Source organism: Impatiens glandulifera, chromosome 8 (genome assembly GCF_907164915.1).
Source record: "Impatiens glandulifera chromosome 8, dImpGla2.1, whole genome shotgun sequence".
Taxonomy (NCBI): domain Eukaryota; kingdom Viridiplantae; phylum Streptophyta; class Magnoliopsida; order Ericales; family Balsaminaceae; genus Impatiens; species Impatiens glandulifera.
In genome coordinates, this window is record NC_061869.1 from 16,957,972 (window position 1) to 17,030,060 (window position 72,089).

The following is a 72,089-nucleotide window of genomic DNA, read 5'->3' on the forward strand; positions in this document are numbered from 1 at the left end:
TTAAATCTCAAGAAATTTAGCATGGCATGGGCCATACATAGGAGTACCTCTTGTCTGTCTGAAACTGATTTAGATGAGATGAAGAGAGGAAGAAAGAAGATGAAGTTGAAGAAGAAGATTAAATAAAGATCAAACAAGAAGATTACGTGGCCCAATTAAATCTCAAGAAATTTAGCATGGCATGGGCCATACATAGGAGTACCTCATGTCTGTCTGAAACTGATTTAGATGAGATGAAGAGAGGAAGAAATAAGATGAAGTTGAAGAAGAATATTAAATAAAGATCAAACAAGAAGATTACGTGGCCCAATTAAATCTCAAGAAATTTAGCATGGCATGGGCCATACATAGGAGTACCTCCTGTCTGTCTGAAACTGATTTAGATGAGATGAAGAGAGGAAGAAAGAAGATAAAGTTGGAGAAGAAGATTAAATAAAGATCAAACAAGAAGATTACGTGGCCCAATTAAATCTCAAGAAATTTAGCATGGCATGGGCCATACATAGGAGTACCTCCTGTCTGTCTGAAACTGATTTAGATGAGATGAAGAGAGGAAGAAAGAAGATGAAGTTGGAGAAGAAGATTAAATAAAGATCAAACAAGAAGATTACGTGGCCCAATTAAATCTCAAGAAATTTAGCATGGCATGGGCCATACATAGGAGTACCTCCTGTCTGTCTGAAACTGATTTAGATGAGATGAAGAGAGGAAGAAAGAAGATGAAGTTGAAGAAGAAGATTAAATAAAGATCAAACAAGAAGATTACGTGGCCCAATTAAATCTCAAGAAATTTAGCATGGCATGGGCCATACATAGGAGTACCTCATGTCTGTCTGAAACTGATTTAGATGAGATGAAGAGAGGAAGAAAGAAGATGAAGTTGAAGAAGAAGATTAAATAAAGATCAAACAAGAAGATTACGTGGCCCAATTAAATCTCAAGAAATTTAGCATGGCATGGGCCATACATAGGAGTATCTCTTGTCTGTCTGAAACTGATTTAGATGAGATGAAGAGAGGAAGAAAGAAGATGAAGTTGAAGAAGAAGATTAAATAAAGATCAAACAAGAAGATTACGTGGCCCAATTAAATCTCAAGAAATTTAGCATGGCATGGCCATACATAGGAGTACCTCCTGTCTGTCTGAAACTGATTTAGGTGAGATGAAGAGAGGAAGAAAGAAGATGAAGTTGAAGAAGAAGATTAAATAAAGATCAAACAAGAAGATTACGTGGCCCAATTAAATCTCAAGAAATTTAGCATGGCATGGGCCATACATAGGAGTACCTACTGTCTGTCTGAAACTGATTTATATGAGATGAAGAGAGAAAGAAAGAAGATGAAGTTGAAGAAGAAGATTAAATAAAGATCAAACAAGAAGATTACGTGGCCCAATTAAATCTCAAGAAATTTAGCATGGCATGGGCCATACATAGGAGTACCTCCTGTCTGTCTGAAACTGATTTAGATGAGATGAAGAGAGGAAGAAAGAAGATGAAGTTGAAGAAGAATATTAAATAAAGATCAAACAAGAAGATTACGTGGCCCAATTAAATCTCAAGAAATTTAGTATTGCATGGTCCATACATAAGAGTACCTCCTGTCTGTCTGAAACTGATTTAGATGAGATGAAGAGAGGAAGAAAGAAGATGAAGTTGGAGAAGAAGATTAAATAAAGATCAAACAAGAAGATTACGTGGCCCAATTAAATCTCAAGAAATTTAGCATGGCATGGGCCATACATAGGAGTACCTCCTGTCTGTCTGAAACTGATTTAGATGAGATGAAGAGAGGAAGAAAGAAGATGAAGTTGAAGATGACGACGAAGAAGATTAAATAAAGATCAAACAAGAAGATTACGTGGCCCAATTAAATCTCAAGAAATTTAGCATGGCATGGGCCATACATAGGAGTACCTCCTGTCTGTCTGAAACTGATTTAGATGAGATGAAGAGAGGAAGAAAGAAGATGACGACGAAGAAGATTAAATAAAGATCAAACAAGAAGATTACGTGGCCCAATTAAATCTCAAGAATTTAGCATGGCATGGGCCATACATAGGAGTACCTCCTGTCTGTCTGAAACTGATTTAGATGAAATGAAGAGAGGAAGAAAGAAGATGAAGTTGAAGAAGAAGATTAAATAAAGATCAAACAAGAAGATTACGTGGCCCAATTAAATCTCAAGAAATTTAGCATGGCATGGGCCATACATAAGAGTACCTCATGTCTGTCTGAAACTGATTTAGATGAGATGAAGAGTGGAAGAAAGAAGATGAAGTTGAAGAAGAAGATTAAATAAAGATCAAACAAACAAGAAGATTACGTGGCCCAATTAAATCTCAAGAATTTAGCATGGCATGGGCCATACATAGGAGTACCTCCTGTCTGTCTGAAACTGATTTAGATGAGATGAAGAGAGGAAGAAAGAAGATGAAGTTGAAGAAGAAGATTAAATAAAGATCAAACAAGAAGATTACGTGGCCCAATTAAATCTCAAGAAATTTAGCATGGCATGGGCCATACATAGAGTACCTCATGTCTGTCTGAAACTGATTTAGATGAAATGAAGAGAGGAAGAAAGAAGATGAAGTTGAAGAAGAAGATTACCCAATTAAATCTCAAGAAATTTAGCATGGCATGGGCCATACATAGGAGTACCTCCTGTCTGTCTGAAACTGATTTAGATGAGATGAAGAGAGGAAGAAAGAAGATGAAGTTGAAGAAGTAGATTAAATAAAGATCAAACAAGAAGATTACGTGGCCCAATTAAATCTCAAGAAATTTAGCATGGCATGGGTCATACATAGGAGTACCTCCTGTCTGTCTGAAACTGATTTAGATGAGATGAAGAGAGGAAGAAAGAAGATGAAGTTGAAGAAGAAGATTAAATAAAGATCAAACAAGAAGATTACGTGGCCCAATTAAATCTCAAAAAATTTAGCATGGCATGGGCCATACATAGGAGTACGATGAAGTTGAAGAAGAAGATTAAATAAAGATAAACAAGAAGATTACGTGGCCCAATTAAATTATTATTGGGCCCTATTTTTTTAATTAATAATTTATATTTTAAATCAAGATGATAATTTATTGACAAGTTGACATTTATCCTAAAAAAAAAATGTAATTTTTAAAACTTTCCATTGCTAGAACTCATTTTATATATCTACATATTATAAAATTTTATAATTATTTTGTAACCATGAACTGTGTTTATGTATAAATAAATAAATAAACATGATTTAACTAATTAAGAGCAAATACGTACAGACAACATTACATTTATTTATTGTTTACTAATAAGGATTAATTTTTAAGAGAATTCAAAAATAAAAGTTAGATAAATACAATTATGTATGCATTGAGAGAAAAATAATTAACTTAAAATTTTTATAAAGTTATATGAACAGAATAAATAAAAACTATTACAAAATATGATAAAAAACTTTACAATAAATAAATAAATAAATAAATGATTTAATATTGTAATAATTAATGAGAAGGGAGTTGAAAAATATTAAATATTGTAATTTTATATGAAAATGGAGTGAAAATGGTTAAAATGTTATGTATTTTGCTCTCGGATAGTTAGAAAGGCATCTCTCGTAAGTATCTGATTTTGTTTCCTCAATTTATAATGTAAGAGAATCCTCATCTTCTTGCTGTTTTTTTCTGAAATGAGATAGTAAAGATTAATAAATTTTCTGATTCATCTAATAAATAGTCATGAATGATAACCCTATCTTTGTATGTATGATGATAAACATGTTAGTTTAAAACCGATGTATGAGATGATTTCATGAGTTTTTTTTTTTTTTTATGAAATTGTACTGTTGCAGGTTTAAATCTCAATCCAGTATATACTTATGTTAGCTCGTGAGTACGATGAGGGTCCATGATATTTTAGTTTATATGAAAACCTTTGCTATCCTGCATTATAGTTAGTTGAAAAGGTTTATAATATATTACTCAAAAAAATCTAAATAGATAATTTTTATTTAAATTGTTAAATCTCTATATACTTTTATATATATATATATATATTGAAATAAAATAATTTCCTTTTAAATTTGATGTTGTTTATAATTATTTTTGAAAATATTATAAAACTAAATACCTAGATTAATGATATATATCCAATATTCTCTCAATATATGTTTGAAAGTTGTGGGACGTAATTAAAAGAAATATAATAATAAATAAACTATTTATCTATTTTTTTCTCATAATTAGTTAAAATTGAGTTATATAAATCAAAATACAATTAGTTTTTTTTTCAAACACAAACTCATTAGAAAAAGCTTGATGAAAGAATTTTCGAGATTTTATATTGTCAAGACATGAACATAAAATCTATGTAATATATTTTGATAATATAAAATCTCAAGGAAGGATGCTTTTTAATCAAGCTTATTATTAGTTTGTTGAAGAAATAGACAGTCATAGTCATGTCAAGTAAATTATTAATTTTGCTTCAATAACTTTCGAGCCATCAGCCTTCTCTTGATGTGGAGGGTGGCCTTCTCTTGACGTGGAGGGTTGGATCATCCCACCCGGATGGAAGGAAGAATTAAACACAAAGAAGGTGAGATATATTCCTTCATTCCTGGGAGTATTTCTTTCAAATCCCATTCGAAGAAAGAGAGACAGAGCATATCTCTACCCCATTCGAAGAAGGAGGACCGCAGACTGATCAGTAGCTTCTGTTTCCAGATCCAAAGATCGCGGAAGAAGATTTGAAGAAATTCCCGACATCTCAAGATATAATTATTTGATTTTTTAATTGTAACTATTATGGAATAGTAGTTTCAATTAAAAATAATAATTGTGCATTATAATCATATTACTTTATCCTCTAGTAACATTTATGTCTATATCTAGTTTCTACTATATTATATATTTTTTAAGATGAAATATAATGTTATTCATCACCACTCCGTGACAAAGAGAGTTTGATAATATTAAAACTGAAGCTGGTGAATAATAATTTTATAACGTCTAAAAATGATCGATAAATTTTTCAACTCCATAATTTTATATCAAAATATACCTACTCTCAAGTCCCAAGTGAGATGAGAAACCAAAATAATAGGCTAAATTATAGTATAACTTTATTTCAATTTCATTAAATTTTGTGACTTACTTTCCTCTTGTATCTCGTAAAACGAAACGAGTAAATGACTTTCTTAGAAGCCATCTCTTATAAAGTGATGTGAGGAACCGAAATTAAGATTTAATAAATATCGCTATACGAACATTGACATTTCGTAGTTAATATATATTGTTTTACTTTATTTTATTTTAAATAGGATAGGGGTAAAATGAGAAAATTAGTAAAATAGTATAACATATTATATAATTTATAAATTTATTTTATTATATTAGTTTAATCTTTTATTTCAAAAACTTAATCAAATATTTTTTTTTAATTATATTATTAATTATAAAATCTAATCAATACTCAAATAAAAGACATTTCAAAAACATAATTTTTAAATAAATGATTATTGTGAACCTAAAGTCTAACTAAAGACGGTTATCTATCTATCTTCTTTCACATTCACAATTTATTTTAAAGAATATATAATATTTTCCTTTTTTATTTGATGTTTGTTTAATTTAATTTTATATAGTTTTTAAAAAATATAGTAAACTGAATCCCTAACATTAAGGAATTCCCAAGCATTAAAAAAAAAAAAAAAGTTGATGGTCTTCACCTTGATATGGGCTTGGTGGATCTGGGCATACTTCGTCACTTCTTGATCCTTGGGCTATTGAAATTCTTGAAAATTATCTTGGCTTGTTTTTTATTTCACATTATCCCTTCAAAATAGATTTTTTTAATTTAAATAAAATCTATCTAAACTAACACCTAATTATGCTAACAAAACTAAGTCTCTAATTTGTTATTGAACTAACTAACTTTCCTAAATAAAATCTAATTAATTTTCTAATTTAACAAATGACAAAAGATAAGTCTTATATCTCTTTACATTATCTTAATTTTCTAATTAACTTAATCTAATCTAACAAAGCTAATTAAAAATTAACATAATATATTTAATATTTTCCATATATATATATATTTATTTTATTATATAAGGTGATTTAATTAATTAAAAATTATAATTATTCTAAATAAAATAAAAAGAGAGAATGTTGAACATGAGAAGAGTGATTATCTGAAGTGTTCAAATTTAGATAACTGATAACTTTAACTTTTTAAAATTAGAAACCAATTATTCTTGAAATTCAATTATTTCAAAAATAATTACTTATTTTTAAAATATAAACTATAAAAATTGGGTGAAAAAATAAGTGTCAACAAGTGAGACCATAAAAAAAAAAAAATAACATAAACCCTTTATAAATTAATAAAATAATGCCACTATAAGTATACAATTGTCTTAATGGCTTTCGTATATGGGTTTCACTTTCTATCAAAAACAATTAATATCAAAAACTTTAAATATATATATATATATATATATATATATATATATATATATATATATATATATATAATCTTTTGATTTATTATCATTTATTTTTCTTAACTCATATTTTATTAGACAAATAAATACCCAATTTTATTTGTCATCTATACTAAACATTAAGTAAAATTATATTAATATTTTAATGAATTAAAATGAATGATTTCATTATTAAAGTAATATTAAATAATAAAAATTAATAGAAAAATATATATAATGCTAAAATAGAAAGAAATACTTTAAAATAAAAAGTAGAATATTTGAACTTAAAATAAAAACAAAAACATGGAGAAAAGAAAAAATAATAATAGTCCAAACCAATTAAATTATTTGCTTTTTATTAGTTAGTTAGTTTTAAGAGATTATTATGTATTTAATTTATTTTATTATTATTATTATTATTATAAATTGATAAATTATCATAAATTTAATAAGTCATATTAGTTTAATTTTTTTATATTTTTAATTGAAAATATTTTAAATTATAAATCTATATTCTTTCTATTTTTTCTAATAATTAGTTATAAATTGATTTCTGTAAATTAAAATAGAATATTTTTTACAAAAAAAAATATATATTAAAATGAAAGTGGTTTTTTCTTTAATATCTGTTTTGTTGAAAGATATTTTATAATATAGAGTTTAATGGAACGATTTTCTTTAATCAAGCTTATTAGTTAAGTTTAATAAATGAGAGTTGGAGTTCTAAATCAATTAAAAGTTGGAACAATATATTTAATTATCTTAACTATTCATCTTTCCCTCGAAAACACATCAAAGTTCGAGGTACCAGAGAACTCAAACTCAATTATATTTTCAGTATATTTGATAAAAGATGTTCGTTTCATGAACCATGATCTTGTTGAAACATGGACATCTAAACAACAATTTTGTATATATATATATATTACTAGGAAACGGTTAACATGACTCTATCTAGTGTTAAACGTGATATTCTGTGTAAAAATTAGAGAAATGTGACTAAATGTGGTAATTAATATTTAGATGCATATTAGAAACGTTAAACCTAGCTAAATTACTAACAAAATAATGTTAAAAATAAATTACCAAAATAAAGCAGTATCAAAATATTACCTATATAATCTATCAACCAAACTACATAAATAATAAATGAATTTAGACATGATTTTTTTTTTTTTAATTTCTCTCTTGCACACACCACTTTGTATTGATGTAATGGTTTGCTTTTGTTAATACTTCACTACCATATAATACTCTTTATTTTATTGTTTATATAATATTATTTTTATTTAATTTTAGTTTAATTTAGATATATTTATTTAAAATATTTTAAACAGAATACCTAAATTCTAGTTTTAAAAATAAAATTTCCTAAAGGTTTTTTTTTTTCAAATTAGAAATTCAATTATATATTTTCCTCATTTTTTCTGAATCGGTTATAAGTCAAGTTCTATAAATTAAAAGTTTGAACAATGTGATTATAAGTTTTGACTAAATTACTTTTTTTCTTAAAAAATTATCAATCTTGGAGGCAACAAGATTTTCAAGGTTCGAGAAAGACTTTCCTTTTTTTTGAGCACTATTTAATTGAAACATAATTGATCTTCCCTCCTTAACTTGTTTTAATTAATTTTTTAATTATAAAATTGATTAGCTTTTATGTGGAAAGTTAGTTAACTTTTATTTTAGAGAGTTAATTAGTTTTTGTAGAAAGTAAATTATTCTCTAATTTCTAACATGTGTTACTTAGAAAAAAACACATGACATTTTACTTCAATTATACTTAGGTGGTGAGTTAGTAAAGGGTTTGAGCTTTAAGGTTTTCCTTAGTCTCCCATTATAAAAGACAACCCTAGATCGTCAAGAAAATTATCCGAGCACTGTGTTCATGTAAGTTACTGATCCCTTTGTTTCGTTTGTCGATTTCAATTCTGCATTTCAATAAAAAAAAAAACAAATTAATCTATGCATTTTGTTGTTGTATGCTTATTTTATGCCTTGAATAAGTTAGTAGAGAGTCGTTCTTGGCTACCATTTAGATAGAAATTAGGATCCCCGGTCGGACGACCGTGGAAACCCAAGAACATCAGGTTCTCTTCTTTAGCGGCGCTTCTTCAATGTCCTCCAAACGCTCTTCCAAGCATTCCTGACACATCGCAGACGACGCTTCTTCTTCTCTCAGCTTCTACAACGCGCCCGAATGAGGCGCTGGTCGCTTTTTCCGACGCATCCGATCGAGATCTGCAGTTGCTCGCTTGTTGCTTCCCTTGACACGACTGATGGATGCTGCTGCCCATTTTCTGACGCTTGTGACTAATTTTTCCATTCTTTTGTTTAATATTTTGTTTAGTTTTAGATTTCTTTTTTATTTTGTTTTGGTTTATTTTATTTTATTAATTTGTTTTTTAAAAAAATAGTTAAATTAGTTAAGAATTAGTTGTTTGACTTTACAATTAATTTCTTAATTAACTTTGTTCCTATTTCTAGGAATTTTGAAGAAATCGAAAATTTGAGAATCATGAGTGAAAGAAGGCTAAGATTCAATCAAGATCCATGTTAAATTCAAGAAAATACCTAGATCCACAAAAGAATGGATCATTTTTTAATTTAAGAGTCAATATTAAGGTCAAGTCAAGGCATGAACACATCCGAGAGACCTAATCGATGACCGATAAAAGATCTAATCAAAGATCCGACCCAAAATCCAACCAATAAGAACACATAGAGCACCCTAGAACTCTCAAGACGTGAGCCATGAAGGAGGGAAAACACTTTCCATTTGAATTCAAAATTCAAATGGATAAATAATAAGATCATAACCATGAAATGCTTGATTTTTATTGGCTGAAACATGTCATTACACCTCATTTGATGCCATGTCAAATGGAGAGCCATGCCACATCAAAAGATAATGAGTTTTCTCTAAGTTTTCACATGTGTTACTTATAGAGAAAAACCATGACATTTTAGTTCCATTAGACCAGGTAGTTATATGGAGAGATAACAAATAATAATAATAATCTTGTCTATTTAATCTCAACTTCTAGCTTTGAGTTCCACTAGTAAAAAAAGGCCCTTTAGCGAGTAAACATAGCGATTGGTCTAAAGGCCAATCGCGATTATCAATGCAGTGACGATTGAGTTTAAATCCAATCACTACTACATTGATAATAGCGATTGACTTTTAGACCAATCGCTACTACCTTGACATAACGGCGATTGGTGACAATAGTAATCTCTATAAACCTACTTAAAAACTGCGAAAAAAAAGCGCCATGTTTTACCGCCTTTTTGAAGTGTTAGTAGCGATTGGATAAGTGACCAATTGTTATACCTTTAGCATAGTAGCGATTGATTCCCACACCAATCGTTATTGCTGTTAGGATTTGTATCTCCCAAATCCTACCAGCTTGAAAACAATCTGTAAAAACACAAGAAAGAAGAACACAATAACACACAGATTTATAGTGGTTCACTCAAATTGAGCTACATCCACTTCAGCCACCACCAGATTTACTATGAAGAAGAAGAAGGAATACAGAGTTTTTGCCTCACACTTTATCTCTCTAGAATTCTGTCTACACAATGTAAACCCTTAATAATCACATATTTATAGGGTAAACATTCAGGTAATAAACCTAAATAAATTTGGTCAGGCCCAAGCCCAAAACCAAAAAAGAAAACCCAATAAACTCTAATTAACAATGTAGAGTTTATTATAAGTGTAGGCTCCATAACTCAACAATCTCCCACTTGGAGACTAACTTCATCATCTCTCGATCGGTAGTGGCTTTCCATTCGGTGTCTTAACGAAGAAGACCAACTGAAGTTGCACACAACTTCAGTTTCTCATTTGTCACAGCTTTCGTCAACATATCAGCTGGATTCTCACTCCCGGGAATCTTCTCAAGAGCTAATACTCCATCTTCTAAAGCTGACCGGATGAAATGATAATGAACCTGTATATGCTTCGTCCTGCCATGATAAACAGGATTCTTTGCCAAATGAATGGCGCTCTGACTGTCGCATCGCAACACACTTTCCTCGTAGTCTTGACCCAATTCTCGCAAAAAGGGTTGTAACCACATCATCTCCTTAGCAGCTTCTGTCACAGCAACATACTCTGCTTTACAACTAGAAAGAGCAACAATCTTCTGCAATTTTGATACCCAGCTGATTACAGTACCTCCCAGAGTATAAATGTACCATGTTGTGCTCTTCCTACTATCAACATCACCACCATTGTCAGCATCAACATATCCTTCTAAACTCATATTAGACTTTCGAAAACACAAAGCGAGACCCGTACTTCCTCTTAAGTATCGTAGTATCCACTTTACTGCTTTCCAATGTTGTCTACCCGGATTGCTCATGAATCTGCTAACAACTCCCACTGCATGTGCTATGTCTGGTCTTGTGCAAACCATCGCATACATAATACAACCAATGGCAGAGGCATACGGAACAGTGGCCATGTAATTTTTCTCCTCCTCTGTTGAAGGCGACTGATCTTTAGATAGTCTGAAGTGACTAGCTAAGGGGGTAGTAACTGGTTTTGCATCATACAAGTTAAACATATTAAGAAATTTCTTCACATATTCTTCTTGTGAAAGCTTGAGAACTTCTTCATCCCTGAAAATTCTCATCCCAAGGATTTGTTTAGCAGCACCCAAATCTTTCATTGCAAACTTTTCAGACAACTCTTTCTTAAGCTTTTTAATCTCATACAAGCTTGCTCCAGCAATCAACATGTCATCAACGTAGAGAAGAAGAATAATGTATGATTTATCAAACCTTTTGATATAGCAGCAATGATCAGCTTTACACCTCAAAAAATTGTTACTTTTCATGAAGCTATCAAACTTCTTGTACCATTGCCTTGGAGCCTGTTTCAAACCATACAGACTCTTTTGAAGCTTGCACACAAGCTCATCTTTTCCTTTGATTTCAAATCCTTCTGGTTGTCGTATTTAATCTCTTCATCTAAATCACCATGAAGAAAAGCAGTTTTGACATCCATTTGTTGAAGATGAAGGTCTTCTTTCACAACCAAACTCAAAATAGTTCTGATTGTCATCAATTTAACTACTAGAGAGAAGATCTCATTGTAGTCAATACCTTCTTTCTGTTGAAATCCTTTCACAACCAATCTTGCCTTGTACCTCATGGTTTTATCATGTTCTTCTTTAATCCTGAAGATCCATTTGTTGTGAAGTGCTTTCTTTCCATTTGGTAGCTTAGTGAGCTCTCAAGTCTGATTCAACATCGAAGAGTCCATCTCATCTTTCATAGCAGACTCCCACTTAATTGATTCATCAGATTGTATTGCTTCCTCATAACATTCAGGTTCACCTCTATCTGTCAACAAGATATAGTTCAGAGATGGAGACCATCTCTCAACTGGTTTTCGATTCCTTGATGATCTTCTCAACTGTATAACCGGTGTTTGCTGATTTACCTCTGGGGTCACGTTCTGACGATTTCATCTTCAACAACACATTGTTCTTCTTCGACAACCGGTATATATTCAGCTGAAAAATCTCTCAAATCGACTGTACCAGTCTCTTCCAACTTGGAATCACCACCTGATGTCTTCCCAACACAATCTTTGTAGAGAACCTGTTCATTGAAGATAACATTTCTGCTACGAATGATCTTCCGATTTTGATTATCCCAGAAACGATAACCAAACTCGATATCACCATAACCAATGAAAAAACATTTATTAGACTTTGGATCAAGCTTGCTCCTATCACATTCATTAATATGAACATATGATAAACATCCAAACACTTTTAAATAAGAAAGGTTTACCTTTTTATTGCTCCAAGCTTCTTCAGGAATTCTGAATTCAAGAGGAACAGAGGGTCCCCTGTTTATCAAATAGGCAGCAGTATTAATAGCTTCTGCCCAGAAGGTTTTAGGCAGTCCTGCATGCAATCTCATGCTTCTAGCACGCTCGTTCAATGTTCGATTCATTCTTTCAGCTACTCCATTCTCTTGAGGCGTTCGGGGAACAGTCTTCACCATACTGATCCCATTCTCAGCACAATACTCTTTGAAATCTGAATTGATATATTCACCTCCGTTGTCGGATCTCAAGCACTTAACTTTCTGATTTGTTTCATTTTCAACCAAAGCCTTCCACTTCTTGAAAATAGCAAATACTTCAGACTTGTGCTTCATATAGTAAACCCATACTTTTCTTGTTGAATCATCTATAAAAGTCACATAGTAGTATGATCCGCCAATAGAAGAAACAGGTGCAGGTCCCCACACATCATTGTGTATCAACTCTAGTCTTTCTTTCTTGAGCTCCTTCCCAATTTTTAAGAAACTCACCCGTTTTTGTTTTCCAAGAATACAGTTTTCACATAACTGATGTTCAACAGACTTCAATTCTGGAATCTGTCCATTCTTCAAAAGAATTTTCATCCCTTTTTCGCTCATATGACCCAACCTGCAATGCCACAATTCACTGTTCTTCGAGTCATCAACTACAGCAGCAACTGTTTCTCTGCAAGTTGAAGTCGTGTATAACGTTCCAGTTTTGTGACCTCGAGCAACAACAATTGCTCCTTTAGTCACCTTCCATGCCCCATTTCCACAACTGAAATTGTGACCTCTTCATCAAGTTGTGTAACAAAGATCAAATTGCGCATTAAACCTGAAATGTGTCTCACCTTATTAATCTTCCAAACATAACCATTTGCCATCTTCAATTTGATGTCACCAATGCCAACAATATCCAGTGGCTCACCATCTGCGAGATAAACTTTCCCACAGTTTCCAGCCACATAATTCTCCATTAATTCTTTGTGAGCAGTGGTGTGGAAAGACGCTCCTGAGTCCAAAACCCATGAATCTATCGGGCTATCAACAGACAGAAGTAACGCATCAGTGACAGATTCTGTAACAACGTTGGCTGCATCATTTTTATCCTCACCGTTTTTTTTGGTGCTTTGCAGTTCCTCTTCAGATGACCCTGTTTACCACAATTCCAGCACTCAAATATCCTCCCAGACTTGGACTGACTCCTCCTGCTCCTTGACATAGATCTGCTCTTACCTCGGTTGAAATTTCTATCATTACCTCTTCCCCTGTTTTCCACATTCAGAGCAGAACCTTTGAATGTTTCACCAAAATCAATTTTACGAACCTCTTCAGCAAGAATACGATCTCTAACTTCAACAAATTTCAGTTTAGCATTTCCAACTGAATTACTAATTGCTGCCCTCATAGGTTCCCAACTATTTGGTAGAGATGCTAACAAAATCAGGGCACTAACTTCATCCCCAAAATCAATCTCAACAGATAGCAATTGATTCACAATTGTATTGAATTCATTCAAATGAGTAGTGACAGAAATACCATCAACCATTCTTAAGTAAAATAGTCTTTTCATTAAGTGTACCTTTTTGTTAGCAGATGGTTTCTCATACATATCTGAAAGAGCTTTCATCAGACCCATGGTGGTCTTCTCCTTTGCTACATTGTGAGCAACTGTCTTGGCTAACGTCAATCGGACAACTCCCAAAACCTGTCTATCAAGGAGTTTCCATTCAGCTTCATCCATCTTCTCTGGTTTCTCACTCAAAGGAACATGAAACTTCTTTCCATAGAGATAATCTTCAATCTGCATTCTTCAGAAGGCATAATCTGTTCCATCAAATCTTCCAATTCCATGTCCTATACTGTTCTCACTTGCCATTGTTTCCAATGCTCAGATCTAGACCAGCTGCTCTGATATCAGTTGTTAGGATTTATATCTCCCAAATCCTACCAGCTTGAAAACAATCTGTAAAAACACAAGAAAGAAGAATACAATAACACACAGATTTATAGTGGTTCACTCAAATTGAGCTACATCCACTTCAGCCACCACCAGATTTACTATGAAAAAGAAGAAGGAATACAGAGTTTTTGCCTCACACTTTATCTCTCTAGAATTCTGTCTACACAATGTAAACCCTTAACAATCACATATTTATAGGGTAAACATTCAGGTAATAAACCTAAATAACTTTGGTCAGGCCCAAGCCCAAAACCAAAAAAGAAAACCCAATAAACTCTAATTAAAAATGTAAAGTTTATTATAAGTGTAGCTTTATAACTCAACAATTGCCTCATTAAAATACATTTGGCCTCCCTTTATTCAATCTACTCTACAAGTTCCCGGACCTAATCTTTGATTTCTCTCTTTACATTCTTCTTCTTATCCTCTTCAAGACCTCTCTAACGGTAAATCCCATCAATGGGTGGTGACCAATCGAGGAGGCGCACCAGTGATTCAAGGATGATTGCTAAACAATCTCCCGCGGCGAGAAACGACGTCAATGCTTATATTGCCTATCTGTTGTCCGATTAACTGGTTAGGGAAGGAGCTGACACCTCCTACACGCGGCCTGACCAGCCAAAAACCCCGTCCCGTGATGTTAGTTTGGGTTTTAGAGAGCCTTCTCCACTGCTTGTGGAGCTGACCTCTCCTCCGTCCTAGTCAACCCGCTTGATATTGTCAAGGTTTCGTACCCTGCATTTGTATTTCTTTGTCTGCATATCTTCTCGTTAATTTCAGGCCCTTTGCTATTACTATAATAAACTAACCATTTTCTGTATTTGATCAGTTGAATTTACTTGTTATTTGTTCCGTATGCAGACAAGATTGCAAGTGCAATCTGCCGGAGTTCCATATTCACATCCTCTTAGTAATGTTATCAACCGAATGGCATTCTTCGGTCCAAACATGGTATGGGTGCCTTTTAATGTTTCTCAGTATTTCTGAGTTATGAATTACAACAATTGTAGTGCCAAACTTTAACTTAGAACTATTAAGATATTTTTGGTATAATTAATTGTTTTTGAGTTTACCTTTTTAGATGTTTGCAGATCTAAGGTGTTCTCCTTCGTGCACAATTGTTGGCATTCAAGGCACCGTTTCAATTTGCCCCTGATTGTTTTCATTACAAAGGAGCTCTAGATGTTTTCTATAAGATTATACGTCAAGTGGGAGGCCTATTTAAATGGAAGTTCTAATGTTTGTATAAAGCTGGAGAAGAATATTTTAGCATGTTTTTTGACTGCAGAATGGATTTAGCTTTTGTTAGATAGTTGTTGACTGTTGGTTACTTCTGCAGGAAGGTGTTACAAGACTATGGAGAGGAACCAATGCTGGTCTGGCACTTGCTGTGCTTACTGTAAGTATTGTGTTACTTATGCCTCAACAGTTTTATATATGTTTTTTTTACATAATATTATTGTGTTATATTACTAATTTATTGTGTCTTATACAGGTGGGAATCTATCTTCCATTTTATGATATTTTCCGCAACAAGTTGTAGGAATTCACTGCACACAATTTCCCAATTTTGACACCATATGCCTCTCTAGTTGCTGGTGCTCTGTCACGCTCATTAGCTTGCACTACTTGTTACCCCCATTGAGCTTGCTAGAACTCGCATGCAGGTTTGTGTTCTTTGCTTCTCACTAATGGTTTTCATTTTGTGCAACCAAGCCTTTAGTTAGTAGGGTAATGCAATGAAGCCTTTAGTTAGTAGGGTTATGTAATTAAGCCTTTAGTTAGTAGCCTAGTATTGCTATGCATTGAAGCATTTAGTCAGGAGTTATGCTCCTAGAAAAAACATTTTGCTATGTTTTTGTTAAATAGGGATGTATTTCTTTCTACCAGGATTGACCTTGCTCTCTTTAGCTGCCTCAATAATAAAAGTTACCAAGGAGCAAATTTGTAATCTTTTTATGATTCATCTGACAAACAAGTCTCTAGAAACGTTTCAAACTTTCAATATACAAAAAATTATTTGGTCTTCAAAAAAATAGGAATATTTATTGTTTTGTCTTGGCCTTTGCGCTTGTCATGGATGGCTATATTTGTCTGTTTTGATATAAAACAAATTCAACTTGATCGTAATCTGAAAAAATCAACATTTGTTTTCAAAATTACAAATCATCTGCAAAATAATCTCATCATGATCCAAGATTAATCTCTATACCAAATAAAGTATAAAAGTACACTATAATTTGGATAATGATGTAGAAAAGGATTTGTATACCAAATGATTTGTAAATCCCCTTTTCACTTGTTAGGTTTCGATCAGCTGCTAGATTGCAGTAGAGAGAGAGAAGTAGTAATGGAGGATCACAAAGAGTCGTTGATGGAGAAAATAAGCGAGAAGCTTCACAGACATGATTCATGTATTATGTAATCCTGTAATTGTTTGTTTGGCTAGTGGATAAAGATTTCGTTTGATCTATTTGATTTCATTTTGATGCATTTACTCGTTTCCTTACCAAACATATGGAAAATTGGTTTATGAATCTTGCTAATGCTACTATGGTTTGCAGACAGTATTTGATTAAATGCTATATTATCTTCTTCTAAAATAGTTAATACTGTTTCTTTTGTTTACAGGGAGTACTTTCCCATGGGAGGAAGCACAAATATGATTGAGGAAGCTGAGTTTTCTTGAAGAGAAATTTATTAGACAGATATCAAGACAAAGTTGGCTCTCGTTGGGTGACAAAAACACAGCTTTCTTCTACAGAAAATTAAGACTAGAAACATGAGAAACAATGTATACAGGCTGAAAAATGATGATGGTGAATATGTTCAGGGTCAAAAGGGTGTACAAGATTTGGCTATCGATTTCTATAAGTAGCTTATGGGTACAAGAAAGCAGCATCAAAGTCACCTGAATACCTTGTATCAGATTATTGATAGGAAAAATTTCTACAGAAGATAGTCGCGAGTTGATAAGGATGGTCACGAGGGTTGAGGTTAAAAAAGTTATGTTTAGTATTGGTGAGAATAAAAGTCCGGTCCTGATAGGTTTAATGCACAATTCTTCAAAGATAATTGATCGGTTGTGGGTAAAGACGTTACTAATGGGGTTCTGGAGTTTTTCAAGAACAGAAAGATGTTAAAGCAATGGAATACAGCGGTCTTAACATTGATCCCCAAAACTGCGGTACCCAAGAAAGTACAAGATTTCCGACCAATTTCCTATTGCAATGTGATTTATAAAATAATTTCAAAAATCAATTCTAAACGATTTAAAAATGTGATAGGAAAAATTATAAATCTTAACTAATCTGCATTCATCCCCGGTAGGACAATATCTCATAATATTCTTCTTATGCAGAGCCTTTTAAAAGGCCACGGGAATAAGAAAATATCCCTAAGAGTGGGTTTCAAAATAGATATCAAGAAAGATTTCGACTCTGTTAGATGGGAAGTCATTCAAGACTTTCTAGTTGTATCTGTTTTTTCTATGATTTTTATTGATTGGATTATGCAGTGCGTTTCATCATCCTGCTTTGTTGTTAGCGTCAATGGAGTCCACAAAGGCTATTTCAAGGGTGAAAATGAGGTAAGGCAAGTGGACCCCCTCTCTTCTTACCTTTTCATAGCTATTATGGCAATCTTTGAGAGCATCTTCGCGATGTTCCGAAAGAATCGTCCATACATCTTTCACTCATTCCGTGAGATAGAGGAGGTAACACATTTATGCTTTGCTGACGATTTGTTCATTCTAGCGCACGCAGACATTGATTCCATTAAAACTATGAGGGTTGCACTAACGTTCTATTCTGAGGTTACAGGTTTAACTATTAATGAAAGAAAAAGTGTGGCATTTTATGGAGGCGTGAATGACGAAACAAAGTAGAACATCTTCAACATCACGGGCATCAAAGAAGGCAGTTTTTCCGTAAGGTACTTAGGAATTCCGTTAACCGCGAAGTAGATCGAGATCTCACATTGCAAACCACTAATTGAAAAGGTAAAAAACACGATATCTGGTTGGACAACGAAAAAACTTTCTTATGCAGGGAGGATTTAACTTATCAAAACTGTGGTCATGGGCATAGTTGGCTACTGGGCGCAGAAAATGGTCATTCCGTAAAAGGTAATGAAGGAGCTCGATACACTGATGAGGAACTTTATCTGGGGCAGTAGCGGAAGAGGAGGAAAAAAAGTTAAATGGACTGCTCTCTGCAAACCGAAGGACGAGGGAGGCATCGGCTTGAAGAACTGTATCGAGTGGAACAAGGCTCTCACCTTTAATCATCTGTGGGCTTTGGAGCGCAATCATGAGTCATTATGGATCCAATGGTTGCATATGAGGTTTATGAAATACGAAACCATCATCTGGACCTGCAAAATTCATGAAGGTATGAGGTGGTCTCTGAAAAAGATTCTTAAACTAAAAATCGATATTGCAGATCTTTATGATATCCAACTAGGGGACGGGAATTGCACTCTATTCTGGCACGACCCTGTTGGTGTTCCTTGCCATTGCGGGCGGGTTTTAAATTCCGGGTAAACGGGTCAGGGTTTTCTTTTATGAAAACGGGTTAGAGTATAAATACTTTTTTTGGGGTATTTTTCTCATAACAGAGCAAGGTTGAGAGAGAGTGAATTACAGATCTTGGGTTTTCTGGTTTTCTTCTTCTTGTTGTTCTTTGGTTGATCTAGAGAGAGAGATTAGGGGAGCTTTTGATTGTGAAGTAGTCCAATCATTCCTAGTGTAATCACTTCTTTCATTTGAGAGCAGGGCATGTAAGTTTCTACTATTGACATTTGTTTGATTTAGTGAAACTTATCCCTCCCATGGACGTAGGTCGATTTTGACCGAACCACGTATATTGTGTTGTCGTTTATTGCTTTGTGCTATTTCAGTTCTTGGTAATTCTATTGTTCGTCATAGACGATTTGGAAACTGATTTGTTACAGGTTTGTTACAGGTTTGATTTCTAAGAAGATCCATAGTTTTGTTGTTACAAAACCCAACAGTGGTATCAGAGCAGTATTGATTGGTTATCTATTTTAACATTGGATCAGAGTGCTCTGCTGGTTATTTGGCGAAATTCATAGAAGAGATCAACTGGTTTCTTTGCTGGGTTTTTTTTGTCAGTTGTTAAGGCAGTAATAATGGGGAAATCTAGACCTGATATGGTGAGTCTGAATGGTACAAACTACAGACAATGGAAACTGATGATTAGTGATCTGTTAGTTTAAGATGATTTGAATGAAACAATTGAAAATGAAGGTGTTAGACCTGAGACTACAAAAGAGGCTAATTGGAAAAAGATAGATAGAAAGGCCTGCAGCTTTATTCGTTCCTGGGTTGGTGTAAATGTTATGCACCATGTTGAGAATGAGACTACGGCGTATGGTGTGTGGAGCAAACATGAAGCTCTTTATGCTGGGAGGTCAGTAGGGAATAAAGCAACACTTGTACGAAGGATGGTGAATCTGAAGTACATTGATAATAAATCAATTGCTGAGCACTTGAATGAATTTCAAAATATTTTGAATCAGTTGAGTAGTATGAAGATAAACTTTGATGATGAGGTGCAAGCACTTTTAGTCCTTGGATCGTTGCCTACAAGTTGGGAGACACTTATTATCACTCTTGTTAGGATCGGGGACGCCCTTGGAGGACCGGGGTGTCCCGGTTTCTAGAAGGGTAGCCGCTTACAACACACAACACACAACACACAATTTGGTGATAGTCCGATTAAAGACTAAAACCTTTCTCAGCACTACACAAACTGTCACAGACTCTTGAACCGAGTTCAAGGGCGGAAATGTCTGTTTCAGTCTGAAGCAACGTATGCGACTTGGATGAGATTTATGAGGAGTCGGTTTTAGAGATATGAGTGGACAAGATTTATGAGGAGTAGGTTAAGTAAGCAAGAAATAAATAAACAATACGAGACATGATTTTTTATGGATGTTCGGAGCAAACCCTCCTACGTCACCCCTTCTTCTCAGGTTATGAGAAGGATCTCCACTAACTTTCAAAGTTACAACAATTACACTGTCGGTCGAGCCTAACTCGCTACTCGCTAGTTACACCAACCCACTCTTGATGTAATACACTAATACAATACAAATAAAGCTTTCGGTAAATGACACAACGATTTTGGATCGCGCGTGAGATTTATTTCTCTCTCTTAATTAATTTCCGAACTATGTTAATGAGGTCGCTTCGTCTTCCTTTTATAGTGAAGAGCATTCCAACGGTCACTTTCTTCTCTCACCGTGGGATTGGTCAGTTCAGAGTCACGCCGGTGTAGAGAGGTTGCTTGCACGTTTCACCTTCCTAACACTTGACAAGCATGCAGATACTTCTCAGGTAAAAATGATATAACCGGTTTGCAGATTTGGACACGTGTCAGGCATGCACCTTCTGGCTGTTTGAGTCGGATCAGTAAATCATCATTGTTTTTATCGCATGCTTCTAATCGGATCTTATCTTCTTTTATTTCTCCAAGACACTTTTATTACGTCACATTACGTCATCTTTGTAACTCTTAGTTTCCGGTTGACTCTTTCATATTATAATCCGGTTGGGATGTAGGCTTTTCTTTGCTAGCCGGTCTGTTGAGAATGTTGAGACCGGTTACTCTTGATCTTGACATGATCATTTGGAACTGGATTATTTTGATATGTTCTTCAGTCGGTTTGTGAAGTTCCAGCCGGTTTATACAAGTCGATTTGTTCCTGCACATAAGAGTTAATAGTAGTTTGTTTTTCTGGCCGGTTTCAAAAATTAACTTTACTTAATTTTTCTATCAATTTCTCCCTTTTTAATTATTTAGAATAAATATTCAAAAATCGTAATGTATGGCCGGTTCAAAATTTACTTACTTAATTTTTCTATCAATTTCTCCCTTTTTGATTATTTAGAATAAATATTCAAAAATCGTAATGTGTGGCCGGTTTGAAAATTACCTTACTTAATTTTTCTATCAACTCTCAGTAACTCAACACCAAATGGTAAAGTCAACATGGCATTTGTCACCAGTTCCTTACTTGATGAGGAGAATCGAAAGGGGGATAAACCATCTAAGTCTGATATGTTGGTGGCTGATAGAGGAAGATCAAAGGATAATAGAAGTGGTTCGAGCAGGTGCAAGTCTAGAAGCAAGTCTAGAGATCCAAAGAAGGACGGTGTTTGCCATTACTGTGGCAAATTGGGTCACTAGAAAAACGAGTGCTGGAAATTTAAAAATGATAAAGCGAAGGGTACAGTGAAGCCCAGAGAAAAGAAAGAACAGAGTGCAGATACATCTGCTTATGCTTCAGATGGTGAACTGACATATGCTTCTAACTGTCAAGACTTCTGTCTTAGCACATCTTCAAATGAAACAGCATGGATTGTTGACACTGGTGCCTCATTCCATATTACTCCACACAAAGGTTACTTCCAGTCCTACAAAGCTGGTGATTATGGTGAGGTTCGCATGGGTAACAGTAGTGTGTCCAAGATAGTTGGTCTTGGTGATGTTAGAATCGAGACAAACATGGGATGCTTCATGACATTGAGAGATGTAAGACATGTTCCTGATTTGAGAATGAATTTGATTTCAGCAGGTAAGCTCGATGATGGAGGCTACCATAATGTTTTCAGTGGTGGAGCATGGAAGCTAAGCAAGGGTTCATTGGTTGTTGCACGAGGTAAGAAATGTTGTTCCTTATACAAGACAAATTTGAAAATTGTCTATGATGCATCATATTCTGTTGTGATGGAGTCATCCTCTGAGTTGTGGCACAAGAGACTAGGTCACATTAGTGAAAAGGGACTGAATGTTTTGATCAAGAGGAATGAGCTGCTGAATCTCAAGGATGCTCATCTTGAAAATTGTGAGCATTGCTTGAAGGGTAAGCAGAACAGAGTCTCCTTCAGTAAGTCAAAAGTGGAACTGAAAAAGAATGTCCTTGAACTGGTCCATACAGATGTTTGTGGTCCTATGAAGATTAAATCCATAGGTGGTGCTTCCTATTTTGTAACCTTCATAGACGATGCATCTAGGAAGGTTTGGGCCTATGCTATAAAGTCCAAGGATGAGGTTGCAGCAAGGTTTGAGGTCTTTCACAAGCTGGTTGAAAGAGAGACAGGAAGAAAACTAATGAGGGTGCGGTCAGATAACGGGGGAGAGTACATAGACTCATTTGATTATTATTGCAAAGAGCATGGTATTCGACATGAACAGACTGTGCCTAAGACTCCACAACAAAATGGTGTGGCAGAGAGGATGAACAGAACAATGTTAGAACGGATGAGGAGTATGCTCTCCCATGCCAGGTTGGCTAAGAATTTCTGGGCTAAAGCCATGATCACTACAGTGTATGTGATCAACCGTTCTCCCTCCAAGCCATTGAATAATAATTGTGCAGAATGCGGCTGGTCAGGTAAAGATGTTAATTATGACTATTTACGTGTTTTTGGTTGCAGAGTTTTTGAGCATGTTCCAAAAGATGAGAGGTCTAAGCTAGATGCAAAAACCAGACAATGCATATTTTTGGGGTATGGTGATGAAAAATGGGGATACATGTGTTATGACCTAGTTGATAAGAAGGTTTTGAGAAGCCGAGATGTGGTATTTCTTGAAGATCAGACTATTGAGAATTTTGAAGATGGTGAAAAACTTGATGCATACATACGTGATCTTTCTGGTCTTGAGTTGTCTCATGATGTTGAGGAGACAAGGCCACATGTAGCTTCAGACTCAGATAGTGATGATGATGTTCCTCAGGGTCAAGCTTTAGGCCATGGAAGATACTAATACTGAAACTGATCTTGGTGATAATGTTGAGGTTGATTTTGATGTTCAACAAGAAGATGGAAATCAACAGAATCAACAAACAGAGGTACTCAAGAGGTCTACTAAGGAGAAAAGATCAAGTTCTAAGTACCCTGCTACAGAGTATGTCCTTCTAACTGATTGTGGGGAGCCTATATGTTACAAGGAGGCTCTTGAGGATGCTCATAAGGAAGAATGGATAGCTGCCATGGATGAAGAGATGAAGTCATTACTGAAAAATGGCACATATTAACTGGTTCAAAGACCAAAGAACAGAAAAGTATTACAAAATAAATGGGTGTACAAGATCAAGAAAGAAGGTGATGATATCAAGACAAGATACAAGGCTAGGCTGGTTGTCAAAGGTTTTGGCCAGATGCATGAAATCGATTATGATGAGATTTTCTCACCAGTAATGAAGATGAATTCTATCCGGGTGGTGTTAAGTCTAGCTGCTTGTATGAATCTTAAGGTTGAACAACTTGATGTCAAGACTGCATTTCTCCATGGTGATTTGGATGAAGATGTTTATATGGAGCAACCTGAAGGTTACAATAAGAAAGGTGAGGAAAGTAAGGTGTGCAAACTTGTCAAAAGTTTGTACGGTTTGAAGCAAGCACCAAGGCAGTGGTATCTTAAGTTTGAGTCGTTCATGACAATCCATGGGTACATGAAGACGTCTACAGATCACTGTGTCTTTGTACAAAAGTTTGCTTCTAATGATTTTATTATACTTCTCCTATATGTTGATGACATGCTGATTGTTGGGAGAGACAAGCTCAAGATTGCCAAGTTGAAAAAGGATTTGGTTAAGTCATTTGAGATGAAATACTTGGGTCAAGCAAGACAAATTATTGGAATGCAGGTCATTCGTGATCGGGTGAAGAAAAGGATATGGTTATCTCAAGAGATATATATTGAGAAGATTCTAAAACGATTCTGTATGGACAAGGCAAAGCCAGATGCTTGTCCATTGGCTACACACTTGAAAATAAACAAGACAATGTCTCCCAAGGATGAAGAGGAAAGACAAAAAATGTGCAGTGTTCCATATGCTTCAGCAATAGAAAGTCTGATGTATGCAATGGTCTGTACAAGACCGGATATAGCTCATGCGGTTGGAGTACTTAGTCGTTTTCTTTCAAATCCTGGTAAGACACATTGGGAAGCGGTTAAGTGGCTAATGAGATATCTTCGAGGGACCTCCAAATACGCTTTGTGTTATGGTACTGGAAAGCCACATGTTGAAGGGTTTTCTGATTCAGATATGAGTGGTGATATTGACACAATGAGATCAACTTCAGGATATTTGTTTACTTTTGGAGGAGGAGATGTATCATGGCAGTCTCGTCTACAGAAATGTGTTGCTTTGTCTACTACAGAAGCTAAATATATTTCCATTACTGAATGTTGTAAGGAAATGAGATGGATGAAAGAATTGTTGAAAGAAATAAGCATTGCACAAGACATGTTTGTGGTGTTTAGTGACTCACAAAGTGTTATACATGTGAGCAAGAATCCAAGTTTCCATTCACGTTCAAAACACATCCAAAGAAGGTATCATTGGATCCGTGAAGTGCTCGAGAAAGAGTTATACTTGAAGAAAGTGCATACAGATGAGAACGGGTGAGATATGATGACAAAGGGCTTTCCAAGAGGAAAGCATGAGATATGTTGTGTCAAAGCTGGAATGGTTCTGGAAGAAGCGTCACGATGATGAATGTTTATAGCAACATTCTCCCATGGCTCGGAAGGGGGAGAATTGTTGGTGTTCCTTGCCATTGCGGGCGGGTTTTAAATTCCGGGTAAACGGGTCAGGGTTTTCTTTTATGAAAATTGGTTAGAGTATAAATACTTTTTTTTGGGTATTTTTCTCATAACAGAGCAAGGTTGAGAGAGAGTGAATTACAGATCTAGGGTTTTCTGGTTTTCTTCTTCTTCTTGTTCTTTGGCTGATCTAGAGAGAGAGATTGGGGGAGCTTTTGATTGTGAAGTAGTCCAATCATTCCTACTATAATCACTTCTTTCATTTGAGAGCAGGGCATGTAAGTTTAGACTATTTACATTTTTTGATTTAGTGAAACTTATCCCTCCCATGGACGTAAGTCGATTTTGACCGAACCACGTATATTGTGTTGTCGTTTATTGCTTTGTGCTATTTCAGTTCTTGGAAAATCTATTGTTCGTCATAGACGATTTGGAAACTGATTTGTTACAGGTTTGATTTCTAAGAAGATCCATAGTTTTGCTGTTGCAAAACCTAACAGACCCTGGTTCGAAAACTAACCTATCATCCACAAAGAGGGGTTCAAAATACCCGCATTAGAAGGGACTGCACAGAAGCGAAAATCAGAGACATTAAAGATGGGAATTGGGACTCACTCATGAGAATAAATCCAGAAGGACAAAGGATAATTGATCATATAAGTAACATACAACTGCACGATAAACCGGATGTTCATGAATGGAAAGTTGAGGACAATGAGAAGCTGGTATCGAAGAAAATATGGGGGGTAACCCGGGAAAAAGTGTAGAAAGTAGAATAGACTCCTCTTGTATGGTCAACAAAGATTATCTCTAGACACCAGTTCCTCTTTAAAAAAGAATTATATTTCAATTAGCTCTAGAAACATTATTATCTTAAATTCACACCACACGCGTCTCATCATACATTCTTCGATACAACTACGAACACACATTCGAACCACCTCAAATATGCATTTTTATCACTCACTCTCAATTCAAATCAACATTCTCTCATTCCTCAAATTTGCACCCACATATATCACCATTATTTATCATTTTAGTCTTTGCACTCATATATACTACTATAATTGTCATTTTCACATAAGTTAGGATTCAAATTCTAGTCCCAAGTACAAAATATAAACTTTTAACCCATAGACCATATTTGATTGTTAATTTAAATTTATAATTTTATGTATGTATATATATTATTTTGTAGGTAAGGTTTTGAAAATATTATATATAGAGATAAAAAAATGAAATAATATATATATATATATATATATATAAAGAATGTAATTATTTTATATTTTTTCTCTTTTAAATAGGAAAAATATGATAAAAATATGAAATAATTTATAATATATATATATAGTGTGATAAATATATAATTATGTGGAAATATAATATATATATATATATATATATATATATATATATATATAAATATATTATATATTAAGAAAAAAAAAGAAAGAGAGAATATTTTTTTAATTGTTTTTGGTAAAGATATAATTTTATATGGAATGTTATATATATATATATATATATATATATATATATATATATATATATATATATATATATATATATATAAATAAGGATATAAAATATTTAATTAAGCTCATTTTAGTAAGAGCTAGATATTAATTTTTTTTATTATTATTATTATTATTATTATATATATATATATATTTATATATATATATATATATATATATATATATATATATATATATATATATATATATATATATATATATATATATATATATATATATAAAAGTTTGTTTAAATATAAGCAAAAATGAATGATTAGGGTGCTCCATATGTTATGTTAGCTGAGTAATTTTATTTATTATTAAAAAAATTTAATAATGACTTGGAATATTTTAATTACAAATTTCAAATCAAATAATCGTTTTTTTAAATAAAATAAACGTTTGTTTCAAAATATTCCAAATTTTTAAACACAATTAATCATCAAATTAGTGACTAATGACTAATGAGCATATTAACCACCGTTAATTTGATGGCTATTGTTCTCATAGTTTTAAAATACGCGGTCGAACCGGCGGTTCAACCGGTCCGACCGCTAACCGGTTAGATGAACGATCCGGTTTTTAACTACAATACCGTTACCTTACGAACCGGTCAAAATCCGGTCAGACCGGACGGTTCGACTGAAAATCCAAACCGAAATTTTCCGGTTCGAAAGGTTATCTTTTACCTGCGATGCGTTTCTCTTTCTTCATTCTATGATTGTGGGTGCTCCAGTCCGTTCTAAACAAACAGGGCACCATTCTCCCAAGACTACGATCGTACCCGTTCTAGTCCGATTTGTTCCAAACCTGGCGACAAGTGAGAACTCCGATCAAATATTAAAAATGGATTCGGCCGGTCTGTGAAAATTCCAAGCAAATATGAAAGATAACTAGTGAGAGAGAAAACGAAAGATGTATAAAAACATACAAAATTATAAATATTAATAATAAATAAATTAAAAGTAAAATATATTAAATTATGTTGTCAGTTGTCCTTTCCCCAGTTGTCAATCAATCTATAATTAATGCATAACATTTTTTTCCTTTTTCATCCTTATCATATTTCTTTTATCACATAATTAGACCATCAATGTCTTAATATCATAAAAAAATAGAAAACGTTCCGACCACCGGTCGGACCGGTAGAACCGCTCAAACCGGTATTCGTTTAAGAATCCGAAACATAAACCGGAACGGTTTTCAAAAGCTTGATTGTTCTATACATTATTATATTATTGAAATAACAAATATAAATATTATAGGATTGGAAATAAATGATATTATAACGCTCCTTCTTATTTCCTTGCCCTCAGACATGGGGCTGAAGCCCAAACCGAACAAAATTTGTTTTTTTTAATATATGGTTGGTTGGGAACGGGAGAGAGAGTTTGGGTAATTTACTAAATAATTATTAGTTTTATTTAGAATTTGTTTTTATTTAAGTCTAATAATATTTTATAATAATTTTTTTTTTATTATAAATAATTAACCTAAAGGTAACATAAAATTAATAATAGTTATATTAATTGGTTAGTGTCACAATTTTTTAAATCACACATTTGGTTCGATACCTTTTAGTTGCATTTTTTTTTTTAATTTCACTTTTGATAAGTTCATCGTAAGTTTATAATTTTTGAATATGTCTCTATTTATCCTTAACAAACAAATCATTTTATATGAATTATAATACTCTAAAGGAAAATATGAATTGTAATATAGACTTCTTTGTTACAAGGTTGAAAGAAAGTATAAAAATGTATATATTATATATACTATTATTGTTTGTTTGAAAGTATAAACCATTGTATAAATTGTATAAATTTATAATTTGTGTGTGGTATATAGTATAAATTTCAGTAAAAGAATAAAATATTATTTTAATTTATTTTTATCTTTGTTAATTGTTTCTTTAATATTATTCTTAATTAAATTTATTAATATTTTAAATATTTCAATTTTATTTTAAATATTATATCAAATAAATAAATAATAATATATTTATGCTATTATTTTAAATTCATAATATTATATAAAAATAAATAATTAGTATTATTTCATAATTTAGTTTAAAATCTGAGATAATATATGTTTTAAATTATTGAACTAATAAGTATTTAATAGGAGATATAATAATTATAATTAATAATCATAATATTATTATACTTAATTATAAAATAAACGTTAATTTTCTTATTAAAAATAAATTAAATATTTAATTATTTAATATTAAATAAGTTTATTTCTAAAAAAATAAGTAATATATATTAAAATTAAAAAATAATTAAAATTTATTGAAAGATTAAATAAATGTTAATATTTAAATAATTAGATAAAAAAATTAACAAAAAGAAAACTTTAAATTTTAATACTGTTAACAGGTAGGGTGTTACTAATTTATATCCTTCTAAGTAGGTATAAGTTATTCATTTAATTTGACTGTACATATAAATTTAATCCAATCAAATACTTTATAAGTATTAGTAAATTATATTATCCTCATAGTGTAATACATCTTACCAAACACAAGGAGAATCTTCATTAACTAAAAATATACGTAATCATTCAAAAGAAAACAAGAACATTACCAGAATGTGCATTAACTAAAAAACATAATTATTCAAAAGGAAACAAGATTTAAGACACCCATAATTTATTTAACAAATCAAATGAGTTATAAATGATTTGGAAAGTTCACCACACAAATTTGATAATTTTGTGACGTAAAAAGTTGAGGGAAGTATTGATGAAATAGTATTAAAGAATAATATTGCGATGCAAAACAAAATGACCTAAATAGATCCTTCGTAATAGGGTGGCGGTTTTTTGTGTCAGTGTTTGGAATGTTGAATAGCAACGAATATCTTTTGACAATAATTTGCCACGATATTTTATGAGAATAGTTTTTGATGATATTTTGCGATTAGTCATTTATAATAATATTTTTTCACAAATTATTTGTAATGTTATTTTTCAGGACAAATTATTTGTGATGGATTTTGCGATGAATATATTTTGTGATGTAATAGTTATTATGTCAAAAACATTGTGAAAAAAGAAAAGTTTAACTTTATTTTGTGACAAAATTACAAAATCTTCAAAATTATGTTTATTTTAAATTGAATTACATAATAATATTTTTATTCAAAATATATATTGATAAGTAAAATTAAAATGACACTATTTAAAAATTTAAAAGAGTAAAAAAACTAACTATATATATATTTTCAAAATATTACAAAAACATATTAATATCTTTTAGAAAATGCATTCATGGATACCTTCATTTTGCATCGGTTTCCTTTGGGGACGTGTCAATTAAGCACATTATTACGATGTTCAACAAGATTTCATCTCTCTATTGCAATTTGACTTCCTATTCTTCAAATTTTTTATCCTTTTGATTTTATCTTTTTAATATTGTAATCTCTTGTGAAACTTAAATGATGATTGTTTTTTTGAATAAACAATATTTTCATCTTTCTCCATTCAAAATAGCCTCCCTCTTTTAGGGTCATTGACTGATAATACACGTAACTTATCTAGAGTTGAGTTCATTACAACTTCACTAGCATCTCGATCATTTTGAGTTTATTGAAATCGAATAAAATTATCCTGTATATTAGAATAAAGGGAAATTTTATTGGATAATGTATTGAATTACATGAGTTATGTCTATTATATATATAGATATTGCATTGAGTTTATAAGAAAACTAATATAATAATATAATATAATAGTGATATTATCACAATTTATTATATTTTAATAATATCTTACAGATATATTATTTTATATTCTAACATCCATCTTCAAACTCAAGATGAAAAATGCTTGAACAAATTGAGATTGAAGACTATCGAGATATTGAAATGTTGATAATGTATTATTCAAGATCCAGAAACTCGTGAGCTCCATCCAGTTACAAGATTTCAATGTGTTGACTGATAAACCAGCATAGAGATCGAATCCCATGGGCATTAAATGTTGGAGTGAAACAAAATTTAAATGAATTCATAAGTTACTCGTGAGTCTCGAGATCCATCCAATGACGGGGGTGTCCGTGTATTGCATAAAATAAGTTAAGAGGTCGAATACCATGAGCATAAAATCCTTAGATGAAACAACAACTAAAATCAAAACTCATATATTATTATTGTCGAAGAAAGTAAGAACATTAACAAAATTATATGAAAAGAAAAAAATATTCTTAAAATATAATAATAATAGCCCTCCATCATTGGCTAAAGTAACCATTGACGGAGGCAACGAAAGACAATCATTTGATTGACTCATGAACGATAACAAAAGTCTGATACCATGTTAAAATAAAGAGGGAAAATTATATTTTGTGCTCAAAGACAAAATTTTTGCTCTGATACCATATTAGAATAAATGAAAATTATATTAGATGATATGTTGAAATAAATAAGTTAAGTCTATTATATAGATATTACATTAAGCCTATAAGGAAACTAAAATAATAACACAATTTATCATATTGTGATAATATCTTATCGATATATTATTTTATATTCTAACACTATAAAACAAAATTTGTTTTTGTGAATAATTTATGAGAGCAATAACTAATGATAAAAATAAGTAATAATAAGTCAATTCTACGAGTTAACAAATTTATTCATAAGAAAAAGCAAACAAAACTTAGAGTTAACAAATCATTCACATAATTATATTAAAGGTTCAGCTCATTGTTTTCAAACAACTCGCATAAGTGATGATTGTAAGTTGTAACCAACATGGCACGTCAAGATGATGCTTTCATTACTCTTCCTAGTTGTTGCCTGGTCATTTTCAGTTTGATCCTCCACATGTGTTTGTTGCCTGGTCATTTTCAGTTTCTCTAGAAGACAAATTATATAAAGTCATTCAATTATTATGTTGTATTTTTTTAAAAAAAATTATTTTTTCAATGTATATGTTTCTTATTGCTAACTAGATGTTTTTAGTTTGTTGAGATTAAAATTAAAATTTATAAAAATAAATTAATTTTTTTTTAATACTTTGGTTAATAAATTGAGTAATTTAATGGTGGAACAAAATAAGATAGGATAATTAGGTTTTGGGAAAAAGTCTATTATATATAAATATATAATTTGCATTTCATTGTACATAATAAATTTAATTAATTTTTGTATTTGATATAGGATGGAAATGGGTACCGTATGTCTTTTGATACTGTGGGTAGCCGATAGTCGGCTTCGGGTATTTTAAATCGGGGTCGGGCATATGGAGGGGAATATGTACACATTCGGGTACAGAATCAAGAATGAAAGTGTGTGAAACTCAAACCCGAAACCCAAGATTACCTGCTCTCAAATTCTCCAGCTCTCCCTATTCTCTCTCACAGAGAGGGAGCAAAAGTTTAATTATTATTATTTTTTTTATAAAATGACAATTTTGCCCCTCTTTGTGAGAAGGAACAAGGGGAGCAAGGGTCATTTGATAGTAGATGATCATATCTCCAAACTCGATACTCGACTATATTGATATTAAAAATAATTGTTAGTATTGAAGTTTAATGTGTGATTAAAAATCTCATCATAAATATATTAATAATATTTAATTTGGTATAATACACATTGCACTTCAAATATCGTCATAAATATCGACTTTAAAATTTTTATATCCCAAAAACCCATTTCAATACATAAATTCCATCTTAAACTTTTATTTTAATAACAAATTATTATTTTTCTCTCACCCTTATTTATATTCAATCTCATATTTTTTCCAATATTCATTCTATTTTTCACAAATTTAGTTTATCTTTTTTAAGATTTACAAATTAAATATATAAGTAAGTAATGTTTTTATTGTATTTCTCTAACATTTCGATATTACTAATTTTAAAATTATTTATTAAAATTATGTTTTTTTCTTCAATATTTATAATCTTTTAAGTTTTTAATCGATAACGGTGTACCCGTCATGATCGGGTATCCGACGAATCGTGGATAATGATAGAGGTAGAAATACCCGTAGAACTCTGGTTCGAGGTTCGGATAGTAAAATAAAAATTAGTGGTTTTGTATACTTCATTAACCCGGGTAGGGTACCTGACTACACGTTTCTATCCCTAATTTGATATGTCCCTAATTTGATATGTACCCTAGAGGTAAATCAACATTATGGCCTTTTTTCTTTTTCTTTTCTTTTTAGCATTTGAACTACAAGAAAATAACTGATTAGAACAATAACTTATTGAATTTCTAGGAAAAAACTTTTATTAAAATGATAAATTTGATAAATGTCCAATAAATGTCAAATAATATACACAATTGAAAATTATACGAGTCTAATGGCAATAGAACCACATATACAAAGTTTCCTTAATGATAAAAAAAAGTCTATTTGGCCACTTATACACTACATGCATAAGCGGAAATTATCTCTTTAGAAAAATCAGTAAGGCGCCTCCAAATTCCCTGAGTGTGATCCCATACTCGAGAACTAGGGTCATCTCGATCTAAAGACTTAAGCCAAATTACAAGTATCTTCTCTTCTCTTGTAGCTTCCTATAGAGAATTTCACGGTGAGATTTATCATTTCTTTTTCATTTTTTTATTCAAATTATGACCAATATTTACCACAAATTGTTGGAATTTAAAGGGTCACTAATATAATAAATAATCGTGTAAATGTCATATTTAATATAAATCAAAATAATTTGATCTAATATGAAATTATGTTTATGGCTTATGGATGTATTTGTTATGAATATAAAGTGAGGGATACCTAAGAGGCATTTCTAATTCTTTGAAGGATTAAATTAAAAATGACCTAACTATAATAAAACTATAATAACTAACTGATAGGATACTGACCAAAAGACTATCAAAACTCCTAAAGAACAAGAGCACTGACCACTCCAAATCCAATGAATAACAACAAATAATAAAATGTTACCAAAGATAAAGATGATCACAAAGAGTTGTTTCCCCGCTGAAAATACAAAAAAAAGTAGCAATCAACCCTCTTAACGTTTCAAATTAAAAAGATTTAAATAACTTTTTTTTTTGTAAAGAATGATAAGAAATTGTAGTTAAATTAGTATAACGACACAAATATAAAAAAATAATGAAGAAGAAAGTATAATAGAGAAAAACAAAGAAATTGTGAAACTTAACAAGAAAGCAACCAAACAAAAATGCAAAAATTACCAAATACAATGATTTTTCAAGAAATTAATGAAATCACCCCTTGAGTCCACAAACAAACTTTAAATATTTTGAAATAGAAATGTTAAGATGGAATATTAGGTATGAACTTGTCCTTGGTTGTGTATCAATTATTTTTTTACCCATTCCTTCAAATAATTAATCTCAACCAAGAAAATAACATATTTTTGTGGTGCCTTATTTTATTTCTCTCCTTTCTTTGCTTTATACTAATTTTGGTAAATTGAAATAGAAAGTTGAGATTGATTCCATTGATATATCACATCTGATCTTTTGCCCATCCACCTGTGTTTGTTGCCGGGTCATTTTCAATTCTGTTTCTCTAGAAGACAAATTATATAAAGTCTTTCTAATTATTTTGTCGTACTTATTTTTTTTTAAAATATAATATTAATTTCAATGTATATGTTTCTCATCGCTTGCGAGAGAGAGGGTGGTGATATTCAAATATTTAAAGGGTTGATAGCATAATCTGAATATTAGAGTTAACATGTTAAAGTTCATCAATATTGTTCCAACATTGTCAAAATGTTCACACCAAGCAAACTCACTAATTAACTTAAGAGATAAAGCTGATTCATAAGAAAACAAAGTTCACGGGTTTGATTTTCATTTAAATTGAGGGGTGTTTATTGAATCTTAAGTAACTTATTTAGGTTTTAGTTTGTTAAATTATTATAATTACCTTTTGTGTTTAAAATATAAATTTTATAAAAATAAATTAAGTATATTTTAGTATTATAGTTGAAGAATTTAAGTGATTTGATTGTTAAAAACCTATGATAAAGATAATTAGATTTTTGATAAAATTTTAGAAAAACAATATTTTTATTTCACATGTACCATAAACCCTAAACACTAAACCCGACTCACTCCTGAAAAGAAATTCAGAAGGACAGAGGATACTTGATCATATAAGTAACATACAACTACACGACAGACCAGATATTCATGAATGGAAAGTTGAGGACAATGGGAAGCTGGTATCGAAGAAAGTATGGGAGATAACTCGGGAAAAAACGCAGAAAGTAGAATGGGCTCCTCTTGTATGGTCAACGAATATTATCTCTCAACACCAGTTCATCCTATGGCTCGCCTTCTAGGAAAGACTCAACACCCATGATCGTATCATCAAGTATATGAGCATCCAGGATGCGAGCTGTCTTCTATGCAAATGAAATAAAGAAACCATAGATCACCTATTCAGGAGCTACTGTATTGCTTTGGAGCTTTAGGACAGATTCTATAAAAGCCTGTAGCTGATCAGTTTCCCGAGTGAATGGAATAAAATCAAAGAAGTGGCACTACTCAATGCCAAGGGAAATAGATTTGTAACAAGCATGTTCAACTGAGGCTTTGGAGCAATGGTGTATAATATTTGGCCATAACGGAATGCAAGGGTATATGACAGAACCCGCAGAAGCGTTGAAGAGTTATGGAAAGATATTGTATCAGATTGCAGTGCCTTCGCGGGAATGTGGAGAAGAATTCCAAGCACGGAGCAGAACTGGAATATCTAGAGGAACTGGAATTTAACGTTTTTTGAACTCACTAGAATTGAAAGTATTGTAATTAGATAATTCATTTACGTTTTTAGCTTTTTAACTTTTATTCAGAATGTTACGACTTCAAAATCATTCTAGGCCTTTCTAAAATGATCTCTTAAACTCGTGGTTTTTTTTCCGTTTTGGGAATTTTTAATGAAATGACGCTAAGTCGTTTTTCCCCCCAAAAAATCATAAACCCTAAACATGGAGAAGAATTTCAAGCATAGAGTAGAACTGGAATATCTGCAGGAATTGGAATTTACCGTTTTTTGAACTCACTAGAATTGAAATTTTTGTAATCAGATAATTCATTTACGTTTTTAGCCTTTTTAGCTTTTATTCAGAATGTTACAAATTCAAAATCATTCTAGGCCTATCTAAAATGATCTCTTAAACTCGTGGTTTTTTCCCGTTTTTTAGAATTTTTAATGAAATGACGCTAAGTCGTTTTCCAAAAAAAACCTAGTTATGTTTGATTGGTGGTATAAAGAGGTATTTTAGTATAGTATCAATTATACCAATAGTGTTTTAATATGGTGTTTTTAATATTTTTACTATTGATATAAATTTATACCCCTATATAATTTATAACTCATATTTGGTATAAAATAATAACTAGTTCCGTGCAAACTGTACAATCTGTGCAATCCGTGTTTCGTGTGCGTCATGATTTCATCTCTCGGTCGGAAGGGTCATCTTTTCGTAGAAATATACTAAATCTACTCATCGATCTCCCGGTAAAGACTAAAGTACATCAGGAAATCAATTTCAAACCTATGTGTACTGTAAAGTTGTTAAAAGCTTTGCTGACACGAATCCGTCCGTGTCGGCCACTTTAAATATGACTTTTGCAAACATCGTAGCTTCAGCAGTACGGGCAATTCCCTCTTTGTCAACAGTTGGTACAAGCCCGACCAACTCTCTTAATCGGGCAATGGAATGAAATCAAAGATGCATCACTACTCAAAGCCAAGGGAAATAGATTTACAACAAGCGTGTTCAAGTGCGGCTTTGGAGCAGTGGTGTATAACATTTGACAAAACGGAATGCAAGGGTATATGACAGAACCCGCAGGAGCGTTAAAGAGTTATGGAAAGATATTGTATCGGATTGCAGCGCCCTCGCGGGAACGTGGACAAGAATTCCAAGCACTGAGCAGAATTGGAATATCTGTAGGAACTGGAATTTACCGTTTTTTAAACTCACTAGAATTGAAAGCATTGTAATCAGATAATTCATTTACGTTTTTAGCTTTCACTCAGAATGTTATGACTACAAAATCATTCTAGGCCTGTCTAGAATTATCTCTTAAACTCGTGTTTTTTCCCATTTTTGGGAATTTTTAATGAAATGACGCTAAGTCGTTTTCCCAAAAAAAACTTACTTGGATAAACGACTACATTATGAATGTTTCTAAGTCTCACTATGTCCTTCATATATTTCCTATATATGAATCTATTCATGACCCTAAAATTCATTTTTTCTGATGAACATTACTGAAATTAATGAACACAAAATTATAATGAGGTTTGTCGATTTCCAGAATTACAAATAGCCTTTAACGAAGCACTTCAATCTTTAAAGAATAATCAAACATTGATTATTACTGATCTTACAAAAGGAAAAACAGTAATAGGATATAAATGAATTTTTAAAATTAAAAGAAATCAAAATGGTCTTGTTCATAAACATAAAACTAGACTTGTAGCAAAAGGTTACAAACAACAATAAGGAATTTATTTTCATGTATTTTTTTCACATGCTGCTAAGGCAGTTACAATAAAATTTGAAATTAACTTAGCGACAACCCATGATTGGCACTTCATCAGGTCGATGTCAACAACACATTTTTTTTAATTAAGAAAAACTAACATGACATATCACATCAATGCCCCTTTTTTTCTATTCAAAATGTTTCTATTGGAATCAAACTTGTGATATTTTGGTCTTTTATATAGACTCTTTCTACCGGGCCACCTGGTGTGATCGATTTTTTTTTTAAAAAAGTCTTTTTTGAATAACGAGTTTGAAAAAATCTAGGACACTCTTTTTTTTAAAAATATTTAGAAAAATTAAGTTTATAAAACGAGATTTTGTAGACAACTCCATAACTTACCATCCCATTGAATCTGTAAGAGATTGAATTTTTTTTTAATGGGAAGTATGTCATAGGTCTACTTTAACTTTTTCAATATTAATTGACCTCGTGAATAGAGAGTCGTCACCTAATTTTAAATATTGGAAATTAAGAGAGTGAGTTTGGCGTTTGGTTACGTGAAGAAATGATTTTTTAGACGCTATGTCCCACAACGTCCCTAAGGTCTCTACCAATTAATTTTTGTCGTTATTTAAATTCCTTAGGCTTTACGACTTAGAATTTTCATTTAACATTCAAAGGGTCTGCATTAGATAAAAGACAAAGAATGAATAAACAAAGACAAAACTTAATGAAAAACAAGAAAAAACCTAAGCAAATAAACCACACATAAAGTTAACCTAAAAATCAAAACTAAGAAAATTATTGATCAAATTTTAATTGGCTTAAGTCTAGATTGATTTTTAAGAACTATATTGAAGTTTATTATATAAAGGCCCTAAATTTTTTATTTTTTTGGTTTTATTAAAATTTGCAGTTCAAGATAACGTATAAAAGAAAATTTTATAAGTATAAGTTAGGGCTTGTTTCAATTTTAGTTAAGGGTTTAAGTTAGGGCTAGTTTCAATTTGAAGAAAAACGTCGCACTCTTAAAAAAAACTTGATAAATATGGGAGGCGATCCGAGAAAAACCACAGAAAGACAACATTCATGAATGGAATGCAGAAGACAATGGAAAGTTAGTCTCAAAGAGAATATGGGAGGTAATCCGAGAAAAAGCGTAGAAAGTAGAATGGGCTCCTCTCGTATGGTCAACTAAGATCATTCCTCGACACCAGTTCATCCTATGGCTTTCCTTTTGGAAAAGACTCATAACTCGTGACCGTATTAGCAAGTATATGAGCATCCCGAACGTGAGTTGTTCTCTATGTAACGGAAGTGAAGAAACCATTGATCACCTGTCTGGGAGCTGTAGTATAACATTGGAAATTTGAGACAAATTTTCTAAAACCCTGGAGCTGATCACTTTCCCGAAGGAATGGAAAAAATTAAAAAAGTAGTACTACTCAAAGCCAAAGGAAACAGATTTGCAACAAACGTATTCAAGTGCGGCTTTAGAGAAGTAATTTACAACATTTGGCAGAAACGTAATGCGCGAGTCTATGGAAGAACCCACAGAAGTGTTGAAGAATTATGGAGAGACATAGTCTTGGATTGTGACACACTTGCGGGAACATGGAGAAAAGTTCCAAGCATGGAACCGAATTGGAATATTAGTAGGAATTGGAATTTACCGTTTACTAAAATATTAGAAACGAAAACATTGTAATCAGATAGTTCAGTTATGTTTTTGCTTTTATTCATAATGATACGACTTTAAAATCATTATAGGTTTGTCTAGAATGATCTTTTAAACTAATGTTTTTTTTTTTTTCTATTTTTGGGAATTTTTAATGAAATGCGCTAAGTCATCCCCCAAAAATAATAAAAAATTTAAGTGGGCCTAAAATTGTATCCAATTTTGAATTTGTTATCAACACTGAAAATTCTAATGTAATTTTATGTATCACAATCGCACAAATTCTATATGTGACACAAATTAAATAATTGTGATTTTACTAATCACTCAAATATTTCTTAATAAAAATTAACACAATATATACATAAAAACAAAAATATGTATATACATTTAAATGTGTAATATAACCTGATGGATAATTTATCTAAATATAATATAAATATATATATATATATATATATATAATTAATTATATATGAATAAGACAACCATAATAAAATTCTAAATCTATTATTTCATTCATCTATCATAATTTATTTCTTTAATTCTTTCGAAATATATTAAAAAAAGTTATTATTTAATTATAAACTATTAATAATAATAAAATAATATATATATATATATATATTCTTTAAAAACTTCTTTAAAATAATTATATACATATAATTCTTGATTTTATTTTTTCATCAATATTCTTAAAGTTATCTTTAATTTCTTTTAAGACATATACATTAATTATTATAAACAATTAATATCTTAATTAAGTTATAAAAACTCAATGTCTTAATTGATGTATATAATATTATTTTAATTAATACTTCCAATTCTGAAATTAACTTTATCTTTATCCCTTAATTATATATATATATATATATATATTTATATATATATATATATATTAATATATATATATATATATTAATACCTTAATTATTTAATTATATATTAATTTCTTTAAAACAACCTCATATAATTTTTTTTTTAGTTTCTTAGTCTGTAATGTTTCTATTGCTATAATCAATAATAAATTTCTTTAATCATAATTGTTATAAGTTATTTTAGTAAGATAAATATTGACTAATATTTATTTAATCAATTAGAATTTAAACAGTAAACATAATTTCTCAATATATATAATTAATTTCTAAATTAATTATAATTACTAAATTTCATATATATATATATAATTATGATTTAAATAATAAATATAATAAATTCTTTAATTAATTATAAATATATATATATATATAATTATGATTTAAATAATTAATATAATAAATTCTTTAATTAATTATAAATATATAACTTCAAATCAAATATACATAACCGAAATAATTTTTCCATATATAATTTCAAATCAAATATATATAAACTAAAATATTTATTTTTAGAATAATTGAGTTTTTGAAAATAATTGATTTTGGATTTTTATAATATTCAAGGTTTCATTTTAATAAATACGTTGTATATTTATAAAATATATATATATATATATATATATATATATTAACGCTTTTTAATTTAAAAATAAAATTTTTGTTATGTATAATAATGTTATTTTTATAATTAAAATAGTTGTTTTAAATTGCTATATTAGTTATTAGATTAGAATTTTGTAATTTATTTTGAATTAATTAGTTAACATTTTTTATTTTAATTAGAGTTGTTGCTTAAAAATAGGAATAATTAAAAACAAAATTGCCTATTTGTTATAAAAAAATATTTTGTTGGATGAAAGGAAATGTGTGACTCTTCAAAATGGTCAATCCAAGATCCACATGAAAAATTCGGATCAAATTTGTGAATTGGGCCAAGAAGATCCAAATCAAAAGCAAGTCAACCCGAAGTAAAGCCAAGGAAATGATCAAATGCTAAAGTGGAAAAGGTGAATACAACGTTCACCTTCATGATGGTGACAGTTACAAATCTTGAAGTCCGTGGCCAAGGAAGAAGGATTAAACTGTGAGTTGGAGAGGAACATGAAGACTTGGTCATTTTTTAATTAAAAATTAAAATGACCAAGTATTGCCTCATTTATTAATAGAGATTAAATCCCATTGGATATCACTTGACATTTAATGATATATCAAGTGGAGATTGCTCCATTTTTTTAAAAATTTGTACATGTTTAAAATGAAAATTTCTTTCAAATGTCAAGGTGTTAAGTGGGCCTTTGGGCCCTAAGGTTTCATAATTTTGCCTATAAATACCCCCACTTAAAACCTTGTGTTACATAAAATAGATTATTAATTATTAGGATTAATTAATTATTAAAAAATTTAACCTAGTTAATTTTGTGCAGGATAAAGAAATCCGGGAATCAAAACTGTTCGGTTTTCCATTAAAGACGGCTGCAAGAATTAACAAACACTTGTAAATAAGTGCAACCGATAGTCTGGCCGATAGTATCTTCAACTTTATAAAGACGGCACAACTGGTAGTTTAACCGGTAGTCTGCTCAGTTTTATTGAAGAAGCGCAACCGGTAGACTGATCGGTAATCTGATAGGTAGTATATTTTATTTTATAAAAGAACCGCATCTGGTTGATTTTCCGGTTATCCATTCGGTTCTATAAATGAAACGGAACCTGTAGTATCCTTACCTCGGTCTTATCATATGCGGAATCGATAGTTACTCTATATTGGTTATATATTCGGTAGGATCTATCTAACGGCAGTATGCTAGGTTTTTATCTCAAGAAGCGGAACCGGTAATATGCTAAAATAGTTTAATACAAGGTGCATCCGCAGTTTCCACATTATTACTATACAAAATGCATCCTGTAATTGTAGAAGGCAGTCTTCACGCGTTCAGACTGTCTTATTGCCACTTCGGTGCAAAACTTCTTGGGAGCAAATGTCTTCCAACGTAATCTTAATTGCCATTTTGGTGCAAGTCTAATGAAGTATATTGGGAGTAGTTGTCTGCCACATTGTTCCAAACAACCAAATCATTAGAAGACAAAACTGTATGTTGATTGCTCCTCGAAAATCATTAATCCAATTAATGCTACGTTGATTTACTATCAGAGTACAAACAAGATCAAATCATATCATCAAAGTTGTACTGCACTGATCTTCAACCAATCAAATTCAAGAAACAACGTACTATGAAGGGATTATATTCGTTGAAGAAGTAGAATATGACCGTTGTCATATTTATATTTAAGAGAACAAAGCTTAACCGGATTAAGCACATTTGACAACCTTGAATATCCCGCTACAACTGACAAGCTATCTATCTGACAAGCTATTTAATCTACACAAGTGTTAGAACCTTACGAGTGTGTAGTACAATTCATCTATTCTATGTGAGTGGTGAGTATTGTAAGTTGACAAAATCTGTTTCTGTTCAACAGAGTGAGCTTATTGGGAGGTTGAAAACGAGTAGTTACTAAGCATCGAGTGTTCTACGTAAGCGTTGTGAACGATTTGAATGTTCTAGTAAATATCCTTCTCAAAGGTTTGAGAAGAAAGGGTGACATAATAGTTTATCTCCTAACATCCATAAATCTTGTGTTATGTCTTCCTTCCCTTACTGTTTTCTAAATCGATTACTTGTTGCTTCAAGTTGAAACAAACACATCCGCGCTTGAACTCGGTTCAAGAGTTTGTGACAACTTGTGAAGAATAGAGAACGATATTAACCTTTAACAAGGTTATTATCAACAGGCGTGTGTGTAAGCGTTCACTTTTGTGAGACCCCAGTCTCCTTTGGTGATCCCGATCCTAAAAGGTGGTGTAAAAGCAACTAATCTCTATTCTCAAGCAACCAGACGTAGTCATGTCTCACAGCGACAAGGCTCCACTACTCTAAAGTGAAGACTTCTTTGATTGGAAGCTACGTATGCAAGTGCACTTATCCACCATAGACAATGAAATGATGTTTGTCATCTCTAATGGTCTAATAAAGATTTTCAAGGATAGGAGCGAGTGGAAACGTGAGGATAGGAGAAGGAACAACCTTGACAGTCTTGGCAGAAATTTCATCTACAAAACCTTGGACAAAAATACGTTCTAAAAAATCATAGCATGCACTACTGCAAAAGAAGTATGGGAGGCAGTCATCTAGCTTCACGATGGAAATGAGCGAACCAAGGAAAACAAGATCATGGTGGTTACTCAAAATTTTGAAAATATTAAGATGCGCCCCGAAGAAATAATAAAGGAATTTGGTGACCGTTTCACTAACATTTTGAATGAACTCTCACTCTTTGGAAAGACGTACGACAACAAAGAGACAATCGTCAAATCTCTAAGAGTGCTTCCTAGCGCTTGGGATGTCAAAACCATGGTGATGAGAGAATCAAGAGGTTTTCATAATATGAAGTTGCATGATGTCTTTGAAGATCTAAAATCTTATGAGTTCGAGATGAACTCAAGAAATGAAGATGAGGCCTTACCTTCAACAACTACCAGAGCTTTGGTGACCTCCGTGGAACCGATAGCTCTAGTACCTATCAAGACAACCGAACAATTCAGCGATGATGCAATGGCTATGCTTACAAGGAAGTTTGGAAAATTCATGAAGAAGAATCAACCCAACAACTCCTATAAATACAACTATTCAAACGGTAATAAAGCTAACATTCGTTGTTTTAATTGTGATGCTTTAGGTCACTACAGGTCAGAGTGCCGAAAGCCAAGAAGAGACGATAGAAAGTCAACCGATCAAAACCAAAGAGAAGATCATCAATCAAATAATCAAAATAAAGAGATCCAAAAGGCATTTCTAGAAGATGACAGCGAAAGTAAGTGGACTCAAAGCGATTCGGACAGTTACGATGAAGGAATCAGATGTCTCATGGCAAACGAGAAAGAGGTATTTGACTTTGCCTCTAAGGAGTTCACCCAAGAAGATCTGATTACTACACTCAATGACATGGTCATTGAGTATAGGAATCTGTCTAATCTTTTACCAACCCAACTAAATAATCAAACTAGCAGAACAATTGAACTATCCTCTAAGAATGAGAAGCTCAAGGAGACAATTCAATTGTTGACTGAAGAAAACGAAAGAAAACAATATTTGATTGCTGCATGGACAAAATCTAGAGATTATGTGAGACAAATGAATAGTCATCAAAGACCTCCTAACTACAAGTTCATTCTAGGCTACGACAACAGAAGTCTAGATAAGCCATGCAAAGAGTTGAAACTTAGTAAAGACAAGCTTCCATTTATAACCTTTGTCAAGAGTACATCAACTAACAGTGAAGCATGTCATGATTCAATTAAACCGACAAAAGAACTAAAGTATGTGGGACCAACCGATAAGTCACGATGACTTAGTCCTGAGAGAAGGAAAGTCAACTATTCGGTTATGCGAGTTCACAACAAAAGGTCAGAAAAGGTTCATCAAAAATCATCATTGCAATACAATGAGGCATTCAAAGAAAGACAGAGAGATGTCAAGCCTGATGCATATAGAATCATTAAGACTAACATCGGGAGATTCATTCGAATAATTTGAGTATGGATCCCTAAGGGACTAATTAACCATGGATCCAATTAAATGTGGGTACCAAAAGGTGTAAATAGTTATATTTCGTAGGATAAACAAATTAAACTATTGGAAGACTCAGAATGATACTTGAACAACGGATGTTCAATGCACATGATAGGAAATAAAAAACTATTAACCGATATTGTGAAGGAGTCTGGTTCAAAGATAATTTTCGGCGACAACACTAAGGGTAAGGCTGTGGGCAAGGGTAAGATTGTCCATGACAACCTAACTATAAATAATATCCTACTCATTGAAAACCTGTATTATAACATGCTTAGTATAAGTCAAATGTGTGACATATGATACACGGTTGAATTTCATAAACAAGCATGCTTAGTTAATATCAACAGGGAAGTACCTTGTTGACAGGGCATAGGATATAAAATATCTACAAAGTAAATTGGAAGAGTAAATGTCCTAATTTTGTTTGTATGATTGCTAAAAATGATCAAAACTGGTTGTGGCATAAAAGACTATATCATTTGAATTTTAAAACAATCAACTATATGTGTACTAGAGAGTTAGTTCAAGGTATTCCTAATATGAAGTTCTAAAAAAAAAAGTATATTCGGCTTGCCAAATTGGAATATTCAAAATCTAATCAAATTTCAAAAGTAAAGGAAATATTCAATCTAATAGATGCTTATATCTTTTACACATGGATTTATTTGGACCAATTAGTGTAACCAACTTAGGAGGAATGAACTACACTTTAGTAATTATTGATGATTATTCTAGATTTACTTGGGTTATTTTCTTAGTCTTCAAAGATCAAGCAACCCCAAATCTGATTTAAATGGTTAAAAGAGTGCAAAATGAAAAATCTACACGTATTAATAAAATCAGAAGTGATAGAGGCAATGAATATACTAATAGAGTTTTAACATCTTATCTTGACGAATCTGGTATTAGACACGAGTTGTCTAGTGCTAGAACTCCTCAACAAAATGGACTAGCTGAGAGGAGAAACAGAGCCTTCAAGGAAGCTGCCATATCCATGATAGCCGATTCAAGTGTTGCTAAGAAACTTTGGGCAGAAGCTATCAATATAGCATGCCATACTCAAAATTGGTCCATGATAAACAAACATTTTAATAAAATGCCTTTTGAGGTTTACCATGACAAAGTTCCTAATATCCGGTATTTTAGGATCTTTGGCTGTAAGTGTTATATCCACAATAATGACAAGAACTATTTGACCGCTTTTGATGCCAAATCTGATGTTGATATTATGTTAGGATATTCTGCAGTTAGTAAAGCATATAGAGTTTATAATAATAGAATTCTCACTATTGAAGAATCATCTCGTGTTGTATTTGATGAATTTGTCAAAAGTAACACATCAATAGCCATTTATTTATCTAACAGATTGGAAAATATCAATATTCAATGTGATAGTGAAGATGAAGTTCAAGTCTACCAAAGATTTGTTTATGATCAACCGGTTGATAACGCTGAAGTTCAACATGATTAAGTTGTTCCACAACAAGTAGTTGACACCTCAGATAATGCCGAGGAAACCGGTCGGTTTGACACTGTTCAGCCTAACGGTCAGTCAAATCTTGATCAAATAATCGGTCAGTCAGAAAGCATTTCAGGACAGAACATTAAATGGAATAAAGATCATCCTCCTAAGCTAATTATAGGTAACCCCTTTACACTCATCAGAACTAGGCATCATCTGTTAGAAGAATATGAAAACTCTATATTTATTTCACATATTTAACCTAAATAGGTGGATGAAGCATTGCTCGATCCTAATTGGATTCTAGCGATGCAAGAGGAACTAAACCAGTTTGAGAGAAACAAAGTTTGGCATATAGTTCCAAGACCAGCCAATCAATCTGTCATTGGAACTAGATTGGTCTTTCTAAATAAACTCAATGAAAACGGTTTGGTTACGAGGAACAAGGCTAGACTAGTGGCCCAATGATACAAACAGGGAGAATGTATTGATTTTGAAGAATCATTTGCTCCTGTTAGGGGTGTTCAATATTTGGTCTGAACCGAATATCCGACCGAATTCGAATTCACCGAATTCGAATTTCATTTTCGGTTTTCGAATCGAATTTCAAACCAATTTGAATTCAAATACGGTTTTCGAATTGATTTTCGAGTTTGAGTTTCAACTCGAAAACCAAACCGAAAACCGAATTCATTTTTTATTATTTATTTTTCCATTTTTTATTATTTATTTTTCCAAACTTAGCTTAAGAAAAAGTTCAAAATAATCAAATTATAATAAAAGAAAAAAGAAAACAAAAGTAGCAGTGGTCTAGTGGTAGAATAATACCTTGCCACGGTATAGACCTGGGTTCAATTCCTGGATGGTTCAATTTATTTTGAGTTATGCTAGTTTCAAAAATAAAAAAAAATGAATTCGGTTTGAATTCGAATTATTCGAAATTCGAACCGATTATCAAATTCGAATTCGGTTTGGTTTAATTAAAATTTATTCGAACTTGGTTCGGTTTTCGAATTGGCTAAAAAAATTAAAAATTCGAATAAACCGAACCTAGGAACTCGAATAACCCGAAAACCGAACCAATGAACACCCCTAGCTCCTATCGCCAGATTAGAGGCTATTAGAATCTTTCTAGCATTCGTTGCATTTAAAAATTTCAAAGTTTTTCAAATGGATGTTAAAAGTGCCTTTCTTAATGGTATCATAAATGAAAAGGTGTATATCGAACAACCTCCTGGCTTTGAAAATCCCGCATTGATTAGTCATGTTTATAGATTGGACAAAGCTCTTTACGGTCTTAAATAAGCTCTTAGAGCGTGGTATGATACACTTACAAAATTTCTGTTTGATCATAATTTTTCTATAGGATCTGTAGATAAAATATTATTTAAATTTGAGAAAAATATTACTTATACAAATTTATGTAGATGATATTATTTTCGGTTCAACTAATCCCAAATTGTGTGTTAAATTTTCTAAGATAATGACTGAAAAATTTGAAGATTAGATTTAACGAGCTATTTTGATGCAGACTATGCAGGATGTAAAGTAGACGAAAAAAATACCAGCGGAACTTGCCAGTTCTTAAGTGATCGGCTCGTATCCTGGTACAGCAAGAAGAAAACGTCTATTGCAACCTCAACAGTAGAAGCAGAGTACCTTGCAGTCGGCAGTTGCTGCGCTCAACCTCTGAATTCAACAACATCTAAGGGATTTCGGTATTACAGCTAAGGAGTCCCTGATATTCTATGACAACACAAATGCCATTACAATGACATATAATCCGGTGTTGCACTCGAGGACAAAGCACATAGACATCCGACATTATTTATCCGGGAACATGTGACGTAAAAGCATATTCGACTAGTTAATGTGTCAACCGACCAACATGTGGCCGACATTTTCACCAAGCCACTCCAAGAGGCTAAGATTTCTTACTTTATAAATATTTTGTGCCTTGCTGATATTAACTAAATTACTTTAAATACCGACATGTATTCAGGGAGAAACTCCCTCATTTTCAAAATGAAGAAGTCTTGCATTTATCTTCATGAAAAAACCAAGCATATTCTCAGGGAGAAACCTTCGCTTCTCAAAAACTCGATATTGTCCAAAAATAAACGGTCGGATATTCAAATTTTGAATCTTCTAAAAACTCTCATTTGCATAAATTTAGAAGGAGAAAAAGTCTTTGACAAATTAAACCGGACATCTATCTCATTTTGAAATGGGTGAAATTATTCTACCAAAACAAGTGTAAACAAAACCGAACGGCTTAAGTAAAACGAAGAACCGATCGATTATTTTAACTAAACAACTACCACCGAGTAATATTTGCGGTTCCAAGAGGAAGCATTTTTTCTTCAGGATTAAATAACCAATCTTATTATACCGAATTTGCAGACATCCGACTAGTTATTTACATGAAAATTTCGGTAGTCTTATTTTCCAATCAAAATGGGATAGTTGGCTAGTGTTTATCAGTATTTGTTTGAATATATTCCTTGTGAAAAAGCAAAAAAATCATTCTTCAAACAACGTGAAGACCTATGTCTATCACCGTTCAATTTGGAAACACTAATATTTTAATAAAAGATTACTTTCCTGGAAATAACACGGCTATATTCTTTTGTCTAGTAAAATCTAGGATGAAATCCCTACTTTATCGAATAGAATCTAGGATGTATCCCAACTCGCAACCTCTTCTAGTTAATGACTCCTTCAAAATATCGAAAAACTCACATCTAAAAATCTTCAAAATATATATTTTCTCAACAAAATATTATCTTCACTTCCTCAAAATCAAAATATGAATCCAATTCTTTCCAACAATACTCTTCTAATTGATTTCGAATCAGTCCTATCAAGTGAAAATGAAGAAATCGTCTCCATGATCAAATCCCTAAAGGATACGGGCTTAAGACCATTCCTAGATGATCGTTTTGTCATATATGATGATGTAGTGGTTGAGTTTTTCAAAAATTCTAAGATTTTCCGCAGAAATCTCATCATGTCTAAGGTTCAAAGGAAGGAATTTATCTTCGATGAAGAAGAATTCGTACGTAGCTTCGAACTTCCAACCGAAGGATTCACTGATCTCTCTTTCTAAAATAAAATAATTGATGACATGTCTTACTATTTCTCAAGTTCTTTCGATCTGGTCGAAAATCATGGAGCTAAATCTCTTCTACAAACTAAATACCAAATTCTCAGCGAGATCGTTGGCAAATTCATTTTAGCCAAGGAATCCGTTAATTTGTATTCCAAGAAAGCTTTTGAAATGATGATAGCCAGCACAAGAGGTATTTCCATAAATTGATAGAAAATGATATTCGACAATCTGAAGAAAATAATATCTTCGGACAAATCGCTGACCGGCTATGTACCTCAACTAAGCTGTCTCTTCTTTGATCTTGACATCTATCTTGGTCCAGGAGTTGGACTCAATTCATCTCAACTTCTAACAAAAAAAGGGCTGATATGGTGGAAATGGCTAAGATCAAAAAGAAATAACTCTAGGATCTTCTAGTAATCAATCTTAGGATCAATATCATTATATCATTCTATTAGGATGGGAAATCTGTCATTTTGTATCATGAACCAGCTACTATATATATTAATTCGACTTACTAGTTAAAATCCTAATGAAATCAAGGTTTATTAAAGTTAAGCTGCATCGGTTGTCTGTCCTAAGGAGAAGCCTTAGCTTCTCAAAAATATCTCACCCGTCTTAAAGCACTTAAAATGAAGTAATTTGTCTAAAAACCGTTCGGTCTTTGGCAAAATTCGGCCGGTTCGATATTTCGCTCAAATAAATGACTGATCACTTTGGAAAGAAGCTGACCAGTTATTCTTGTGACCCTTTCCGTAGTATTTTTGAAAACTTGTCTCAAACAATTAAATTTGATTTCAATTTTCAAAAATTCATTCCTCGTGTAACGTAAAAATTTATGTCTATTAATACTCACATTTATGATTATCATAACGGCTAGATCCCTTTGCCCAATAGATTTTGGGATGATCTTTAAGCGGTTTCATATGCCTATTTAAGGATGATCGTTTTAAGAACAAATCACAAAAAACTTATTTCAAACTCCTTTGAAGTCTAGAAATCAAATCCTTAGTCTCTTCTTTCAAAATAAATCCAGCTTTCGCCCGAAACACCCTGCTTGTCGACTTCAACTCAGTCTTATCTCTTGAAGACAATGAGGCTCTCGAAATGGTATTCCAACCTTTGGAAAATACTGGGCTAAGAAAATTCCTTGAAGGAGCTCACATGATATATGAATAAGAGGTCTACGAATTTTTCAAAAAGGCAATAGTGGTTGATGGTTTCATCTTATCAAAAGTTGGAGGAGAATCTCTTATGATTGAAGAGGAAGACTTCACTGAACTATTTGATCTTCCCACCGAAGGGTTCTCCGAATTTCTTACATCTTCAAACAACATCATCCAAAATATGACCCTTATCTTCTCGAACTTTCGAAATCGCATGGACACTCATGGACTCAAATCTATGTTATGCCCTCATATTCAAATTTTTAGTGACATAGTTGGCAGATCCATCTTGGAAAAAGATTCCACTCATCTCTACACAAAGAAAACATTCAAGATGATGATCGACATAGTCAATGACATTCCAATCAACTGGTCACATGTCATCTTTGAGAATATGAAGAAAATGATCTCTTCACCAAGGATGATGACCGAATACGTCTCTCAACTCACTATCATCCTCCTCGCTCTCAATATTAATCTTGGACCCGAAACCTACATTAGATCATCCAATATTCTAACCAAACAAAAATTCGAAAGTTGGATTAATAGGATAGAAGCGGAACAAGTTAGAAGGGATTAAATCTTTGTTTTTCAAGTCATTAGGTTATTTTCAAATAATGTGAATCAATTATTTTGTTTTTAAAACAAATTATTTTATTGTAAATCAGCATTTTAATTGATGAAATTGTCATTTATTAAGTTGTATTTAATAAATGTCTTTAAAGAAAAATATTAAAGTTTAAACGGTTATATCTATGGATTATGATAAGAAAAATTAAGTAGATTAATTTTAAACCGGCCACACATTACGTTTTTTAAATATTTATTCTAAATAATCAAAAAGGGAGAAATTGATAGAAAATAATTGTTATAACTTATGAAAAGTTTAATGAATAGATAAAACTAAGTTCAAATATATATGTTAAACCGCTAAATTATGTCAAGTATATTAATTGGTTTAAATATAACAAGAAGCTGTTGTAGCGTAGTGGTTAACACCTCTGCCTGTCACATACTGGCTGCAAATAATATTTAAAGTTTTGCTATTTCAGGGAAATTGAGCAAAATCCATTCGGTTGGAAATATATATACCGTTCGGTTCGGCCAAGAAGTTCAGTCAACCGGTTGGTCAACTAGAGCCCAGTAAAGAGATCGGTCAAACCGGCTCGGTCAACCGGTTCGTCCAAGAAGTTCAGTCAACCGGTTGGTCAACTGGAGTTCAGTTAGGAGATCGGTCAAACAGGCATTTAATGAAAGAAGGCTCGGGTCAACCGACACTTAATGCAGCCGCTCCAGTCATAAATGTTCCGGTTATTAAATGATCCGCTCAGTCATAAATATGTTCCGGTCAAAAATGTTCCGGTTGATTAAATGCTGTCAAGCTCCGTTTATTAAATGAGTAATCCAAATCCAGAAGCAATCTCCAGGCAGCAGGTAGCTGTCAGGCAGGCGGGCTAAGAGCATGTCTGCCATGTGTCCAACATGCAAACCGGCTAAGAGCATGTCTGCCACGTGTCCAACATGCAAACCGGCTAAGCGCATGTCTGCCATGTGTCCAAATTGATCTGTCCAAGAGGGAAGGCGTGCAAGCCTCTTGATCATTCCCGGTTTCCAGCGGCCAATCTCCTAGAGAGAGAAAATATGACCGTTGTCATATTTTTCATATAAATAGAAGGCAAGGAAGAAGTAATGCAAGAGCAAGCAATAAAAAGCATCAAATTGTCAAAAACGTTTCTGAAAATTATTAAGAGAGAGAAAGTTGTATTGTGTTGTGTTATTGTATTACATCAAGAGTGAGTTGGTGTAACCGGCGAGTAGCGAGTTGGCTCGACCGGCATTGTAACTGTTGTAACTTTAAAAGTTAGTGGTGATCCTTCTCATAACCTGAGAGGAAGGGGTGACGTAGGAGGGTTTGCTCCGAACATCCATAAAAAATCTTGTCTCGTGTCATTTCTTTTATTTCCCGCTTATTTACTCCAAAACCGAAATACGTTAACCGAAATATAATCCTACTCCAATAATCAAAACCGGTCTATACATACTCCTTAAACCGACTCCTCATAAACTTCATCCGAATCGTATTCGTTGCTTCAGATTGAAACGGACATTTCCGCACTTGAACTCGGTTCAAGAGTCTGTGACAATCTATGTAGTGTTTAGAACGGTTTTAGTCTTTAACCGGACTATCACCAAATTGTGTAGTGTGTTGTAAGCGGCCACCCTTCCTGAAACCAAAAACACCCCGGTCCTCCAAGGGCGTCCCCGATCCTAACAAGTGGTATCAGAGCGAGGTTATTAGCACTCAAGCAACCGAAGAAGATGGGAAGCATGACCCACAGCGATAGGCCACTTATGCTAAACATTGAGGCATCTAGCGTCTGGAAGGTTCAGATGTATTTAAATCTGATCACGTTGGATGATGAAATGAGCAACATCCTAAAGGAGGGTCCGATAAAGATTAACAAGGAGACGGAAGAATGGACGGCTGAAGATAGGAGAAGAAGTAACCTAGACAACCATTGCATGAGACATATTTTCAAATCTTTGGATAACAACACTTTCGAGAAAGTCATGGAATGCGAAACGGAAAAAGAAGTGTGGGAAAAGTTGATCCAACTGTTTGAAGGTAGTAATCAAACAAAGGAGAACCAGAAAGAGCATAAGGCTCTAATGGCTGCTGAAAGCAAGGGAAAATGGGAAGATAGCGATTCAGACGACTCATCATCCAGCGACAATGATGATAAAGTTGAAACCTGCTTCACGGCTAAGAAAGAATCTGAGGTATTTGATCTCTCCTTTGATGATTTTACACGAGATGATCTAATTACTGCACTAAATGACATGGTCATTAAGTATAGAAAACTGTCAAAATCCCTTAATCAAACTATTTCAAAAATTAAATCTGATAGTTCAAAATGTTCATCTCAAATCAAAGAGGTTGATGTTTCAATAAATGAGATCTCATCTGTGAATGAGAAGCTCAAGGAAGAAATTATAAGCTGTAATGTTTTAACTTCAAAGGATGAGATGATTTATGTAAAACCAACTTCAAGTTGGCTGAAACCTGAGAGAAGGGCAGCCAGTTTGTATGGAAAAGAAAATTTTGACCGAAAGTTTAGAGATGTTTACCGAAAAACATCTTTTAAAGTTAAATCATCATCAGGTAGATATACTATACATACACACAACGGAAAATCCATCAAAATAATCAAAGTATGGATTCCCAAGGGATTAATAAGCCACGGACCCAAAGAAAAATGGGGACCAGATTTTCTATTGTCTATGAATGCAGGTAAATCAAGACAGAAGCTTGGAAGAGACAGCATGGCATCCGGACAACCGGCTGCTGACGAACACATCATTTGAAGGGAACAAGCATGAAGTGGCTAACATCCTCACAAAGTCACTTCTCGAGTCTAAGTTTTCTTCCCTTAGAAATATTTTAGGATTGTTAGATTACAAAATTTGAAGAAAATTTGTTTTAAAAAAAAAAAAAAATTCTCTTTAAACCAAACCGTTTTCCCAAAAAAAACCGGCCAAACAAATATAAGCTCTTTAAAGCCGGTCAAACAAATATAAGCTCTTTAAAACCGGCCAAACAAGTGTAAGCTCTTTAAAACCGGTCAAACAAATATAAGCTTTTTTAAAAAAACCGGCCACACATTACAAGTTTTGAATATTTATTCTAAATAATCAAAAAGGGAGAAATTGATAAGAAAAATTAAGTAGATTAATTTTAAACCGGCCACACATTACGATTTTTGAATATTTATTCTAAATAATCAAAAAGGGAGAAATTGATAGAAAATAATTGTTATAACTTATGAAAAGTTTAATGAATAGATAAAACTAAGTTCAAATATATATGTTAAACCGCTAAGTTATATCAAGTATATTAATTGGTTTAAATATAACAAGAAGCTGTTGTAGCGTAGTGGTTAACACCTTTGTCTGTCACACAGGTGACCAGGGATCAAATCTGCTGCAAATAATATTTAAAGTTTTGCTATTTCAGGGAAATTGAGCAAAATCCATTCGGTTGGAAATATATATACCGTTCGGTTGTTTGACTTCGGTTTGAAGTAAAAGCAACCGGTTCGGTCAAGAAGTTCAGTCAACCGGTTGGTCAACTAGAGCCCAGTTAGGAGATCGGTCAAACCGGCTTGGTCAACCGGTTCGTCCAAGAAGTTCAGTCAACCGGTTGGTCAACTGGAGTTCAGTTAGGAGATCGGTCAAACAGGCATTTAATGAAAGAAGGCTCCGGTCAACCGACACTTAATGCAGCCGCTCCAGTCATAAATGTTCTGGTTATTAAATGAGCCGCTCAGTCATAAATATGTTCCGGTCATAAATGTTCCGGTTGATTAAATGCTGTCAAGCTCCGTTTATTAAATGAGTAATCCAAATCCAGAAGCAATCTCCAGGTAGCTGTTAGGCAGGCGGCCGGCTAAGAGCATGTCTGCCATGTGTCCAACATGCAAACCGGCTAAGTTCATGTCTGCTATGTGTTCAACATGCAAACCGGCTAAACGCATGTCTGCCAGTGTCCAAATTGATCTGTCCAAGAGGGAAGGCGTGCAAGCCTCTTGATCATTACCGGTTTCCAGCGGCCAATCTCTTGGAGAGAGAAAATATGACCGTTGTCATATTTTTCATATAAATAGAAGGCAAGGAAGAAGTAATGCAAGAGCAAGCAATAAAAAGCATCAAATTGTCAAAAACGTTTCTGAAAATTATTAAGAGAGAGAAAGTTGTATTGTGTTGTGTTATTGTATTACATCAAGAGTGAGTTGGTGTAACCGGAGAGTAGCGAGTTAGGCTCGACCGACATTATAACTGTTGTAACTTTAAAAATTATTGGTGATCCTTCTCATAACCTGAGAGGAAGGGATGACGTAGGAGGGTTTGCTGCGAACATCCATAAAAAATCTTGTCTCGTGTCATTTCTTTTATTTCCCGCTTATTTACTCCAAAACCGAAATACGTTAACCGAAATATAATCCTACTCCAATAATCAAAACCGGTCTATACATACTCCTTAAACCGACTCCTCATAAACTTCATCCGAATCGTATTCGTTGCTTCAGATTGAAACGGACATTTCCGCACTTGAACTCGGTTCAAGAGTCTGTGACAATCTATGTAGTGTTTAGAACGGTTTTAGTCTTTAACCGGACTATCACCAAATTGTGTAGTGTGTTGTAAGCGGCCACCCTTCCTGAAACCAAAAACACCCCGGTCCTCCAAGGGCGTCCCCGATCCTAACAAGTGGTATCAGAGCGAGGTTATTAGCACTCAAGTAACTGAAGAAGATGGGAAGCATGACCCACATCGATAGGCCACTTATGCTAAACATTGAGGCATTTAGCGGCTGGAAGGTTCAGATGTATTTACATCTGATCACGTTGGATGATGAAATGAGCACCATCCTAAAGGAGGGTCCGATAAAGATTAACAAGGAGACGGAAGAATGGACGGCTGAAGATAGGAGAAGAAGTAACCTAGACAACCATTGCATGAGACATATTTTCAAATCTTTGGATAACAACACTTTCGAGAAAGTCATGGAATGCGAAACGGAAAAAGAAGTGTGGGAAAAGTTGATCCAACTGTTTGAAGGTAGTAATCAAACAAAGGAGAACCAGAAAGAGCATAAGGCTCTAATGGCTGCTGAAAGCAAGGGAAAATGGGACAATAGCGATTCAGACGACTCATCATCCAGCGACAATGATGATAAAGTTGAAACCTGCTTCACGGCTAAGAAAGAATCTAAGGTATTTGATCTCTCCTTTGATGATTTTACACGAGATGATCTAATTACTGCACTAAATGACATGGTCATTAAGTATAGAAAACTGTCAAAATCCCTTAATCAAACTATTTCAAAAATTAAATCTGATAGTTCAAAATGTTCATCTCAAATCAAAGAGGTTGATGTTTCAATAAATGAGATCTCATCTGTGAATGAGAAGCTCAAGGAAGAAATTATAAGCTGTAATGTTTTAACTTCAAAGGATGAGATGATTTATGTAAAACCAACTTCAAGTTGGCTGAAACCTGAGAGAAGGGCAGCCAGTTTGTATGGAAAAGAAAATTTTGACCGAAAGTTTAGAGATGTTTACCGAAAAACATCTTTTAAAGTTAAATCATCATCAGGTAGATATACTATACATACACACAACGGAAAATCCATCAAAATAATCAAAGTATGGATTCCCAAGGGATTAATAAGCCACGGACCCAAAGAAAAATGGGGACCAGATTTTCTATTGTCTATGAATGCAGGTAAATCAAGACAGAAGCTTGGAAGGGACACCATGGCATCCGGACAGCCGGCTGCTGACGAACACATCATTTGAAGGGAACAAGCATGAAGTGGCTAACATCCTCACAAAGCCACTTCTCGAGTCTAAGTTTTCTTCCCTTAGAAATATTTTAGGATTGTTAGATTACAAAATTTGAAGAAAATTTGTTTAAAAAAAAAAAAATTCTCTTTAAACCAAACCGTTTTCCCAAAAAAAATCGGCCAAACAAATATAAGCTCTTTAAAGCCGGCCAAACAAATATAAGCTCTTTAAAACCGGCCAAACAAGTGTAAGCTCTTTAAAACCGGTCAAACAAATATAAGCTTTTTTAAAAAAACCGGCCACACATTGCAAGTTTTGAATATTTATTCTAAATAATCAAAAAGGGAGAAATTGATAAGAAAAATTAAGTAGATTAATTTTAAACCGGCCACACATTACGATTTTTGAATATTTATTCTAAATAATCAAAAAGGGAGAAATTGATAGAAAATAATTGTTATAACTTATGAAAAGTTTAATGAATAGATAAAACTAAGTTCAAATATATACGTTAAACCGCTAAGTTATATCAAGTATATTAATTGGTTTAAATATAACAAGAAACTGTTGTAGCATAGTGGTTAACACCTCTGAGTTTCACACAGGTGACCAGGGATCAAATCCGTTGCAAATAATATTTAAAGTTTTGCTATTTCAGGGAAATTGAGCAAAATCCATTCGGTTGGAAGTATATATACAGTTCGGTTGTTTGACTTCGGTTTGAAGTAAAAGCAACCGGTTCGGCCAAGAAGTTCAGTCAACCGGTTGGTCAAGTAGAGCCCAGTTAGGAGATCGGTCAAACCGGCTTGGTCAACTGGTTCGTCCAAGAAGTTCAGTCAACCGGTTGGTCAACTGGAGTTCAGTTAGGAGATCGATCAAACAGGCATTTAATGAAAGAAGGCTCCGGTCAACCGACACTTAATGCAGCCGCTCCAGTCATAAATGTTCTGGTTATTAAATGAGCCGTTCAGTCATAAATATGTTCCGGTTGATTAAATGCTGTCAAGCTCCGTTTATTAAATGAGTAATCCAAATCCAGAAGCAATATCCAGGTAGCTGTCAGGCAGGCGGCCGGCTAAGAGCATGTCTGCCATGTGTCCAACATGCAAACCGGCTAAGAGCATGTCTGCTATGTGTCCAACATGCAAACCGGCTAAACGCATGTCTGCCATGTGTCCAAATTGATCTGTCCAAGAGGGAAGGCGTGCAAGCCTCTTGATCATTCCCGGTTTCCAGCGGCCAATCTCCTGGAGAGAGAAAATATGACCGTTGTCATATTTTTCATATAAATAGAAGGCAACGAAGAAGTAATTCAAGAGCAAGCAATAAAAAGCATCAAATTGTCAAAAACGTTTCTGAAAATTATTAAGAGAGAGAAAGTTGTATTGTGTTGTGTTATTGTATTACATCAAGAGTGAGTTGGTGTAACCGGCGAGTAGCGAGTTAGGCTCGACCGACATTGTAACTGTTGTAACTTTAAAAGTTATTGGTGATCCTTCTCATAACCTGAGAGGAAGGGGTGACGTAGGAGGGTTTGCTCCGAACATCCATAAAAAATCTTGTCTCGTGTCATTTCTTTTATTTCCCGCTTATTTACTCCAAAACCGAAATACGTTAACCGAAATATAATCCTACTCCAATAATCAAAACCGGTCTATACATACTCCTTAAACCGACTCCTCATAAACTTCATCCGAATCGTATTCGTTGCTTCAGATTGAAACGGACATTTCCGCACTTGAACTCGGTTCAAGAGTCTGTGACAATCTTTGTAGTGTTGAGAACGGTTTTAGTCTTTAACCGGACTATCACCAAATTGTGTAGTGTGTTGTAAGCGGCCACCCTTCCTGAAACCTTAAACACCCCGGTCCTCCAAGGGCGTCCCCGATTCTAACAGATTAAATTTAATTTTATTGGGAATGGACATATTTTCAAAAGAAGAGCCAATTTTTCCTAATTTGTTGGGGCGTGGGGACACGCACTAAAATATGACGGTTCAGTATCCTATTGCAATAATCATTCATAACCAGCACATCTTAAATGGGCAGCATGCTGGATTTCAGGAATATATCATATGCAAAGAACCTTTTATCAGAAAAACCCTAGAACTTCCCTCTTACTCTAACATCTCTCTAGAAAATATATTTTTTTCATCTTCTCTGTTCAACTAAAATCATCACAATGGGAAGAGATAATTCATTGTTTAATCATATTGTCTAGGTTAACTTTGACTGCATTTTTTATGGAGGATTGGTCGAGATGCGGAAATTAATCCAATCTATTGAAGAATCCGGCTTGAGAAACTTTCTAGACAGACCGACAATCTATTATCTAGAAGTAGTTTGTGAGTTCTTTTGCACGCCGATGTTAGTAAACGGTTCTATTGTGGCCAAAGTAAACAGTGTGGAGTTCACCATCACCAAAAACCGTTTTGCCAAAGTTCTGAAACTCCCAACAAAGGGCTGGGATTTCTCAAAGGAGCATCTCACATCGCAACATCCAGGCTACAAATGCTATTCTCCGATACCGATATTCCGGTAAATTTTATCGGAAAGAAGAAGGCTCTGAAATGCGAATACCGTGATTTTTGCGAAATCACCTCCAAAGCACTACAAGGGAAAGACAGAAATTTCGACAGTATAACTCGATCCAAGTTCGATATGATGGGCGCCATTGTGAGAGGAGACAGGATAAACTGGGGACTTATTCTCTTCAACACTCTATGCGATATGGTGACCCCTCAATCCAACAGAAGCCTTGCCTTCGCCATGCAAATCGGCAGGATCTTAAACCATTTAAACGTACCTACCGGTCCAGGTACTCCTGTTCTCCTTAGAAAAATATTAACCTGTTTTAGTATTGGAAGGTATTTCGTTAGAATGAGAAAAGCTAAGAGATCCAAGTCCTCAGCTTTTAGTCAACAACCGACTAGCACAGAAGCGACTAGAGAATAGACTAAGAGCGGCTCTAAGCGCCCCAACCAAGACGACCGGTCGGAATCATTGAAAAGACTTTGGTCTACTGCCGATCTACCGCCAACGCTACTAGTATGGCTAAGACAAGACAGACGGAGACAAATGAGATCTCCTCAGACAACAAAAAAAACCAACCCGAGGTAAATATTCCCATCCCACCTCTTTTTAATGCCACAACTATAGTTCATCCTCAAAAGGAACCCTCAGTACTTTCCAATACTACGATTGATCATGTGGTTTTAGAGGATCAATCGGTAGTACCCGATAGTACACAACAGGATGTTGATGATGAAACTAATCGGTCATCTCCACCTAAAACTTATCGGCCCACCGTGCTAGAAATCGGTTAGCCGGAAAAGGAATCTACCGGTCAAACCGATTTGACTCAAGAGAATCAGGAGGAGAACCCAACCAACGTTGCAGACATTCCAACTCCAAACGCTCAAATTATCACAAAACCTACTCTTACTCCTGCCGAATCGATCAAAGAACCTATTTCGGCAACTAATAAAGATGATGAGGATGCTGAAGAAACCGTTAGACGTATTCTCGAGGAGGTTGACACGAAAGCAAGTGAAACCATGGATCTGTTCTACGCATGAGAAAATATAAGGTTAGCAACTAGTTACAATGAGGTTTTTCCGGAAGTTCCATAATAAAAGAAGTGGTCTACACTTTTGTCCTTGAAAGAGATAATCATTTCTTTGACCAAAATCACATCTATTACTAAGGCTCTGCGAAGGAGCGAACTTGTTGAGGTGTTTGCTAGAAAGAAGGTGTTGCTTCCAATCATTGAAAAACGTGAAGAAGATTTAAATCTAAAGGGGGATACAAGAAGAGAATATAAGAATGTCATTATGCTATTAAAAGCTATCATGGAGGATTTTTGAAGGTTATTATGTTAAAGGCTAGTTTGTTAAAGAGAAGTACCTTGGAATAGGAAGACATGAATATGAAGTAGTGGCCGAAAGAATTAAAGTCACTTCGGCTGATGAAATTGAGTCCAATTTGCTGGGATCAACCTCAAATGAATAAGAAAATGAGGACGGGCAAGATACTACCTATTCTAATCCACCACTTGCCAAAAAGGAAATTCAAGCTCCTCCTTCCAAAACACAAATCCCTGCCATATCTATATCGGGTAAGTCTTCTGGTCATAATCACATGACGAAGAATGATAGTGTTGAAAGACTTACCTGCATGGAATGTTCTCTTCAAATCAGCTCTCACCATGCCCTACCTATTCAATATGGTGCTCTTGGCTCAACTCAATCCAACTCTGAAGAAACTCCAAGACCGGAAGCTGAGCAAATTATTCGAAATTTTCTAGCTCCATAGCAAGCAACTGTTATGGCCCGATTGGATGAAATAGACAAACAACAAGCATCCTCGTCAGGCTCTCATGATCAGGGATTAACAAGGTTGAGGAAGGAATTGGGACAGATAAAGCCCATGATCTGCAAGACACTCACTACTGTTGAAGTCGTCTCATCACAACTTTTCGAAATGATCAAATCTCAAAGTACTGCCAATGCTGAGAAATTAAAGAAGCATGAAGAAGTTACTCGTCGTATTCAGGAAGAAGAAAATGCAAAAGCTAATGCCTCTGAACAAGCTTATAACGAGGCTATTCGACGTATCTAGGAGGAAATTAATGCAGATGATACAGTCGTGCCAACAACTACTGCCAAAAAGGCTAAGGCAGTTAAACGAATGAAGTCCAAGAAATCTAAGGCAGTGGAGGATGACATACCAAAGGATGACATACCGGAGGATGATGAACTAGTGCACCGATATAAAGTTTAGAAACCTCGGCCTCAAGCGAAGATACCCCAATCAGAAATTCCACGCAGCACTCGATCAAGTCGAAGAATACGAAGGGGTGATAGGAGTTCCGTTGACAATGCTCCTGATCATCCAAGTAGAAGAAATTCTGAAATTAACATTGCTGGTCAACCGAGTCCAGGGTTCATGTCAAGATGGATCGACGAAGAACTCGCACAACCGGCTCCAAAAACGAATAAAGGGAGAAGCTAAAACTTTCCTCATAAGATATGCTTTTTCCTTTATGACCTTACATTACCTTCTTGTTAAAACATTTAGTTTATCTTACTAACATTATTAATCATTATGCTTATTAAATATGAATGCTTCATTATAATTTTGATTTTAAAAATGTTGGTTTTGATAGTTTTAAGGTTAAAGCAATCAAAAAAGAGAGAAATTACAAGAAATTAGATTACCGTTTTCAATAAATCAAATTAGCTTTGATAATTTATTCTAAACTATTAAAGAGGGATAAATTGTTATAATTAAATGAAAATTAACTTAATATAAGTGGCCAACGATTACATGATTTTGAATATTTTGAATAAATAATCAAAAAGAGAGAAATTATTAGATAAAATAGATAATTAATTATTATGATTAATTAATTATTAAGAATTTAACCAAGTTAATGTTGAGCAGGATAAAAAAAACCGGGAATCAAAACTATTCGGTTTTCCATTAAAGACGGCTGCAAGAATCAACATACACTTGTAAAGAAGTACAACTGGTAGTCGGACCGGTAGTATCTTCAGCTTTATAAAGACGGCGCAACCGGCATTCTGACCAGTAGTCTACTCGGTTTTTATTTAAGAAACGCAACCGATAGAATGATCGGTAGTATCTTCGGTTTTATAAAAGAAGCGTAGATGATAGAATGTCCGGTTATCCATTCGGTTCTATAAATAAAACGGAACTGATAGTATCCTTACCTCTGTCTTATCATATGCGGAATCAGTAGTTACTCTATATCAATTATATATTGGGTAGCATCTATCCAATGGTAGTATGATCGATTTTTATCACAAGAATAAAAACGAGTAATATGCTAAAACAGTTTTATACAAGGTGCACCCGGCAGTATCCACATTAGTGTACAAAATGCATCCGGTAATTGCAGAAAGTAGTCTTCACGCATCTAAACTATCTTATTTCCACTTCGGTGTAAAACTTCTTAGGAGCAGATGTCTTCCAACGTAACCTTAATTTCCATTTTGGTGAAAGTCTGATAAAGTATATTGGAAGCAGTTGTCTGCCACATTGTTCCAGATAGCCAAATCATTAGAAGACAAAACTGTATGCCGATTGCTCATCGGAAATCATTAATCCAATTAATGTCATGTTGACTTACTATAAGAGTACAAACAAGATCAAAGCATATCTTCAAAGTTGTACGACACTGATCAACCAATGACGTACTATGAAGGGATTATATCCGTTGTCATTTTTCTATTTAAGAGAACAAAGCTCAGCCGGATTGAGCACCTTTGAAAACCTTGAATATCTCGCTATAACTGAATTCACAATCCTCTTGAGTTGTCAGTCTGACAAGCTATTTAATCTACACAAGTGTTAAAACCTTACGAGTGTGTATTACAATGTCATATATTCTGTGTGAGTAGTTAGTATTGTAAGTTGATAGAATCTGTTTCTGTTCATCAGAATAAGCTTATTGAGAGGTCGAAAATGAGCAGTTACTAAGCCTCGGGTGTTGAACGTAAGCGTTGTAAACGATTTGAATATTCTCATGAATATCCTTCTCAAAGGTTTGAGAAGAAGGGGTGACGTATGAGTTTATCTCCGAACATCCATAAATCTTGTTTTGTGTCTTTCTTCCTTTACTAATTTCTAAACCGATTAATTGTTACTTCAAGTTGAAACAAAAACTTCCGCGCTTGAACTCGGTTCAAGAGTTTGTGATAACTTGCGAAGAATAGAGACCGATATTAACCTCTAATAGGGTTTTTATCAACTAGCGTGTGTGTAAGCGTTCACCTTTGTGAGACCCCAGACTCCTTTGGCGATCCCGATCCTAACACCTTGCAAAAGACCTTCTTTTTCACTCTCTAGTGCCCCTTACTTCCCTTTCTATCTTTTGAAAAATATTGTTCCCACTTTTCAAAACCTAAGTAAGAGCACCAACTAGATTTGTTGTGTCATAAGTCTCATGCTTAGAGTTTTCATTCTTGTTACAAAGATCTAAGGAGCACCCCCTTTTGTAAGCTACCTTAAATACTTTTATTTTCTTTTTATTCCCTTTTCATTAGTCTATAACATGAAGTTAAATAGCTGCATGATTTATAATAAAATTCTGTTTGGGTTTAGTTTATTTTAATTCATACTTGTACATAATGTAAATATATATATTTTTAGTAAAACAAACAAAAATAAAAACCGGCCTCTTGAATTGGTCTCTTTTTAAAAAAAATCAAAAAGCTATAAAAAAGAAGAAGAATTTGTTTTTAGTTGATTTATTGTTTGTATGATGTTAGATTTAGGATTTATTTGTTTATTATTAATATATTAATAATCTAGTTAGTTTTTTTTAAATTTGGGATCCATTTGGATCACCAATTAGCTAACACAAATAAACTACTCATGGGATACAACTGAATAGTGACACTTAGGACCGGAAAAACTAGTCACAGGATGCAATTGAAGAGCATTTGACCGATAAAACTGCACCTTGGAGCATACTCGGGTGACAACCGACTGATGAACTTCTCTACATGCAAAAGTTGATGCCTTCCCGATGCTTCCAGCGCTTCTAGATGTCTCTATGTACACAAGACCGAGAAAACTAGTCTGTCTCTACGATTAATATCTTATATTGAGGAAGTAAACGATGAAAGTTTGTTTTGGGTGTCCTTAATTTTTAATAGTTAACTAATTTTGAAAAGGAAGAAGATAGAGAAAATGAGGCGAATCAAGACGAAGGTAGGTGTTAGGAAGAAAACATATGTTTCTTTAACTACTTTCTCTACACTCCCTAGATACCTATGATTAGGTATTTGCACAATTTGTGAAGATACATTTCATATGTATGTATCATCTTTAATGATTATGTTGATTTTTAGGATTTAGGTAATCTATCATATTATAAATTCTACTGACAAGAACAAGACAAAGAGACGGAGACGAATCAAGACGAAGGTAGGTGTTAGGAAGAAAATCTATATTTCTTCAATTACTTACTCTTCACTCTCTAGATACCTAGGAATATGTATTTCCACAATTGGTAAATATACATTTTATATGTATCTACCATTTTTGATGATGATGATGTTTTTGAAGGTTTATATAATCTGTTAGATTGTAAATCTTAATTTGCAAAAACATTAGGTAACCCATTATATGTGATATAATGGACGACTTAAGAAGCCTAAAGATTTCGTGGTTTTTACTTTTATCGAAGGTGTTTCCCACGCTAAATTTTGATGTGGTGTTGTACATTGAGAGGAACATAATCGAGCAAAGAGAAATTGTTATCAAAAGGTGACAATGTTGATGATATGTTCCTAGATTTAGGAGCTATGAAGACTTTGCTTGTGACAAAACAAATGATCGAAGACAAGATGAAGATAACTTGTAAATCAATGTGGACTGTTGAGAATGAATTTATAATATTACAAATATGGTATATTCATTGTACACATTTTGGTACAAAGAAATGATATATTCAACAAAATAAAACTATATCTTTTGGTGTATAATCTTGATATTAGGAAATAAGATTATCACATAAAGAAATTAGATCTTTTATTATGGAAATACAATTAGGAAATATGGTAAGAATATTTTCGAAGCTCTTTGAGAGTTCTGGACAAAGTATTGATATTAACCTAATTGGAGCTTATTTAAATGTGTAGCCGGGAACTTTAAAAAGTCAAATCTTTGCCTTGAGAGCACCACTCACTAGTGGAAAAAGAGGCTTCGGTAACGAAATTTAGTAACGGCGCTATAATGCCTTTATTAATAATTTTTTTCAGTAATGGTTATATTAAACTATTACTTTTATTAATATATCAGTAACAGTTATATATAATCTTTACTAATATAAATCTTCAGTAACGGGTATAAGGAAGAACCGTTACAGATGTTATTATTTTTAAACTTTTTTTTTGAAGTAAGGGTATCAATAACGGTTTTAAAATAACTGTTATTGATATGCCTTCACTCTAAATTTTATTCAAGGCGTATCAGTAATGATTTTCTTTCAAATCGTTACTCATATTGGTTTTGGTAACGGTTTCCTTTAAAACCGTTACTGATATGACATCAGACATTTCGTCTTCACAAGAGGTATCAGTAACGGTTATTTCTAAAACCATTACTGATGTGCCTTCATTTTAAATTTTATTCAAGGCGTATTAGTAATGGTTTCCCTTCAAACCGTTACCAATACTAGTATTAATAACGGTTTCCCTTAAAACCGACCGTTACTAATACGTCATCAGACGTTTCATCTTCACAAGAGGTATTAGTAACATTTATTCCTAAAACCATTACTGATATGTCTTCACTTTAAATTTTATCTAAGGCGTATGAGTAACTGTTTCCCTTCAAACCATTACTAATACTATTATTGGTAACGATTTCCATTAAAACTGTTACTGATATGCCATTTGACGTTTTGTCTTCACAAGAGGTATCAGTAACGGTTTTAAAGGAATCCTTTCAATACTAATTAAACATCTATATTGATTTTAGGAAAACCGTTACTAATTCTCATTAAAATTCAACGTAATGCCTCTTTTCTTTCTTTTTTCCTTCTTTCTTCTCTTCTCTTCTTTTCTTCTCCTCTCTTCTTTTTTTCTCCGTTCCGCAATCGCCCTTCTTCTCCGTCAGTTGTAGTCGTCATCGTCATCGTCATCGTCATCGTCATCGTCATCGTCATCGATTGAAGTTGTCGTTCCTGCCACTGTCGGAGCGCCTTCACTTCTCTCCGCCGTGCCGCCGTTCCTTCTCTTCTCTGTCGCTGTCATCATTGCCCCTGTAACTAAGGTTCTTTCATATTTCTTTCTTTCTATCATTCAATGTTTCGACTTTTCTTATTTCTTTATTTAATTCAAGGTTAATTTTTTTATGCAGATATTTCAAGTCCTTTGAAGTTCCTGCTTCCATTGCAGCTGTCATTCTAGTCCAGGTTAGTTCTTTAAATTTGTTTGATTTTAAATCAATGTTAGATTGTTAGATTATTTGGATTATTTAATTTTAGGTTAGATTGTTGGTTAATTGAATGTTAGGTTAGATTATTTAGATTATTGAATGTTAGATTATTGGATTGTTGGTTTATTCAATATTGTTAAGTTAGATTATTGGTTTATTGAATGTTAAGTTAGATTATATTATTGTTGGTTTATTGAATATTGGGTTAGATTATTGTATTGTTGGTTTATTGAATGTTAGGTTAGATTATTGCATTGTTGGTTTATTTGAATGTTAGATTATTTGATGTTAGATTAGATTATTGATTGTTGGTTAATTTGATTTTAGATTATGTTAGATTATTGGATTATTGAATTGTTGGATTAATTGATTGTATATGTTGATTAGGTTATGATAGTTTATTGAATTATATGTTAAATTATTGGACTAGTTAGGTTTATGAATAATTTAAAAATAATATACTTTATTTGACATAGTAATATTTTGTCTAGTCGTAATGGAAGTCCTTGACAAAACATGGATGACTATACTTCGCACCAATCTAAAATATATTGAGGGCTTGACAATTTCATAGAATTATTGAAAGGTTTACGAGTAGATCATCGATTGCATGTCCTTATGTAAATCAAGTATATGAGAATAAGACCGTCATTAGATCTCATCTGAATGTATTCGACATAAGACAAAATTATGGTTTTGTTATTTTCACAATAAAAAGAGAATTGAACGTCAGAATGTAAATATTGTTAGTGAGAATGTGGAGGAAGATGAATCAGATGATGAGCTTGAAAACGAACCTATCAATGTTCCACCAAATAACGAGAGTAATATCATGGAAGACGAACCTGTTGATGTTTGTGAGGATCACCTAATGGAAGATATTATTGCTGATTTGTACCCTAATGTCAACAATGATAATGAACATCCTAGTAAAATGAGCATCCTATTGATGATGCTAAGACGTTTTAATAATTGTTAGACAATTCGAATCTACCTTTGTATGAAGGTTCTCGCATTTCCAAAGCCTCAACTCTTCTTAAACTTCTTCACATAAAGAATGTAGGTCAGTTGACAAATACGTCATTTGATTTGTTGTTGAGTTTATTGAAGGAGGAAATACTACCAGTTCATAATAAGCTACCAAATTCGTATTATGAGTTAAATAAATTCATTACCGACATGGGTCTATCATACGAAAAAATTGATGCGTATAAGAATGATTGTATGCTTTTTTGTAAAGAGGATAAGAATTTGCAGAAATGTAAAGTCTGTGGGCTTTCTAAATGGAATATAAATAAATCTAGTGGTGAAATTCAAACAAAGGTGAATGGCAAGTATATACCCAATAAAGTGCTATAATATTTTCCATTAAAACCGAGGTTGCAAAGATTATACATGTGTTTCAAAACTGCTCCACGGATGACTTGGCATAAAGATAGCAATCTCGAAGATAATGTGTTGAGTCTTCCTTATAATTCAATAATAAATATAAATATTATAGGATTGGAAATAAATGATATTGTAACGCTCCTTCTTATTTCCTTGCCCTCAGATACAGATGCAAAAAGAAGCTATGGGGCTGAAGCCCAAACAGAACAAAATTTGTTTTTTTTAAGATATGGTTGGTTGGGAACGGGAGAGAGTTTGGGTAATTATTAAGTAATCAATAATTTTATTTAGAATTTGTTTTTTTTAAGTCTAATAATATTTTATAATAATTTTTTTTGTATGAATAATTAACCTAAAGGTAACATAAAATTAATAATAGTTATATTAATTGGTTAGTGTCACAATTTTTTAAATCACACTTTTGGGTCGATACCTTTTAGTTGCATTTTTTTCCTTTAATTTCGTGAATTTATTTCAAATATAATTTCACTTTTGATAAGTTCATCGTAAATTTATAATTTTTGAATATGTCTCTATTTATCCTTAACATACGAATAATTTTATATGAATTAAATTTAAGGAAAATATGAATGGTAATATAGACTTTTTTGTTACAAGGTTGAAAGAAAGTATAAAAATGTATAAATTATATTTACTATTATTGTATGTTTGGAGTATAAATCATAGTATAAATTTATAAAAAGAATAAAATATTATTTTAATTTATTTTTATCTTTGTTAATTGTTTCTTTAATATTATTCTTAATTAAATTTATTAATATTTTAAATATTTCAATTTTATTTTAAATATTATATTAAATAAATAAATAATAATATATTTATGTTATTATTTTAAATTCATAATATTATATAAAAATAAATAATTAATATTATTTCATAATTTAATTTAAAATCTGAGATAATATATGTTTTAAATTATTGAACTAATAAGTATTTAATAGGAGAGAAAATAATTATAATTAATAATCATAATATTATTATACTATTAATTATAAAATAAACGTTAATTTACTTATTAAAAATAAATTAAATATTTTATTATTTTATTATTAAATAAGTTTATTTCTAAAAAAAATAAGTAATATATATTGAAATTAAAAAATAATTAAAATTTATTGAAAGATTAAATAAATGTTAATATTTAAAAAATTGAATAAAAAAATTAATAAAAAGAAAACTTTAAATTTTAATATTGTTAACGGTTAGGGTGTTACTAATTTATACCCTTCCTAAGGTAGGTACAAGTTATACATTTAGTTTTACTGTACATATAAATTTAATCCAATTAAATACTTTATAAGTATTAGTATATTATATTATCCTCATAGTGTAATACATCTTACCAAACACAAGGAGAATCTTCATTAACTAAAAATATACATAATCATTCAAAAGAAAACAAGAACACTACCTCAAGGAGAATGTGCAATAACTAAAAAAAACATAATCATTCAAAAGGAAACAAGATTTAAGACACCGATAATTTATTTAACAAATGAGTTATAAATGATTTGGAAATGTCACCACAAAAATTTGATAATTTCGTGACGTCAAAAGTTGACGGAAGTATCGATGAAATTGTATTAAAGAATAATATTGCGACGCAAAACAAAATGAGCTAAATAGATCCTTGGTAATAGGGTGGCAATTTTTTGCGTGAGTGTTTGGGATGTTGAATAGCAATGGATATCTTTTGAGCCACGATATTTTATGAGAATAGTTTTTGATGATATTTTGTGATTAGTCATTTATAATAATATTTTGTCACAAATTATTTATAAAGTTATTTTTAAGGACAAATTATTTGTGATGGATTTTGCGATGAATATATTTTGTGACGTAATAGTTATTCTGTCAAAAACATTGTGAGAAAATAAAATTTTAACTTTATTTTGTGACAAAATTACAAAATCTTTAAAATTATATTTATTTTAAATTGAATTACATAATAATATTTTTATTCAAAATATATATTGATAAGTAAAATTAAAATGACACTATTTAAAAATTTAAAAGAGTAGAAAAACTAACTATATATATTTTCAAAATATTACAAAAACATATTAATATCTTTTAGAAAATGCATTCATGGATGCCTCCATTTCGCATCGGTTTCCTTTGGCGGACGTGTCAATTCAAGCACATTATTACGATTTCAACAATGATTTCGTCCTTTTTTTTCCAATTTTTATATTCTTTTGATCTCATCTTTTAATATTGTAGGCCTCGTTGATCTTTGGGTTATCAGGATATTGTCTGGGTTTTTTCTAAAAAAACTTATGTTTGATTAGATTAGATAAAAATCTAGGTTTTTAAATTTTGTTCCTATTTTACCTCATCTCTCACCTCTCACACCTCATCTCTCCCCCTCTCACACCTCCTCTCCCTTTATATATATATATATATATATATATATATATATATATATATATATTTTATAATTAATAATATTTTTTAAATGAAATAATTTAATTTATATTAAAAAAAATTTAAAATATAAATAAATATTAAAAAATTATAAATATATTAATATTAACTTTTATTAATATATAAATAAAAATTTAAATAAATAAAAATTTTATAAATAACTACTATTATAATTTAAATATTACATCAAATAATATAGTATATTATAATCTTATTTATATTGTGTATTTATTTTTATTTAATATAACTAATATAAAATATTTACATGAAATTAATGTTATAAGATAATAATTAAAATTCAAACAAATTTATTAGAATATTTATTTAGAATAATAGTTTAAAGTTAGTTTATATTAAAAAAAAAAATTATTTATAAAAATTTAATTTAAATGAAATATATTTATAAATTAATTAATATTTTTATTTAAATATATTTCACTTTATTTTCTAATATAATTATTTATTTAAATTATTTAAAATTTAAATGGTATTTTAGATAATATAGTAGGTTATAATTTTATTTATATTTAATATAATTTTTTTAAATAAAATAATTTATTAATTTTATTTATATGAAAATAAATTTTATAATGTAATAAAATAATATAAGATATATATATTATTTTTTATTAATATAAAATAAAATATTTAAGTAAGGATAATTTGGGTATTTTAATTAATAAAATAATTAATTTGATTTATGATGGGATTGTTGGGTTTTGGGATAAAACCTAGGTTTTATCCCAAAAACCCAAAGATCAAACGAGGCCGTAATCTCTTGTAAAAAGATGATTGTTTTTTTTGAATAAACAATATTTTCATCTTTCTCCATTCAAAATAGCCTCCCTCTCTTAATGTCATTGACTAATAATACAAATAACTAGCCTCCCTCTCTTAATGTCATTGACTAATAATACAAATAACTTATCTAAAGTGGAGTTCATTACAACTTCACGGATCATTTTGAGTTTATTGAAATCGAATAAAATTATCTTGTATATTAGAATAAAGAAAAATTGTATTGATGATATATTTGAATTACACGAGTTATGTCTTTTATATAGATATTGAATTGAGCTTATAAGAAAACTAATATAACAATATAATATAATAGTGATATTATCACAATTTATTATATTATAATAATATCTTATAGATATATTATTTTATATTTTAACAACACTCCTCAAACTCAAGACGGAAAATGCTTGAACAAATTGAGATTGAAGACTATCGAGATGTTGAAATGTTGATAATGTATTCTTCAATATTCTGAAACTCGTGAGCTCCATCCAGTTACAAGATGTCAATGTGTTGACTGATAAACCATCATAGAGGTCGAATCCCATGGGCATTAAATGTTGGAGTGAAACAAAAATTAAATAAACTCCTAAGTTACTCGTGAGTCTCGAGATTCATCCAATGACGGGGATGTCCGTGTATTGCATAAAATAAGTTAAGAGGTCGAATACCATGAGCATAAAATTCTTAGATGAAGCAACAACTAAAATCAAAACTCAGATATTATTATTGTCGAAGAAAGTAAGAACATTAACAAAATTATTTGAAAACAAAAAAAATATTCTTAAAATATAATAATAATAGCCCTCCATCATTGGCTAAAGTAACCATTGACGGAGACAACGAAAGACTATCATTTGATTGACTCATTAACGATAACAAAACTCTGATACCATGTTAAAATAAAGAGGGAAAAATTATATTTTGTGGTCAAAGACAAAATTTTTGCTCTGATACCATATTAGAATAAATAAAAATTATATTAGATGATATGTTGAATTAAATAAGTTAAGTCTATTATATAGATATTACATTAAGCCTATAAGGAAACTAAAATAATAACACAATTTATCATATTGTGATAATATCTTATCGATATATTATTTTATATTCTAACACTATAAAACAAAATTTGTTTTTGTGAATAATTTATGAGAGCAATAACTAATGATAAAAATAAGTAATAATAAGTCAATTCTACGAGTTAACAAATTTATTCATAAGAAAAAGCAAACAAAACTTAGAGTTAACAAATCATTCACATAATTATATTAAAGGTTCAGCTCATTGTTTTCAAACAACTCGCATAAGTGATGATTGTAAGTTGTAACCAACATGGCACGTCAAGATGATGCTTTCATTACT

At 32.4% G+C, this 72,089-nt stretch overlaps 1 protein-coding gene and 1 long non-coding RNA gene across 2 annotated transcripts; both read left to right on the plus strand.

The window, feature by feature from the left end:
- The first annotated feature begins 14,653 nt into the window (after nt 1–14,653).
- On the plus strand, nt 14,654–16,289 carry LOC124912663. The gene is made up of 4 exons (XR_007096708.1): nt 14,654–14,997; nt 15,134–15,480; nt 15,612–15,648; nt 15,768–16,289. It is a non-coding gene; the product is annotated as an uncharacterized LOC124912663 (long non-coding RNA).
- Nucleotides 16,290–42,660: 26,371 nt separating this feature from the next.
- Nucleotides 42,661–43,803, plus strand: LOC124913108. The gene has a single exon (XM_047453729.1). It carries the CDS (start codon nt 42,661–42,663, stop codon nt 43,801–43,803), a length of 1,143 nt encoding a protein of 380 aa, XP_047309685.1.
- The last annotated feature ends 28,286 nt before the right edge of the window (nt 43,804–72,089 follow it).

What these genes read in the sequence shown, in the direction of transcription:
- LOC124913108 (XM_047453729.1), top strand. Translation starts at nt 42,661, where the DNA reads ATGCGCCCCGAAGAAATAATAAAGGAATTTGGTGACCGTTTCACTAAC.